Here is a 72,089-nt window from a genome sequence, read left to right on the forward strand (position 1 = left end):
TTCCCAATGCACCGTACATGCGCAGTTCCCAACTTGCCTCACATTGCGCAATTCCCAATGCACAGTACATGCGCAGTTCCCATCTTGCCTCACATTGCGCAGTTCCCAATGCTCCGTACATGCACAGTTCCCAATGCACCGTACATGCGCAGTTCCCAACTTGCCTCACATGAGCAGTTCCCAATGCACCGTACATGCGCAGTTCCCATCTTGCCTCACATTGCGCAGTTCCCAATGCTCCGTACATGCACAGTTCCCAATGCACCGTACATGTGCAGTTCCCATCTTGCCTCACATTGCGCAGTTCCCAATGCTCCGTACATGCGCAGTTCCCAACTTGCCTCACATGAGCAGTTCCCAATGCATCGTACATGCGCAGTTCCCATCGTGCCTCACATTGCGCAGTTCCCAATGCACCGTACATGTGCAGTTCCCAACTTGCCTCACATGAGCAGTTCCCAATACATCGTACATGCGCAGTTCCCATCTTGCCTCACATTGTGCAGTTCCCAATGCACCGTACATGTGCAGTTCCCAACTTACCTCACATGAGTAGTTCCCAATGCACCATACATGTGCATCTCCCAATACTCCCAATGCCTGCAGCACATGTGCAGTTCCCAAAGAGCCGCGGATGCAAATTGTAGTCCGAAATCGGAAAAAGTCCGAAATACAATACACACTTGGCCCCAAGCATTTCGGTTAAGGGATGCTCAACCTATATGACATTGGTGGGGAGCAAATAAAAGTGAATTATTTATCCTTCGGATGCAGTATTCTCCACACATACAAATACCCCACCATTTTGCAAAACTGCCTTTGCCTGTTGGGTGGGGAGATTTGGGAGTGTAGAATCTTTTCCTCACTAGCTTATTTACAACATACTATCTTAGAGTCTCGCAGCTTTGTGGCTGTCAGTCAGCATCCAAAATTGATCTGAGGCAAAAGTCCATGATTGCTCGGTTGGACCCCTCACCCTGGACCCCTGATTTGGTTTACAAGTTCATGTGACCCTATCAGCCGCTTGCCCCTGAAAGGGACCAGACATCACATCCTCCCCCTATAAGTCCTTCTATGCAATAACAGTTAAAATATACAGTCCCCAATACATTTAATATTTAACCCATTCAACCAGAAGGCCTCAAGTGGAAGATGTGAAACATATTGATCAACAGCATGAGAAGTCTCTCTCTCTGGCGCAGACGATTGTCCAGCAGGTGAACACGACAATCACAGTGATTGCACAAAGAAGTAGGGATTTGCTATTTTAAACAAAACTTTATTACTGACACAATATTAAAATCTTGAATATCACATCTGAAAGTAGTTTGCCATTACCCCTGAAACAACACTACTCAACACACTGAATACAATACCCTTACTCACTATCTTTATTCCCATGTAAGCAACAAGAAAATTGACCCTCACAGCTCTCAATCCACCCAAAATACAAATGGCAGAATAATACATGCTTTACAGAGTTGTTATTTGTGAAAGATATCTCTTGACACTGCTTTACAAAACAGATTTGACTCAGGTCCGAACCCCTGCAGAATTTCTGGTTTGTTTCAGCTTCCCCTTGTCCTCAGACAAGTCTGCACTGCTTTAAAGACAATGAAATTTCTTTAACTAATTTACAATGAGAACAAACTGCCTTACTTGGTCTCAGATTCAGCCAGAATCAGACCTGAAACTGAAAACTCAAACCAAGATTCTTTTAAGACATTACTTCAGCAGTAAAACACACTCTGACCCAGGCTTTTAACCTTACTTCACCAAATAATTATAATACAATATATCTGAAATTTCTATGTTTATCACAGGATTGCAAAGACATGTGAGGCAGCTTCAGATACTGTGCTTGCTGAGAGAGTAGAGCACCAAGTTTTTAACAACAGCAATAGAGAATTGTGAGCAAGGAGTTAGCACTGCAGCGCAATGTATTGATGCTGCAGCCAGGTAAAAGCAGAATGTTGATAGTTCCTGCCTGAAGGCATTGATGATTCTAAGCTGAAAGACAGGGGTGGGTTCCTGCATTGTGCTTGGAGCAGAAGTATGTGCAGTGGGGGAGGGAGGGATTTGAAGCACTGAGGCAAAAGTGTGCTATTGCAAGTCTTCATTCAGAGTGAAGGACAGATAAATAAATCTTTTCTCTCTTTGCTGCTCATGTAAGGTCATTGAATCTTTTGGGCACGGCAGTCAGAACCTTGGTATTATGCTGTCAGCATTCATATATCCGGTCAAGGTTTTCCACGCCTGTTTGTTGAGATAGAATCATAAAATCATAGAATTTACAGTGCCAAAAGAAGCCATTCGGCCCATCGTATCTGCATCAGCCCTTGGAAAGAGCACCCTACTTAAACCCACATCTCCTTAACCCCACCTAACCTAAGGGCAATTTAGCATGGCCAATCCACCTAACCTACACATCTTTGGACTGTGGGAGGAAACCGGAGCACCCGGAGGAAACCCACGCAGACACGAGGAGAACGTGCAGACTCCGCTCAGACAAGCCGTGAATCAAACCCAGGACCCTGGAGCTGTGAAGCAACGGTGCTACCCACTGTGCGACCATGCCACCCCTTTTAGGTAACTATCTAACATTCAAACCACAGACAATTTCCTTCCTGACCCTGACCTCCTCAATTTGCAACTCCATAGCAGAATCACAAAAATAGGATGCACTAGAATACATGAAAACTCTTGCCCCATACCCATGATTAATGAAATGGTATTATTGCTTTAGGAGATAGAAGCTCATTTTACATATGTGTTAGATATCCTGCACTTTCAAACTGTGAGTCCACCAGAACTGAAAATAGCTACTGCTCAACACATACCGTCCACGACCCAACACATATTGCCCTACACCCACTGTCAACTGTATACCCTGCACCGCCTCGCTCAACTGCCCATTCCACAATGTCCACCATTCACCACCCACTGCCCATCAGACATCACTCACTGTCCACTGCCCAGCACCACCACTCATTGCCCATCGCTCGCTCTCCACCATAAACATCATCTACTCCCCACCACTCAGTAACCAGTGCCCACCACCATCATTCACTGCCTACCACTCACTGTTTACCACTCACCAAATACTGCCCACAGTCATCACTCTCTGCACACTATCCACCACCCGCTACTCTCTACCCACCACTCACCAACTGCAGTCCACTTCGCAGCACTCATTACCCACCATTTACTGCCCTCCACTCTGCCCTCCACTCTGCCCTCCACTCTGCCCTCCACTCTGCCCACCACTCACTGCCCATCACTTACTGCTCTCCACTCACTGCCCTCCACTCTGCCCTCCACTCTGCCCTCCACTCTGCCCTCCACTCACTACCCACCACTCACTACCCACCACTCACTGCCCTCCACTTACTGCCCTCCACTCTGCCCACCACTCACTGCCCATCACTTACTGCTCTCCACTCACTGCCCTCCACTCTGCCCTCCACTCTGCCCACCACTCACTGCCCATCACTTACTGCTCTCCACTCACTGCCCACCACTCTGCCCACCACTCACTGCCCATCACTTACTGCCCACCACTTACTGCCCTCCACTCTGCCCACCACTCTGCCCACCACTCACTGCCCATCACTTACTGCTCTCCACTCACTGCCCTCCACTCTGCCCACCACTCTGCCCACCACTCACTACCCACCACTTACTGCCCACCACTTACTGCCCTCCACTCTGCCCACCACTCACTGCCCATCACTTACTGCTCTCCACTCACTGCCCTCCACTCTGCCCACCACTCTGCCCACCACTCACTGCCCATCACTTACTGCTCTCCACTCACTGCCCTCCACTCTGCCCTCCACTCTGCCCTCCCCTCTGCCCCCCACTCACTGCCCACCACTCACTGCCCATCACTCACTACCCACCACTCTGCCCTCCACTCTGCCCTCCACTCTGCCCACCACTCACTGCCCATCACTTACTGCTCTCCACTCACTGCCCTCCACTCTGCCCTCCACTCTGCCCACCACTCACTGCCCACCACTCACTACCCACCACTCACTGCCCTCCACTCACTGCCCTCCACTCACTGCCCACCACTTACTGCCCTCCACACACTACCCACCACTCACTGCCCTCCATTCACTACCCACCACTCACTGCCCACCACTTACTGCCCTCCACACACTACCCACCACTCACTGCCCTCCATTCACTGCCCACCACTTACTGTCCTCCACTCACTGCCCACCACTCTCTGCCCTCCACTCACTGCCCACCACTCACTGCCCACCACTCACTGCCCACCACTCACTGCCCACCACTCACTGCCCACCACTCACTGCCCACCACTCACTGCCCACCACTCACTGCCCACCACACACTGCCCACCACTTACTGCCCTCCACTCTCTGCCCTCCACTCACTGCCCACCACTCACTGCCCACCACTCACTGCCCACCACTTACTGCCCTCCACTCTCTGCCCTCCACTCACTGCCCACCACTCACTGCCCACCACTCACTGCCCACCACTTACTGCCCACCACTTACTGCCCTCCACTCTCTGCCCTCCACTCACTGCCCACCACTCACTGCCCACCACTCACTGCCCTCCACTCACTGCCCACCACTCACTGCCCACCACTCACTGCCCTCCACTCACTGCCCACCACTCACTGCCCACCACTTACTGCCCTCCACTCACTGCCCACCACTCTGCCCTCCACTCTCTGCCCTCCATTCACTACCCACCACTCACTGCCCACCACTCACTGCCCTCCATTCACTGCCCACCACTCACTGCCCACCACTCACTGCCCATCACTCACTGCCCACCACTCACTGCCCACCACTCACTGCCCACCACTCACTGCCCTCCACTCACTGCCCACCACTCACTGCCCATCACTCACTGCCCACCACTCACTGCCCACCACTCACTGCCTACCACACACTGCGCTAACTGCCCATCACCTACCACATATTATGAACAACTCATTGCCATCCCACGGCACCCATCAACCACCATCTGCTACACAATGGTCATTGCACAGTGAAAATGCACTGAAAGTCAATTTACTTTCTTGATTGTGTCTGTAAATCTTCAATACTGAACTACATTTTGTGCTAGTGTTTATGTTTGCACCTCTAATTGGAATTATCTATTTTACGGTTAGTTTATGTTCTATCATTCAAGTGTGAAACCACTCGAGAAGGTGACTTGCTGACAGCTTAACAAAAGACCCTCAAGGCACAGATTGCAGTGATCTTCGCCAGATTTGCTTCCATCTGACAGTGCAGAAACAGTCAGACAAATAAATGGGGTGTGAAATTCAGTTGCATAATGCCACTCTTGGTGGCACTGTGAAGATCTACCTTTTATGCATGCAATATGCTGCTGGCCACTTCCTACGTGGGATGTGGCATCTGTGAAGTTGGGTGGCATAAGCAGGTGCTTCTCTTCCACGTACCTGAAGACATTCCAAGTGCAATGACCCAAGTAGGTTGATGCAATGCTGTCAGACAAAGAACAAAGAAAAGTACAGTACAGGAACAGGCCCTTCAGCCCTCCAAGCCTGTGCTGACCATGCTGCCTGCCTGAACTAAAATCTTCTACACTTCCTGTATCCTTATCCCTCTATTCCCATCCTATTCATGTATTTGTCAAGATACCCCTTGAATGTCACTATCGTCCCTGCGTCCACCACCTCCTCCGGCAGCGAGTTCCAGGCACCCACTACCCTCTGTATAAAAAATTTGCCTTGTACATCTCCTCTAAATCTTGCCCCTCGCACCTTAAACCTATGCCCCCTAGTAATTGACCCCTCTACATTGGGAAAAAGCCTCTGACTATCCACTCTGTCTATGTCTCTCATAATTTTGTAGACCTCTATCAGGTCACCCCTCAACCTCTATCGTTCCAGTGAGAACAAACCGAGTTTATTCAACCGCTCCTCATAGCTAATGCCCTCCATACCAGGCAACATCCTGGTAAATCTCTTCTGCACCCTCTCTAAAGCTTCCACATCCTTCTGGTCGTGTGGCGACCAGAATTGAACGCTATACTCCAAGTGTTGCCTAACTAAGGTTCTATGCAGCTGCAACATGACTTGCCAATTCTTATACTCAATGCCCCGGCCAATGAAGGCAAGCATGACGTATGCCTTCTTGACTATCTTCTCCACCTGTGTTGCCTCTTTCAGTGAGCTGTGGACCTGTATATCTAGACCTCTCTGACTTTCAATACTCTTGAGAGTTCTACCATTCACTGTATATTCCCTACCTGCATTAGACCTTCCAAAATGCATTACCTCACATTTGTCCAGATTAAACTCCATCTGCCATCTCTCCGCCCAAGTCTACAAACGATCTAAATCCTACTGTATCCTCTGACAGTCCTCATCGCTATCCGCAATCCCACCAACCTTTGTGGCGTCTGCAAACTTACCAATCAGACCAGATACATTTTCCTCCAAATCATTTATATGTACTACGAACAGCAAAGGTCCCAGCACTGATCCCTGCGGAACACCACTAGTCACAGCCCTCCAATTAGAAAAGCACCCTTCCATTGCTACCCTCTGCATTCTATGGCCTAGCTAGTTCTGTATCCATCTTGCCAGCTCACCCCTGATCCCGTGTGACTTGAGGGACCTTGTCAAAGGCCTTACTGAAGGCCAAATAGACAACATCCACTGCCCTACCGGCATCAATCATCTTTGTGACCTCTTCGAAAAACTCTATCAAGCTAGTGAGACACAACCTCCCCTTCACAAAACCATGCTGCCTCTCGCTAATATGTACATTTGCTTCCAAATGGGAGTAGATCTTGTCTTGAAGAATTCTCTCCAGTAATTTCCCTACCACTGGCGTAAGGCTTACCGGCCTGTAGTTCCCTGGATTATCCTTGCTACCCTTCTTAAACAACGGATCAACAATGGCTATTCTCCAGTCCTCCGGGACATCGCTTGAAGACAGTGAGGATCCAAAGATTTCTGACAAGGCCTCAGCAATTTCCTCTCTAGCCGATACCATCAGGCCCAGGGGACTTATCTCGCTTAATATTTTTCAAGACGTCCAACACCTCGTCTTTTTGGATCGCAATGAGACCCAGGCTATCTACACACCCTTCTCCAGATTCAACATCCATCAATTCCTTTTCTTTGGTGAATACTGCTGCAAAGTATTAATTTAGTACCTCGCCCATTTCCTCTGGCTCCACACATAGATTCCCTTGCCTATCCTTTAGTGGGCCAGCCCTTTCCCTCGCGACCCTCTTGGCCAATGCATTTGCAGGCAGTGTCCTTATTACCAATCCTGAAACAACAAACATTATGAAACAAGATAGGCCCTATTCTGGAGTCATTTATTTTTAATTTGTTCAGGCAATGTGAGCATCACTGACAAAGTCCGCATATATTGCTGACTCCTGATTGCCCCTGAAGAGTGTAATGGTGAGCCACCTCCTTGAACCACTGTAGTCTTTATGGTGTAGGCACACTCACAGTGCTGCAAGGAAGGAAGTTACAGGATGTCGGCCCAGTGACAGTGAAGGAACAGCAATCTCGTTCCAAATCAGGATGCTGTTTGGGAGTGTTTAAACTAACTTGGCAGGGGCCTGGAACCCGGAGAGAAGATTAAGCAGGGATAGTTGCACAGGGAAAATTATAGGAGACATCAAGTGAGTCAGAAAGGCATAGTCAAGAGGGAGTTTGGCAAGATTGGATGTTATTTATTTTAATGTGAGAAATCTGACGAACAAGGCAGATGAATTGAGGGCACAAGTGAAAACATGGGAATATGATGTTATTGCTGTCACTGAGACATGGCTGAGAGAGGGGCAGGATTGGCAGCTCAATATTCCAGGTACCATAATCTTCAGGTAGGATAGGGAAGAAGATAAAAAAGGAAGGAGATTTGCAATTTTGATCAGAGAATCAATTACAACAGTCAGGAGGGATGACATCTTAGAAGGCTCTTCAACTGAGGCCATATGGGCAGAACTCGAAAACCAAAAATGAGCAATCACATTGGTGGGATTGTTCTATACTTTGAGAGAAATAAAGGAGCATATGTTTAGGCAAATTTCAGAGGAGTGTAAAAGTAACAGGGTAGTGATAGTGGGGGATTTCAACTTCCACAATATTTTTTTTAAATTTAGAGTACCCAATTCATTTTTTCTAATTAAGGGGCAATTTAACATGGCCAATCCACCTATCCTGCACATCTTTGAGTTGTGGGAGTGAAACCCACACAAACACGAGGAGAATGTGCAAGCTCCACACGGACAGTGACCCAGAGCCGGGATCGAACCTGGGATCTCAGCGCCGTGAGACAGCAGTGCTAACCACTGTGCCACTGTGCTGTTCAACTTCCCCAACATTAACTGTGGAAGCCAAGTATGAAAAGTTTAGAGGGAACAGGATTCATAAAATGCATCCAGGAGAACTTTTTCAGCCATTACGTAGAAGGACCTACAAGAGAGGGGCGGTCCTGGACTTACTTTTCGGTAACAAAGTGGGCAAGTGGTTGAATTATCAATGGGGAACATTCTGCAGACAGTGATCATAACTCCATTAGATTCAAGATTGTTATGGAAAAGGACAACGACGGGCATGAGATCAAAGTTCTAAATTGGGGAAAGGCTGATTTTAATAAGATCAGATATGATTTGGCCAGAGTGGCCTGGGAGCAGACACTTTTAGGAAAATCTGTGATAAAACAGTGGAATGCATTCAAGAAAGAAATAGGGAGAGTGCAGGTTCAACATGTTCCAATCAAGAAAAAGGGTGGGACCAACAAATCCAGTGAACCCCGGATATCAAGGGATATACAGCATTGGAGAAGGAGAAAAAGGGAGGCTTGTGGCAGATATTGAGGGCTCAAAATAGCAGACGCCCTAGAGGTGTATAGAATGTGCAAGACGGCACTTAAAAGGAAATTAGGAGAGAAAAAGGGGACATGAAAGGATAGTGGCAGATAAAATAAAGAAAAATCTTAAGTTGTTTCACTAGTACATTCAGGGTAAAAGGATAACGAGGGAAAGAGTAGGGCCCAATAAGGACCACAGTTGTAATTTGTGTGCGGAGCCGGAGGATGTAGGTCGGGTTCTGAATGAATACTTTGTGTCAGTGTTCACTCATGGGAGGGACAGCGTGGGTATAGAAATCAGCTAGAAGGACTGTAATAAAATTAAAGAGATGAACATAGAGAGAGAAGAGTTTCTGAGGGGTCTGGCAGGCTTAATGGTAGACAAATATCCAGGGCCGGGTGAAATGTATCCCAGGCTGCCGAGTGAGGCAAGGGAGGAAATAGCAGGGGCGCTGGCAATCATTTTCAATTCCTCTCTGGCCACAGGAGAGGTGCCGGAGGACTGGAGGATAGCCACGTGGTACTATTATTCAAGAAGGGAGGAAGGGATAAAACAGGAAACTACAGGCCAGTCAGCATAACCTCAGTGGTGGGGAAACTATTGGAAGCAATTCTGAGAGTCAGTATTAATCTGCATTTGGAGAGGTCGGGATTAATCAAGAACAGTCAGCATGGTATTGTTAAGGGGAGGTCATGTCTGACCAACTTGATCGAGTTTTTCGAAGAGGCGACCAGGTGTGTAGATGAGGGAAATGCATTTGACATAGGTTACTGGAACTTTAGCAAGGCTTTTGATAAGGCCCCACATGGGAGACTGATAGTGAAGATAAGAGCCCATGGGATCTAAGGAAAATTGGTAAATTGGATCCAGAATTGGCTGAGTGGCAGAAAGCAGAGGGTAATGCCGAGGGGTGTTTTTCTGACTGGAAGCTTGTGTCCAGTGGGGTTCCACAGGGATCAGTGTTGGGGCTCTTGCTGTTTGTGGTTTATATAAATAATTTAGATATGAATGTAAGAGAGTGATCAGTAAGTTTGCAGATGATACAAAAATTGGTGGGGTGGTAAATAGTGAGGAGGATCACGTTAGATTACAGGAGGATATAGATGGGCTGGTCAGATGGGCTAATCAGTGGTAAATGGAATTCAATCTGGATAAGTGTGAGGCGATGAAATTGGGCAGAACAAACAAAGAAGGGGAATACATGATAAATGGCAGGACCTGTGAAGCACCAAAATAAATATTTAGATATTTAGTTACGATCCCAGGGCACACAAGGCTATGGGTCAAGGGCTGGAAAATGGGATTAGAGTGATTAGCAGGTTGTTTTTGACCGGTGCAGACGCGATGGGCCGAGGGGTTCTTTCTGTGCTGTATGATTCTATGACTCTATGACTTTATATATAGCTTGAAGGGGAACTTGGATGTATTGGTACTCTGATGTGTCTGCTTCCCTTTTTCCTAGGTTTTAGGAGGAGGTGGTGGCTTAGTGGTAATGTCACTGGGCTAGGAATCAAGTTCAAGTCCAACCATGGAATCTAGTGCATTTTAAATTCAATTAATTTGTAAATCTGGAATTAAAAGCTTGTCTCAGTAATGGTGACTATGTAACACAATAATTTTCATATAATGACCTGGTGCGCTAACACCTTTAAAGGAAGGAAAGCTGCCATCCTTCCCAGACCAACAGCAATATGGTCAATTCTCAAATACCCCCTGAAATGGCCGAGAAAGTCACTTAATTGTACCAAAACTAATAATAATAATCTTTATTATTGCCACAAGTGTCATAATATACACCAGTATATCATGGTGCAGACACACACTGATGGACACACACAGGGACCAATCAACTTGTACAAACACCGCAGCCAATCACCAGTTAGAATACACACACTATAAAGGCAGAGGGCACCACGGTTCCCGCTCATTCTGGGTGCTGCCTCTGAGTGTAACAGGAACTTATTCAGCCCAGCACGGACTCACAACATGTGCTGAGAGAATCAACTGGTTCGGACAAGGCTTAGGTCTCTAATTTAAGTTAGCATCATTTAGACCCACAGTCATCGTGTGTTAGTTAGTTAGAAGTAGTTAATAAAATTGAGTTGAACCTTCATCAGTGTTGGAAGTGTCTGTTCATCTCTCAAGTCTACACTAGCCAACACTTCAACAAGTAGGCTTACAGTAACACTGCAATGAAGTTACAGTGACAAATCCCTTAGTTACCACATTCCGGCGCCTGTTCAGGTACACGGAGGGAGAATTCAGAATGTCCAAATTACCTAACAGCACGTCTTTCAGGGCTTGTGGGGGGAAACCGGAGGCACCCGGAGGAAACCCACGTAGACACGGGGAGAACGTGCAGAGTCTGCACAGACAGTGACCCAAGCAGGGAATCGAACCTGGGATCCTGGTGCTGTGAGGCTGTGAGGCAACAGTGCTAACCACCGTGCTATTAAAACAAGGTCAATACGCATTGAAAAGGGTCAGACCATTTGGCATTGGCCTCGACACCAGAGCGACAGCAGCACACCCAGCCCCTAAATCTGGGTCATCGTAAATGAAATGAAATGAAAATTGCTTATTGTCACGAGTAGGCTTCAAATGAAGTTACTGTGAAAAGCCCCTAGTCGCTACATTCCGGTGCCTGTTCGGGGAGGCTGGTACGGGAATCGAACCGTGCTGCTGGCTTGCCTTGGTCTGCTTTCAAAGCCAGCTATTTAGCCCAGTGTGCTGAATCAGCCCCTCAGGGTGTGTTTAACACAGGCCACTGGGAACAAAGCCTCCAGGAGCATTCAAATATGTATTAAATATATACAACTATGCACATGGATATATAAACATGGGGCTCCTTGCAGAACCATCTCTCTCTCAGCTCAGGTCACATGTGATTTGGCATTACCAATCTTGGCCATTTCAAGGGGTATTTGAGAATTGACCATATTGCTGTTGGTCTGAGAAGGATGGCAGCTTTCCTTCCCTAAAAGGTGTTAGCGAACCAGGTGGGTTTTTATGAAAATTATTGTGTTACATGGTCACCATTACTGAGACAAGCTTTCAATTCTAGACATAAATTAATTGAATTTAAAATCCACTAAATGCCATGGTAGGACTTGAACTTGATTCCTAGCCCAGTAACATTACTACTAAGCCACCACCTCCTCCTACTGCTGCTTCGTGCCTGTCAGTTCCCGGGAGGCAGAATATTCCCGTCTGTGAGAGCTAACATGCTGAATTTGGAACAATGTGGCACCAGATTGATGGGTCATGTCTCAGCTGTGGCTATGGTGGCTAGGTCTGGGTCAAAATGGGCCATTGTTTCCGAGGTCATGAGTATAACTTTGATTGTGTCAACCTCCTCATGTTGATGTTCATCCTAATACCAGACCTGGTCCTGCTTCAGGAGATGTTGTGGTGGTCCATTGATATATGCAAGATTGGGCAAGAACGTACGCAACTGATTGACAATGCCCATAAAACATTGAAGCTCTGCAATGTTAAGGGGCAGTGAGGAATCCTTGCTAGCTGCTTTTTTTTGGTGGCTCCACCTTGACACCATGTGTGAACAATGTGGCCTCAGAAGTTGACTGTGGGTTTAGAGAAACTCGCATTTATGATTGAGTGTCAGGGCTGTGGTCTGTATGCATTGTAACACTGTTCTTACCCTGGCATCATGCTCGGAAGTGGGGATCCATGAATGAGAATATCAACCGTGTGGCATATAACTCCCAGTTCTTCCAAAATGCCACTCGTGTTACGTTGAAAACTCTTGGGTACCGAGGTGGTTCTAAATCATAGGTTATTGATTTGTGATGAATGACGTTAGCAATTTTGATTCCTCATCTAAAGCTGTGAGAGGTCACTGTTTGCATCCAGTTTTGGGAAAACCGAGGTCTTTGTGAGTTTCACCAAGCTTTCATTGGCAGCTGCCTTGGGTGGTCCTATCTTTTAACTATTTCAGTCAACTGCATGAGGTCCACACAAATGTGTAGTGAGAGATTAGGCTTGGGTACAGACACCTTGCCTAAGCACCAACAAGTGGATAGTATTACTAGCGATATTACCACTGGGCATAGCATGAACCCAATATCTTGTCTCCCCTTTTCCAAGACCTCTCTTTGGTCAACAAACACAGTGGCTCAGCATTTGGCTTTAAGGTAATATGCTAAGTAATTTGCAACATCCCTACACCTGTGAGTAATTTGGGAAATTCCCTCTTGAATTTATCCGCGTTCTACTGATTGTTCAGTTACTCCACCTTGTAAATAAATTGTAATCCACAGAATCCATACAGTGCAGAAGGAGGCCATTCAGCCCATTGAGTCAGCCCCGATTCTCCAAAAGAGCACTCTACCTAGGTCCACTGCCCCGCCCTTTCCCTGTAATTCCTGACATTGACAATGGCCAAACATCTGACCTACACATCTTGCGGGCTGTGGGAGAAAACCGGAACACCTGGACGAAACCGACACAGGCACAATGAGAATGTGCAAATTCCAAAGTAACAGTCACCCAAGGACAGAACTGAACTCGGATCCTTGGCGTTGAGGCAGCAGTGCTAAACATGGTGCCACATGCCATAGTTAACTGCATAAATGTAATCTTGCGTGTTTCCATGGTGTGATGAAAAATATCATGGGCAGGATTTTCTGTTGGCTGATGCCGCAATTGGGAAAGACGATTGGGCGGAGAATTAGTCATTGAGAAAAAATTGTGGTTGGCGCCAGAATGCCACGCTCCGGTGCCTCGTCAGCGGCAGCAATGCGTTCTACTCTGCACGTACAATAAACGGCATTCGCATGGCAGTAGCTGGCCTGAGCCGGTATTCTCCGGGGCGTCCGCGATGCTCCGCCTCCGCCAAAGGTAATTACCAACAGCGAGTTTCACTTGTGATTTTCAAATTGGGAAACAGGCGCCGTGTTTGATGAGGGAGAGAGGGGAGATAGAACATGCAGAGGCACGACCTGGGCTGCCAGCCCTGCACTGTGGGGGTGGGGGAAAGTTGGAGAATGACTGCTAGGCCCGAGGGGCGGAGGGGACAGCGGGAGGTGAGCCGTGGGCTCAAGATGGTTCCCCCCTAAGTCACGACCGCCATTACCTTGGCCTGCAAGGCAGCCATCTTAATGTGCACCTCCCTGAATGCCAACAGTGTCCCCTGGTTGTGTAAAGTGACATCGGCTGTATGGGTGCCCCTTCCTTCAGCCCACCACAACTGCACTCTATCCCCCACCCTCCACCCCCATCACCCCAGACCCCAGCTTCCACCCCAGCACACCATTCCTCACCAACTCCCCCCCCCCTTCAATCGGCCACCACACACCTGCGGGGCAGCGCGTGGCCCATCCAAGGGCAGTGCCCCAGTCGCCCCGGCAGGATGGCACCAGAAGGGGTCTGTGGTGCTAGCGCCAGCCAATGGTATCCCTGGTAGCAGGACAGACACCAGGGCCTGAGGCCCCCGAAGTGCTGGGAACTGATGGGGCGAGGGGTGCCTAGGGCAGAGCGCCGGGGGGAATGGCCGGGGGGTGGGGGGGGGGGGGGTGGGTGTTTGGATGGAGGACAGGGATGGGGGCAGGGGGACATGTGGGGGCATGTCTGCCGTGGAGACCGGGGCCACCATGTAGCCCAGTGGACTTGGCCGGGCACAGGGGTATGTACCATGCTAACATGTCTGCCATTCACCCTGTGCAGACAATGGACTTCAGAATTCAACGAGGAATGGTGTCCTTTATCCTAGTTGCTGCAGTCCTGGGAGGTGCACTGAGGCTACTCAAGCTGGAGCTGCCCGAGAGGACACTGCAGCAGCGTTACCTGCCTCAGAAGAACAGCAGCCAGCCGGTGAAGATGGGGAGCCAGCTGTCCAACAGGCCAAGGAGAAGGAGGTGGGACAGAGGCACCGCATGAGGCCTCATGTGTATCAGCAGAGCCTGTCATTCGAGGACTTGCTCCCCAGGCATGCCATCGAAGACTCCGGCTGAGCAGGCTGAGAATGCGACATATCTGCCAGATCATGGTGGACCTGGCACCGCGGGGAATGGGGAGGACATCCGTTCCCGGAGGCCTTCAAGGTGACTGTTGCCCTGAACCTTAATGCCATGGGGTCGTTCCGGTGCCAAGTGGGTCCTGTCCGGAATCTCACAGATCTCTGTGCACAAGTCCATACACACCGTCACTGAGGTCCTCTGCCCAGTAGGCACAATACATCAAATTCAATAGGGACCAAGTCCACCGTTTCTGACTGTAAGGGGCTTACTTTAGTCTTTTTTTTTTTTTCCTTTACATACCGATAGAAACTTTTGCAGTCAGTTTTTATGTTCCTTGCTAGTTTACTTTCATATTATATTTTCCCCTTCTTAATCAATCCCTTGATCCGCTTTTGCTGAATGTTGTTTTTTTTTTATTTTGATTACCCAATTCTTTTTTCCAATTAAGGGGCAATTTAGCGTTGCCAATCCACCTACTCTATACATCTTTGGGTTGTGGGGGCGAAACCCACACAAACATGGGGAGAATGTGCAAACTCCACACGGACAGTGACCCAGAGCCGGGATCGAACCTGGGACCTCAGCGCTGTGAGGCAGCTGTGCTAATCACTAAGCCACCGTGCTGCCCCGCTTTTGCTGAATGTTAAACTGTTCCCAATCCTCAGGTCTACTGCTTTATCTTGCTCATCTTCTTTGAATCTAATACCAGCTCTAATTTCCCTTGTAAACCATGGCTTGGCCACAGTTACTTTTCGACTCTTGCGCCAAATAGAAATAAACAACTTTTGGAGTTCCTTGAATGCCTACCACTGTCTGTCCACTGTCCTTCCTTTCAGTAATGTTTCCCAGTCCATCATAGCCATCTCATGTCTCATAGCATCATTGTTTATTGAGGTTCAGGACCTTGGTCTCAGAATCAACTTCCCCACTCTCCACCTTGATAAAACATTCGAACATATTATGGTCACTCAACCCCAAAGGTTCTCTCAAAACTATATTGCCAACTAGGGGTTGGTTTAGCACAGTGGGATAAACAGTTGGCTTGTAATGTAGAACAAGGCCAGTAGCGCGGGTTCAATTCCCTTACCGGCGCCGGAATGTGGCGACTAGGTACTTTTCACAGTAACTTCATTGAAGCCTACTTGTGACAATAAGCAATTGTTATTATTATTATTAACTAATCCTTTCTCATTGTACAACACCCAGTCTAAGATGGCCTGTTCCCTTGTTGGTTTCTCAATATGTTAGTCCAGAAAACCAACCCGTATACACTCCAGAAATTTGTCCTCCAATGTACTGTGACTAATGTGACTCACCCAAGCTATATGCAGACTAAAGTCATCCATAATCTTGGATGATCCTTTATCACATGCCTTTTTTATTTCCTGTCTAATGCTATGCCCAACATTACCATCGTAGTTTGATGGTGTGTATATCACCCCTAGGAACGTATTTTGCCCCTTGGTGTTTCTTAACTCGACCAATACAGATTCCACATCATCAGTGCTAATATCTTACCTCAATATTGTATCAACATCTTCTTTAATCAACAATACAACTTGACCACCTTTTCCTTTTTGTCTGTACTTCCTAAAAACTGAATAGCCCTCAGTGTTTAGTTCCAATACTTGTTCACCTTGGAGCCATGTCTCCGTAATCCCAACTATATCAGACCCCTTTGCATCTATCTGTGCAACTAATTAATCCATTTTATTCTGAATGCCCAATCAAAAAGCCACAGATTCATCGCATTGCTGGGGGCTAGCAGACAGCTGTCATAGAACTCGTTGCTGTAGCTGCCGATAAGACCCCCAATACTTCAGACCTGGACTGGCAACATAGTGGCCCGCATTGGCCGCTCGCATGCCCCGCACCGCCCGCACGCATTGCCCCAGCCCCGAATGAAGCCCCCCCCCCCCCCCCCCCCCCCCCAGCCGCCACGCGAGGATCCCGGACGGTGGGACCATACGAACCACGCTGTCGGGAAATCAGCCGGTCGGGGACAGAGCATTATGCAATGGCCTTATGCAATGGCCTGAGGCAGTGGATACTCGGTGCGGCGTACTCCACGCGTATGCTGATTTTCATGAGGTGGAGAATTTGAAAACCGGCACCGCTTCTGATTTTGACACCAAAACAGATTCTCCGCTCCGTCGCTGAATTTTGGATTCGGGGAGCGGAGAATCTAGCCCCAGATTTTTCAAATGGGATATTTAAACTTAGCTTCCACTCTACTTTTAAAATTGAATCAAGTCCAGGATTTTACACCACCCCCATTTTAGGTTTCCTTTGTCTTAACTGCATTTACACAAACTCTGAGATCCGGCCATCTAATTCTACAGTTATTTCAACTCACATTCTGCAGGCTGCAGTGGAATATCCTAAACCTGAAAATCACTCAATTATCTTTTTGGCGTCTCAGCCTTCTTGTCAGCTTTATCTGTCCTTACAAAATAGTGCTCTGTCCTAGTACTGTAACCTCCAATGTTACTCCTCTTCATTCCTCTAATTTCCTTAAATAGCTGCTCTTCAGATCACTGCACTTGATTTAATCATTTTACCTTGGTATGGCTTTTCTTCTTGCAAAGTTGAGAGAGATGTTCACTTTCTCGCCTTCTAAATGAACTGCTTCTAGCAGAGCTATGAGAGCAGCCTTCTCTCTCACTACCTATCTTCAACTGCAATCAAAATAGCAAACTAAAACTTAAAAGCTTCTCTACCTGACTGTCGGGAAATAAAAAGCCAGGTACTTCGAGTTTCGCTAAAGGTCATTTATTTGGGACATGAATCGTGGAGAGGCTGAGATGATCAAAAGGCCATTCCATAAACCTCTGTATTATGGTATTAAGAGCACATATTTATACCATGAAGTAAACAACCTTAAAGACAAAAGCATGGCTTAGATAAGAGACAGAAAACAAGCTGCCGTGACCATGCCTTACCAAAACAGACCTTGGGATGTTCTCTGTCTCCTGTCTAAGCAGAATTAAAAACATACTGTCAGCAAAAAGCTGTGCAGCTGCACATTGTTTACATTATACAACCTTCCAAAAAGGTTACACAGAATTAAAGTAAAATATGGCTAAATATCCATCATGCTTTACCAAGTACCTATTCTTATAAAATATAGTCAAGCAGCTAGATAAAAATGAATACACTTAAGCGGGCAACTAATCCGTACACTAAATTCCCTTCTACACTGACAATTCCCAGTTGCTAAGCAACACTCGCATGCTTATGCATTTTATTTATTCTTCATGCCGTGGCTCTCTCTAAGCACAATAGAAACATAATTGAACTTAACCACCCCAACGCATATGAACTCCTTTATCTCAGATGAATTTAACTATAGGTTGCGCCCTTCCAGGCCCAGAAACATTAATGTAAACACATTTAAAACTAGACTTTTTTAGGGTGGCACGGTGGTGCAGTGGTTAGCACTGCTGCCTCACAGAGCTGAGGACCCAGGTTTGATCCCAGCCCCGGGTCACTGTCCATGTACAGTTTGCATGTTCTCCCTTTGTGGGTCTCACCCCCACAATCCAAAGATGTGCAGGGCAAATGAATTGGCCATGCTAAACTGCCCCTTATTGTAAAAAAATATAATTGGGTACTTTAAATTTTAAAAAAACGATACCTTATTTCTAATGTCTACCAATACAAATATAGAGGACATGGAAATTAGAATAGAATTAGAATTAGAACAGTACAGCACAGAACAGGCCCTTCGGCCCTCGATGTTGTGCCGAGCAATGATCACCCTGCTCAAGCCCACGTATCCACCCTATACCAGTAACCCAACAACCCCCATTAACCTTATTTTTTTGGACACTATGGGCAATTTTAGCCTGGCCAATCCACCTAACCCGCACATCTTTGGACTGTGGGAGGAAACCGGAGCACCCGGAGGAAACCCACGCACACACGGGGAGGACGTGCAGACTCCACACAGACAGTGACCAGTGACTCCACACAGACGGGAATCGAACCTGGGACTCTGGAGCTGTGAAGCATTGATGCTAACCACCATGCTACCGTGCTGCCCCAATAATTGGATAAACATTTCAAAGAGGCGGCACGACAAGATGGATCAAATGGTTACCTTCTGTGGTGTATCATGCTAGGATTTTGAACAAACAAAAAGTTGTATTATCCTTTAAAATATCAATGATTCTCCCAATTTCTACCAATGATTGAAATTTTCGCCAAATATCGCAGTGACTGTCAATTACCTTTAAATCTTACCCGAAGTTGTGGAACAAAAGAAATGTAATAGGAATGAATAATGTCAGTTTGATTTCCTGAAAATCTTTGCAGGTCATTAAACAAGCATTCTCAATTTTAGGTGTGAGCAATGAAAAGTAGTCATTGTTTGGGGTTCCAGTAAGAGCTTGTGTGATGGTACAAACCAAATAAAAAGTAGCTGAGGCAGAGTGAAATCAGATATTCAATGTGCATTCTGGCACCCAAAATGTATTGCTCCAGGTGTCACCTTTCTTTGCTACGTTTCATTTGTCCAAAACAGTTGAGGAGTCTCGGTTTAAATTCCTGTTTTATCTACTCACACTCAATTGAATGTGGATGTCTGTGGCCATTTATCGCAACTGACATTTTCATGGAAGAGATCCAACGTTCTTGTGCAAATTAATTTTATTCCTCCTGCTCGAGACTGGTTCAATGGAAAAGGGTGACCTTTCCCTCGTCTCTGAGAGGGTGATATTCATGCCCACAAATCAGCTCCAGAGCTATGTCTGGCTGACCAAGAGAATGTAATCAGTTGTGATGTTGGTGTCTGAATGAAGAAAAGATCATTTACAAGGATGAGCCAGCTTCTTGAAATAAAATCAGCATGAGCACACGATTAGGTAAGATGAAACTCATGAGAATTGCTTATACCTTGATTCCGGCTGACAGTTTATAATACCACTTTCAGAAAAAAAACATGAGATTTAGGTCCATATCTTCCCATTCCATTAAATTTAACAAAAAAAACTGAAGATACCCCCATTGCAAAGGTATGCTTCTGAAAATTAGATCAAGAGAAAAAACTTTTCTTGTTAAAACTGTTAAATCTTACATTAAAAAGATAACCAGGAAATATTAAACATCCAACTGTGGGTGGGAAGAGGAAATTTTTTTAAAAATATGTACAGTCAGACCAACCCAGTTAGTTGAATTTCAGCTTCAACTTGGCACTATTGGAACCAATGTGGATTGGTGTGGAAGTGGGGAGTGTGGGAAGGAATGAGGGAGGAAGGTAAATACGTTATACTTATTAATCCAACTCTCAATAGCAGACTCTTCCCGACCTGACCCGACTGCAACCGAATTCCACTGAATATAAAATGCATCAGGTATGTACTTACCTGGTCACTCCAAAAGCACAATTGGCACTTCACTGTTGTCATAATATACACCCAGGTATGATGGTGCACAGACAGGCAGTGATTGACACACAGGATGACAAGTGAACACACAGAACACAGCAGCCAATCACCAGACAGGACACGAACAGGACACAGAGCCAAATGCTCGTTCGGTCAAGCAGAAATCAAGTTCCTTGGTGACCACATTTCGCAGTTTGGTGTGCAGTCAGATGCAGACAAGGTGACAGCGCTCAACGCCATGAAGACCCCGGAGGACAAGAAGGCGGTCCTACGCTTCCTAGGGATGGTCAACTTCCTTGGGAAGTTTATCCCCAACTTTGCATCACACACCACAGCTCTCGGCAATCTTGTTAAAAAACTACGGACTTCCAGTGGCTACCCGCTCATGAGCAAGAGTGGCGTGGGCTCAGGGCGAAACTCACCAAGGCCCCGGTGCTGGTGTTTTTCGACCCCGCCAAGGAGACGAAGATATCCACTGACGCGAGCCAGGCTGGCACTGGGGCAGTTCTCCTCCAGCGGGACGACTCCTCCTCCTGGGCCCCAGTCGCAAATGCCTCTGGAGCCATGACACCCACTGAGCAACGATACACTCAGATTGAAAAAGAATGCCTGGGCCTTCTCACAGGGATTGACAAATTCCATGATTATGTGTATGGCCTCCCCAAATTCACGGTCGAGACGGACCACAGGCCATTGGTTCACATCATCCAAAAAGACCTCAATGACATGACGCCATGACTACAACGTATCCTCCTCAAACTCCGCCGCTACGATTTCGACCTGGTCTACACCCAAAGAGCTCATTGTTGCCGATGCACTCTCTAGAGCCATCACCACGCCATGTGAGCAGACTGACTTTGTCTGTCAAATAGACGCGCAGGTGAAATTTTGTGCCTCCAACTTTCCGGCCATTGATGAAAGTGTCGTGCAAATTCGTCAGGAGAAGGCTCGGGATCCTTTATTCCAGCGGGTCATGCGACATCTAACGGATGGTTGGCAAAAGGGGCAGTGCCCCCAGTTTTATAATCTAGTGGTAGTGGGCGGCATACTAATGAAGCTGGACAGAATTGTGATCCCACGGAGCATGCGAGAGCTGGTCCTCGGCCAAATCCACGAGGGTCACCTGGGGTCGAAAAATGTCGCCGTCGAGCCCGAGAGACAGTATATTGGCCAGGCATCAGCCAAGATATCGCCAACACGGTCCTCAATTGCCCAACGTGTCAAAGGTTCCAGCCGGTTCAGTCTAAAGAGACTCAACAGCCGCATGAAATGGTGACCTCCCCATGGTCCAAAGTTGATGTTGACCTCTTTCATGCCAAGGGCCGAGTCTATGTCCTCCTCGTGGACTACTTTTCCAACTACCCCGAGGTGGTCAAACTGACTGACCTCACCTCAGCAACAGTAATCAAGGCATGTAAGGAGACTTTTGCCCGGCATGGAATCCCACTCACAGTTATGAGTGACAACGGCCCCGGCTTCTTCAGCCAGGAGTGGACAGATTTTGCCCGGCTGTACAATTTTAGGCACGTCACATCAAGCCCCCACTACCCCCAGTCAAATGGGAAGGCTGAAAAAGGGGTCCACATCGTTAAAAGACTGTTGCGCAAAGCTCCTGACTCGGGTTCGGATTTCAAACTGCCGCTGTTAGCCTACAGGGCGACTCCTTTGTCCGCTGGCCTGTCCCCAGCGGAGCTCCTAATGAACCGCACACTACGAACGACGGTGCCGGCTATCCACATTCCGGACCTTGACAACTTCCCGGTCCTACAGAGGATGCAACAGTCTCGGGCCCAATGCAAGCTGGCGTACGACGCCCACGCCCCAGATCTCCCTGCTCTGGTCCCTGCTGACCGAGTTTGTGTTCAGCTACCTGACAGTGGCTGGTCCGCCACAGCTCTGGTGGGCAAGCAAGTGGCCCCGAGATCATTCCTCGTTCGCATGCATGATGGCTCCTTTCTTCGGCGTAATAGGCGGGCACTGCGGCAACTTCCACGACTGCCACCTAACCGTGATGTCCCGCCTCACACGCTGGTTCCTCAGGACACGCCCTTCCACGAGGCCACCGATCTGCCAGTTATTCTACCAACCTCTACATTGGAGGCAGTTTCGCCCATTCAAGTGCAGGCGGCCCCTGACCCACCCTTGAGACGGTCAACCAGAATTCGTCGCCGCCACAGAGACTGACACCTTCCCATGTAAATACGTTAGCATATTTTGTATATAGTCAGGCTCCTGTACACACACACTTACTATTTATTGAACTGAACACATTTTTTAAAAAAATAAAGGGGGGAGATGTAATAATATACATCCAGGTATATGATGGTGCATAGACGGGGCAGCACGGTAGCATAGTGGTTAGCACAATTGCTTCACAGCTCCAGAGTCCCAGGTTCGATTCCCGGCTTGGGTCACTGTCTGTGTGGAGTCTGCATGTTCTCCCTGTGTCTGCGTGGGTTTCCTGGGTGCTCCGGTTTCCTCCCACAGTCCAAAGATGTGCAGGTTAGGTGGATTGGCCAGGCTAAATTGCCCTTAGTGTCCAAAATTGCCCTTAGTGTTGGGTGGGGTTACTGGTTATGGGGATAGGGTGGAGGTGTGGCCTTGGATAGGGTCCTCTTTCCAAGAGCTGATGCAGACTCGATGGGCCGAATGGCCTCTTTCTGCGCTGTAAATTCTATGAAACAGACAGGCAGTGATTGACACACAAGATGACCAGTGAACACACAGAACACAGCAGCCAATCACCAGACAGGACACGACCACTATAAAGCCAGAGGGCACTAGTTTTCCCGCTCTCTGGGGATCCAGCCTCTGAGACAGTCAGAGCTCGTGAGCAGCAACTGGAACAAACACCATGAGGTAGTAAGATAGTCTGGTCAGGTTAGCCTCAGGCCTCCAGTCAAGTCAGCATAGTGTCAACCCACAGTTAAAGTATGTATGATAGTTAAGAGTTCAATAAAATAGAGTTGCATTTCTTCAAGTGTTGGAAGCCTGTCTCTCTGACCACTGCAGTAAACGCAGTCCTTGCAGACCCAGCTTACCCAACACATCAAATGTGTCTGCTGCAGTTGTGTAGATGAACAATTAAAAATAGTCTCATTAAATTTTGCAGGTTGCAACTTAAATATGTTTTTGAAAATAGGAGCTCCTGGAATACATACAAAACTGTTACATCCTTGAAATTGCTGAAAGGTTACACAGCATAGGAAGATTTTTAATTTGGACAATTACATTACATAAATCTGATTGACTTTTCACTGATGCTTTTCCGCATCATCTCAGAGCAGTACTATTCATTTAACATTGATTTAAACCATTAAAAAACAGGTAATCAGGTCTTTTATTTCATTTGCCGAGGGACCATGCTGTATTTTTCCTTTCACAGTAAAAGTGGTTGCATTTGAAAAGAGAATGGGGTAATAATGGACTTCCTGCTACTGGGAGGTAGATCAACAAAGATAGGCAACAACACCTCCTTCACGATCATCCTCAACATCGGTGCCCCACAAGGCTGTGTCCTCAGCCCCCTACTATACTCCTTATACACTTATGTCTGTGTGGCCAAATTCCCCTCCAACTCGATTTTCAAATTTGCTGATGACACCACCGTAGTGGGTCGGATTTCAAATAATGACGAGACAGAGTACAGGAATGAGATAGAGAATCTGGTGAACTGGTACGATGACAATAATCTCTCCCTCAATGTCAACAAAACAAAGGAGATTGTCCTTGACTTCAGGAAACGTAGTGGAGAACATGCCCCTGTCTACATCAATGGGAACGAAGTAGAAAGGGTTGAGAGCTTCAAGATTTTAGGTGTACAGTTCACAAACAGCCTGTCCTGGTCCCCCCATGCCGACACTATAGTTAAGAAAGCTCACCAACGACTCTACTTTCTCAGAAGACTAAGGAAATTTGGCATGTCAGCTACGGCCCTCACCAACTTCTACAGATGCACCATAGAAAACATTCTTTCTGGTTGTATCACATCTTGGTATGGAGCCTGCTCTGCCCAAGACCGCAGGAAACTACAAAAAGTTGTGAATGTAGCCCAGTCCATCTCGCAAACCAGCCTCCTATGCATTGACTCAATCTATAATTCCCGCTGCCTTGGAAAGGCAGCCAGCATAATTGCGAACCCCACGCACCCCAGACATACTCTCTTCCACCTTCTTCCATCAGGAAAAAGATACCAAAGTTTGAGGTCACGTACCAACTGACTCAAGAACAGCTTCTTCCCTACTGCCATCAGACATTTGAATGGACCTACCTCGTATTAAGTTGATCTTTTCTCTACACCTTGCTATAACTGTAACATTATATTCTGCAGTCTCTCCTTCCTTCCTTATGTACGGTATGCATTGTTTGCACAGCATGCAAGAAACAATACTTTTCACTGTATACTAATACATGTGACAATAATAAATCAAATCAAAAAGGTTTGCCAGACATGTTTGAGCAACATTTTCTCCTTGTTTAAAATGTTGACTGAAAAATTCTGCAAAATTCGTTGAACAATGGTCATAACTTATTGTGGGGAGCAATACACGGAAACTGGAAACTTTCTGCAAATAAAAGAATTAGAAACAATGGGATATATTTAAACTAACATAATATTATTTTGTGAAGAAGCCCATTTAGGGTGCAATTTTCCACTCCCGTTGGCAGCCAGAATTGGAGCTAACAGGGGCAGTAAGTTTGACCTGACAGGAAAAGCCATTTTTCCGCTGAATTATGTTCTCCCGACTTTGATGACAGGTTAAAGGTGGATCGAGTTTCCCACTGATCTATGCTGGGAACCTCATTTGCATTAATTTGCATATCATGAATTCTCATTAAATGGCCAACTTGCCAGGGCAGCACGGTAGCATTGTGGATAGCACAATTGCTTCACAGCTCCAGGGTCCCAGGTTCGATTCCGGCTTGGGTCACTGTCTGTGCGGAGTCTGCACATCCTCCCCGTGTGTGCGTGGGTTTCCTCCGGGTGCTCCGGTTTCCTCCCACAGTCCAAAGATGTGCAGGTTAAGTGGATTGGCCATGATAAATTGCCCTTAGTGTCCAAAGTTGCCCTTAGTGTTGGGTGGGGTTACTGGTTATGGGGATAGGGTGGAGGTGTTGACCTTGGGTAGGGTGCTCTTTCCAAGAGCTGGTGCAGGCTTGATGGGCCGAATGGCCTCCTTCTGCACAAAAAATTCTATGAAGAATGTTTTCCTTCCAAATTAAATGCCCTGTCAGCGGATTATTAGAAGGCCAGGTTCCTCATGGTGCATAAGTGGTGTGTACCCATGGTTTTGAGATATGTAGACTTTTACCAACTTTGAAGACCTTCGCTACTAGATTTTGGATGCCTATATCACAATCTGCACCAGGATGGACAGGGGAGGTAGATTTACAGGAGAAGTGTGAGGTGAGTATCTGAGGAAGGGTGGAGTGTCAAAGGAAAGTGGTGGTGGGGTATTTCCAGGGAAGGTGGGTGAAGTGTCTGGGGAAGGGCAGGATTGTCTTAGAGGCTGGGTCAGTGGTGTCAACAATGGGATCCTGGTGGAGAGCTCAGGGTATTTGTGGTAGGAGGGAACAGTGATAGTCAGAAATGGAAGGGTGGCAGATTAAGGCGGAGAATCTGGTAGATGAAGGTCTCCTCGGATGTCATGGCGGCTCGGATAACGGAAGGAGACAAGGTCAGGGTGGGCATGGGTACGGTAAGGAGTGTTGGCTCTGAGGGGAGGAAAGACATGTGGAAGTGGATTGTCATAGGGTCCAAGGTAACAGGGGATCTTGATGGGTGACAGAAGGGAGAGGAATGGTGATATTGGGTGGGTTTATGGTGATGAGTGAGAGTTCATAGTTTAGAAGGGGAGTGTAGAAGTTGTTGGAGCCTGTTTGATAATTAATGCGAACCATTATCTCAAGGCTGTTCTTGACAACATAGTTGTTGTGGATTTGTGAATCCTTGAAGTGGGAGCACGGTCATTTTGGGTAGGCGGTGTTCAATGTCAGCATAAGGGGCCAACTAAAGGAACACACGAATAATTTTGAGGCAACTGGATGTCAAAGCTGCACAGTTGTGTTCTCTCCCTACAGTGAAGGCTGCATTGCAGCAGGTTTGTTTCTGAGTCATCTGTCTCGTAACACTGAGATCCCAGCAAGGGTTGGAGATGCTGTCCATCTTGTCATTCTGTGCTATTTGCCATCGGATGTATTAAGAGGCAGAGATGGAGGGAGGGAGGGAGGGAGGGAGGTAGGTCGATGTCTCTCTGGGCCATTGCTGTTGGCGACAGCGAACTTGCAAATCTGAACCTCCATCCTCCTGGTAAACGGTCATGGCTGAAAAGGGATCATGCAGTTTGTCTTTCTATGCTAGCAAGGCAATGGTCTCTCTGTACAAATTTGAGCGTAGTGGAGACAAGCAGAAAAGTGACCATGTGAAGATTCCTGCACATGACTCTCATCACCCTGGTCAAAGAGCCATGTCTCCACATGCATTCATGTATGAACAGGAGGAACATCCATCTCTGATCCTTCAGGATGTCATTTATCTGGGTCGGGTGTGGTGGGAATGCCACATCTAGACAATGTTTCTAATTACTATTCCATAGGGAATCCTCTTACTAAAATTAAAAATCCATTAGCCCAAACTTTAATGATGGTTCAATTGCAACTTTTCTCCAAAGCGCCTAGCTGTCTTGCAAACCAGGATTTTTAAAAACACGACTGCAGCAGTCATACACACACTAACCCAGGGTTTTAACCCTTACTGCACCAAATACATATAATACAATATATCTGGGTGTTAAATGTGCTGGTTTGATTACCGTTTGTGGTTTTCCTATTACCTGACATGGGTGACATTTACAGCAAAATTCAACTGAAACCTTATGCAATCGTGGCCAATAAAAATGCCTTTCTATTTTTGCTTGCATTTTCCTTACTCCTAAATGACCCCCGACTGGAGCCTCATGCCCCATTCGCAGAACCTCCTTTCTATTATCACTTTATGGACTTCTGCCCATTTCTCATCGACCTGAATATGTAATGGTCTCCACTTTCTCATTAATACATTATTTCTAATGTAATAAGATTCTGGTATGCACTCAGATTATAATTCTGTATATGCTTTCTGATACAACTGCTTTATCTCAGAATCGTTCTGCTGTAATTCTAGCAACTTTCTTGAATCAAAGATATCCGCTTCATTCACCACCTGTTCTTATTCTTTATCAAACATCTGGTTAAAGATTGTTTCTAACGACTGAACCTCAGCCTCCCTATCTGTACTCCTCGAGTTTTCCTCCTCCTGTCACAACCTGTGGCTTTCTGATCTTGTCACCCACCTCACAATCAGGAAACAAACCAGGATATGCTTCTTGCAACACCTCAGTTGTTTGACTTTTCACTGATGTTTCAACCACAGTAGGCATCACTCTCCACTATGATCCAGCTATACCATTCCCCAGGATAAATTGGACTTCTGAGACAGGTAACTTCTCTATTACTCCTACCACCACTTCACCACTTTTAACCAAACTCTCTAACTTTACCTTGCATACTGATACACTACTCCTTTTACCACTAATTTCACATATTATCACTTTTTCTGAAAACATGTCTTTTGAATTACATATCTCCTTATCTCTCACCATTAAAGATTAACTTGGTCTTGTATCCCTTAAGATCTTAATTCCCTTGTCTACTCCACCTTATACACACAAGTTAAACCTTACTCTTCACAAATAAAATATTAAAAAGATCCAGCACCTTCTTAACCACCAATCCCTGAACAGGCTGTACGTGCTTCTTCTGTACAGAACCATTGTTCCTTTTCCACTTAAACAAACCCCACTGGCTTATTTTGTTTTAATGAGTCTGTCTTCCCAATATTTTTCTCAAGCCACCAACACTGCATCTTCATGTGTCCAATTTATTACAATGAAAACAAGTTTGCTTCTTTACTTATCTCTCTTCCATTGTCATAGGTTTCCTTTTTAACCTAAGTAAAACTCTCCTTTAAATCTCCAACTAGACCTCATTTGCCTTGACTACCGATGGATTTCTGATCTCCCTAGTTTCTATCCTTCACAGACTGAAATTGATGTCAAAAACCATGATCTTATTTTATGAACTAATTCAAAATTGTCTACCATTTCTCCAGCCACTCTAGCAGTTTTAATGCTTTGCTCTTCCACGTTAGTTCTCATTACTGCGGGAAGTGAATCTTTCATTTCCTCCAAAATATTTGTTTCCCTAACAGTGCCATACGTTTGGTCTATTTTTAATGCTCTTATCCACCTATCAAAATTATTTTGTTTAATTCTTTCAAATTCTATAAATGTCTGACCTGGTTCTTTCCTCAGATTTTTAAACTTCTGTCTGTAGGCTTCTGGCAGGAATTCATTTAGGAGGATAGAAACATATAATTCCTACATTAGGTTGTCCATTTTGGAAGGACAAATATGAATGCGGAATACAGGGTTAACGGTAGGGTTCTTGGCAATGTGGAGGAGCAAAGAGATCTTGGGGTCTATGTTCATAGATCTTTGAAAGTTGCCACTCAAGTGGATAGAGCTGTGAAGAAGGCCTATGGTGTGCTAGCATTCATTAGCAGAGGGATTGAATTTAAGAGCCGTGAGGTGATGATGCAGCTGTACAAAACCTTGGTCAGGCCACATTTGGAGTACTGTGTGCAGTTCTGGTCACCTCATTTTAGGAAGGATGTGGAAGCTTTGGAAAAGGTGCAAAGGAGATTTACCAGGATGTTGCCTGGAATGGAGAGTAGGTCATACAAGGAAAGGTTGAGGGTGCTAGGCCTTTTCTCATTAGAACGGAGAAGGATGAGGGGCGACTTGATAGAGGTTTATAAGATGATTAGGGGAATAGATAGAGTAGACAGTCAGAGACTTTTTCCCCGGGTGGAACACACCATTACAAGAGGACATAAATTTAAGATAAATGGTGGAAGATATAGAGGGGATGTCAGAGGTAGGTTCTTTACCCTGAGAGTAGTGGGGGCATGGAATGCACTGCCTGTGGAAGTAGTTGAGTCGGAAACGTTAGGGACCTTCAAGCGGCTATTGGATAGGTACATGGATTAGGGTAGAATAATGGAGTGTAGGTTAACTTCTTAAGGGCAGCACGGTAGCATTGTGGATAGCACAATTGCTTCACAGCTCCAGGGTCCCAAGTTCGATTTCGACTTGGGTCACTGTCTGTGTGGAGTCTGAACATCCTCCCCGTGACTGCGTGGGTTTCCTCCGGGTACTCCGGTTTCCTCCCACAGTCCAAAGATGTGCAGGTTGGGTGGATTGGCCATGTAAAATTGTCCAAAATTCTTTGATTAACCTAGGACAAACGTTCAGCGCAACATCGTGGGCCGAAGGGCCTGTTCTGTGCTGTATTTCTCTATCTCTATCATTTGGCCCATTGAGTCACACCGACCCCCTGAAAGAGTACCCTACCTCGACCCACTTCCCCCGCCTCATCTTCATAACTCCACCCAACCTGCAGATCTTTGGACTGTGGGAGGAAACCAGAGCACCCGAAAGAAACCCACGCAGAGACAGGGAAAAAGTGAAAACTACACACACAGTGACTCAAGGCGGGAATTGAACCTGGGTCCCTGGCACTATGAGGCAGCAGTGCTAACCTCTGTGCTACTGTGCCGCCCACTTAATATGGCTTTTGTCACCTCACATAATCCCTAGTTACCTCCTCTGATAGTGATAAAAACACTTCACTAACTCTACCTCCTAACTTCGTTTGAACCAACAATATCCACATGGGCTGGGGTTCTCCTTTCCGTGGACTAAGTCCCCTTGGCAGCGGGAAAACCGACACCAGCGACTCCGGCATCAACGGGCCCCCAAGGTGAGGAATTCTCACCTGTCTCGGGGGCTAGGTAGACGCCGGAGGGGGTGGCGCCGTTCCAGCCGGCGCCAAAGGGACAGCGCGAGTTCATGCATGCGGCAAATGGCCGCCGTGATCTCGCACGTGCGCGGAACTGCCGTCGTAGTTCCGCGCATGCGCAGACTGGCCGGCATATTTTGCCGCATACGCGAGGGGGGTCCTCTTCTCCGCGCCGGACATGACAGAGCCCTACAGGGGGCTGGCACGGAAGGAAGACGTGTCCCTATGGAACAGGCCCGTCCGCAGATCGGTGGGCCCCGATCATGGGCCAGGCCACTGTGGAGCTCCCCCCCTGGAATCGGATCTCCTTGCGCCCCCTGAGGACCGCCCCTGCCGACTTACCTGCCAGGTCCCACCGTGTGGGACCATACGTAACCCATGCCGACGGGACTTCCCAAAAATGGATGGCTGCTCGGCCCATCGGGGCCCGGAGAATTGCCAGAGGGGCCGCTGCCAATGGCCCCGGACCGGCGTGGCATGAATCCCGCTCCCGCCTGAAAAATGGCAGCAGAGAATACGGCAGGCGGCGTCGGGGTGGGATTCACGCTGCCCCCTGGGGATTCTCCGATCCAGCAGGGTAGTGGGGGGGGGGGGGCTCGGAGAAACCCGCCCATGGTCTTTGGCCACTTTAATTGTTTAGCCACTTTCTCAAAAGAAATGAAAAAGGCTGCCACATCTTTCTCATAAAACCTTGACAGTGGTTGAATGCATTGAAGCATATCGTGACCAGGAAATGTTAATCCTTCCTCTAGACCAGTGTTTTTCAAACTTTTTTTCCTGGGACTCACTTTTACCAACCGGGGGAACTTTGGGACCCAAGCTGGTCGGTGATTCCGACCCACGCCAACTTTCGAACACATCATTATTGCTTATCTTTAATGCGGCAGATTAGCCTGCTGGATCCTCACAATCTCATTTGCTTAGTCATTCAATGTTACATTTCCGCGAAGGACTTCAGCTGACGATTTAAATTCTTGCTGCATCCTTTGAAAAAAAATCAGAAGTTTTGTCCTCAAACTTGCCATGCGTAGTCTTCAAATGCCTTTGAAGATTTGAGGGTTTTAAACTTTCATTTGCCAGTACTTCCTTGCATATAACACACACCGGTCGGGGGGGCGTTTCCATCCTGATTTGCATTGGCACAATTAAAGCCATAACTCAAGAAATCATTTTTATATTGCTTTGTTCCCGATTTCAGTTTCTTCTTAATTGTTTATTTACTAGAGGTCCGCGAGCTCTATACACAGCTCACACCAGCACTGCTTTGTCTTGCCGTGGACTCTTCTGTAAATCTCTCTCCAGCTGATTCAATTGTGAGATCCTTGTCTATTTGTGTCCCTGGTCTCCTCTTTATTGTTACGAAATAGTCCATCTTCAGTTCTTCACAGTCCTGTTGCTTGCTTGCTGGCAGCTACAAAATGGAGGAATGTCCCATGGATGTACAGGGCACATGGTGTCAGTAACCTTCTCTCTGCTGCTGCCTCTGGCAGAAAGACTTGATTCTTCATATTTTAAAGGCCAGTCGCTGACGTCATTTTTTTTAACTTTGAAACTTTATTTCCAATACCTGATTTTTCCAAGTTCATGCCTCTTTATCACTGAAAATTAAAAGAATTTCAGTTGAACATGCACATCCTTACATTTACACACAAACTTTGTTTTAAATATATTCCCATTTCTTTAGAAAGTATAGAAAACAAGTACAATCTTGTTTTTACTTCACCATCTATGACTTTAGATAAGATGAAGTAACTTGTGAAACACATACAATGTCACAATGAGAAACCTTGCCTGGCTTCCCTCTCACAGTCCTGTAGCTGCATCCACCCCAGTCACAGACTGCTGACCACTTCTTAACCAGTACTTCACATCGTGGGAGTGCAAGCGGACATTGTACCGGCTGTTGAATAGCTTCAACACGGAGCCGTAGGTCACATACTGCCGATTGGTGATGGGGGAACAAGCAGAGTAGTGTGCAGGGGACAAGCACCAGAGAGGAGCTCCAAGCTTGGACCACCACTGTTAGAATCGCGCATCCACATGGAAGCCTGACAGCCCCTGACCCCGTCCCCCCATGCGCATGCGGTGACCAGCACACAGCCCAGCCTCATGCCGCAACCATTGGGGACTGCCGATGCCTGGCATTCTTAAAAGCCGGTCATGGGCGTTGGGGTCCTCTTCCCGCGATCGGGAACGCCACAACCGATCGTTCCACAACCCTCCCTGTCATAATATATACACCAGTATATCATGGTGCAGACAGTCACTGATTGACACACAGCAAGACCAATCGACACACACAACACCGCAGCCAATCACAAGTTTGAGCACACTCACTACAAAGACAGAGGGCACCAGTTTTCCTGCTCATTCGGGATGCAGCCTCTAAGAAGGACAGAGCTCACAGCTTGCAGCACAGATCTTTACCATGTGCTGAGAGCATAGACTGGTTAGGATAGGCATAGGTCTTTAGTTTAATCTAACATAGTGTCGACCCACAGTGAAAGTATGTTCAACAGTTTCTAGTTTAATAAAATAGTGTTGTACTGTTTCAAGTGTTGGTAGCCTGTATGTGTTACTGCTGAGGTAAACGCAGTCTCCACGGATCCAGAGTACCCAACACATCACTCCCAACATCTGCCCGCAGGTCGTGACCCTGAGTTTGAAGAAACCCTGCTCTAGACTTACCTACGCTTCAGAATTTAACTCGCCATTTTAAGTTTTCCTTTCCAACTTCCTTTTTTCTTTGCCAATCTTTCCATTTCCACCTCAAGTTTCCTCATTTCCATTTCCTTTTGAAAAGCCCTCTGTTTCCGTTTTTGCCCTTTCCTTTCCTTTTCTGCTATTTCTCTTTCCTCTTCCTCTACCATACCCACTTGTTCCTTTTATTGGATTTCCAATTGTTTCAGTAATGTTTCTTTCTGTTTATCTTTTTCCTGCACTTTGAATTGTTTCAATTGTAATTGAATTCTAGCTAATTCTACTGATTCAGCTGGTGTTTTCAGCAAGTTTAAATGCTGAACTGTTGCTTGTATTATCTCTAACTTCCTCACTCCTTCAGGTAACGTCAACGGCAGCTTGCCCACCAAACCCAAACGTTTTGTTTTAGCCACCCTTTGTAAACCAGTCCAAGTGACCTCTTCTATGCCCAGGAAATTCTTTGCAACTGAAAGAGCCATTGTACAAAGCCACTCCTATTTAAAATTCAACACCCGAAAGAACTCACCAGTTTCACGCACACTCGCTGTCTTTAAATTCAATAATCCCACGCCAAACAAGGGAATATACTTTTAAATCCCGGTAAAGAGTTTCCAATTACATTATGATCCCTGACCAGATCCCAACCTGTGCTAGACAGAAACACCAGTATTTTATTTAATTTGTAAGACTGTAAGGAAAAGATACTTTGCTCCAGAAATGATTTTATGCACAAATAGGGATATGGTATATCAAAACATTCTTTATTACTGACAGAGCATTACTGACTTTAACATCATAAAGAAACTAGCTTACCATTATCAGTTTAAGAATGCTTAACAATTTAATGAAACACAAACTCCTAACTTTTATCTCGACTCAAGAAAAAACCCATCTCAGGTCAAAATCCACTTTTAAATACAGTTAGCCAACACAGGAATACTTAATATAAAGGGATGTCTTGGATAAACTGCTTTGAGTGAGAGATCATTCAGGAACCAGTTTACAGATTCTTGTCTGTGTGGGACCTTTTCAGAAACTACTGTTCTGCTCCCAGGCAAAATCTGAAGTCGTTTGAGAGTAGCTGTTCATCTGTTTGCACCCCAATCAAACTGAACTCAAACGCTGAAACTCAACACCTGACTGCATCAGCCCCTGGCTCCTCCCATTAACTACATCATCTGACTAAAGCTGAGTACAATGTCTCTAATTATCTACTCCCCAGGGTACCTTCTTTATATAGACAAAGTTCCATTAGCCCAACTTTAGGTAAACAATATACATGTTTGAAATGAATGATTATTTCATTTTCTACAATGCTTTAATTGCACCTCTGTAGCCAAAGTGTCTGATTGTCTTGTGAATCAGGATTTTTAAAACAATTACTGCAGCAGTTATGCATTAACTCAGGCTTTTAACCCTAACTGTACCAAATATGTATAATACAATATATCAGAAATTCCTACATTCATCACACCGACACTTTCGATCTCATTAGGTGAAGCAGAGTGGGTGATTTCCTGCCTGTCCCGGCATGAAATTTGCTATGTTCCTTGCTGTTGTATGACTAATAAGCCAAAAAGAGTAAGATCGCACATATTCACCCGGCCTAAAATCTAGTGGGAATCATGCTGACTTTCCTGCTTGCCACCCCCTCAGTCTCCAGAATTCTGCCCTTAGTGCTTCTTACACGAAAAGCAATCTGTTTTTCTAAAGTATTTAAAATAATCCCTTGTGATCAATTCACTGCTATATATTACTTGTGGATGTGTCTTACTCTTAATTGTTCTCTTAGCTGAAGTAATAGCGGTAGGCATCAACTGATTAACTATCTGGCAAGTTGCATGTTATACAAAAGACCTCCAGCCGACACCTGTGATCCTGATGTGCACTGTCAGGAATTCCCTGTGCTTTACACATTGGGGGCTCAATGATTTTGGAGGCAGTGTCCATGGTTGGTGTAAAGATAGGTAGTACTAGCGACATAGAATTGCGACTGGCATTTCTGTACACAAACTACTGAATTCGATACCCAACATCGAGGAGGAGGAGCTGCATGAGTGACTTGTGAGAAAGTGAGCTTAAACGTGCAAAAACAAACATCAGGACTTCTTCCTGATTTCGCTCCTGGATGGCCAAGTTCCAAGTTTAAGACTGTGATTCCCTGCCAGAGGTTTCTCTTTATCAACCCCTATCGAGTCACTTAATCATTTTAACTACTTCAATTAGCTTCCCTTTCAGCCTTTTAAGCTCAAGGAAATACAACTGGGTTACGCAACCTGCCTTCATAATTTATCCCATTGTATTCAGTTATTGATCCAGTGAATCCGTGGTTCAATGTCCAATACTGAACAAAGTACTTCAGATAAGATCTGACTGAGGCTCGGTACAAATGTCTACTTTCTCAATTGTGAATTCCAACTCTATTGAAAAAAAGGACAACACTCCAGAAGTCATTTTGTATCTGTGCATTTGTTTTAGTGACTTGTGTGCACAGATTTTTAAATCCCTCTGCTCTTTGGCAGCTCCTGGTCTCTTATTATGTAAGCAGCATTTCGCATAACCATTTGAGGAAATATCATTTGCATTATTTTAGCTTTTTTTTTCGTATTCCCTATTTTGTATCTATCTTTTGGGGTATGTTCTTGAAAAAAAAATTATACTGGGTTATTATAACCAGTTTATTCTGCTTTTGATCTGCCCTGTGATTTTGTTTCAACACCTGCACAGTGACTGAGCCAGAGGTTTTGATGTAAATTAAATGAAAACAGCCTTTGATGCCATCAACAGTACCTGTTTCTAGTATTCCTCTACTTCCCAAGTGTTTTTCGGGTGCAGATTGATTTTATAACAGATAGGGGCAAAAACAAGTTCCTGAGGTTGTATTTTCAGTTTATTTTGACTGCGGTGTTACTGAGTTCAAATGTTGCATTAATGAATTTGGGTGTTTATAAACCTTTTATTTTGTTTCCGAGGAGTGTTGATGCGCTCAGGCCATAGGACCACAATGGTATCCATTATATTTGTTCTGTGAGAGGAAACTGATGGAGGCAAATGGGGATGGTTTAGCACAGTGGGCTAAACAGCTGACTTGTAATGCAGAACAAGGCCAGCAGCACGGGTTCAATTCCCGTACCGGCCTCCCCGAACAGGCGCTGGAATGTGGCGACTAGCGGCTTTTCACAGTAAATTAATTGAAGCCTACTTGTGACAATAAATGATTATTCATTATTCATTCATGTGGGAAGCTTGTCTTGAGAACAGGACATGTAATACAACAGGCAGAGAAGTGCACGTTCTTGTCCCTATTTTGGCTGCATTTCCCATTTGTGTGGGAATTTTGTTGGATCACGATCAGGAGCAATGCGGCTAGATTTCACTACAGAGTTTGCAGTAGGAACGATGTACCATTCTACACGCTGATTTGGGGATGTATTACAGGACTGGTCTAGCATTGTTGGGAAGGTGAGCTCTGATTTGAATTACTTTGTCTCAGAAATTGGGAGCTGGGAATGGAATTCCAGCAAGTGAGTTGCTTCCCCATTGTACGTCTGGCCCCCTGCGTTTCCTTGCATGGGGCAAGGACAATTACAGTGCTTATGTCCCCCATGTATGAATATCCATTGCACGGGGTTTTTCAGTGAAACAAGATGCAGGCAGAGATCAGCAAAGACGTTTTGTGAGGGCTAGAATGGAAGTGACAAGTCTCATGGGGCAGCTCATGGATAGGTGAAGGGAAGGGAAAGGAAGATTAAGAGGACTGAAATAAGTTCAGAAGCAATTGGTGCACAGTGGGAAGAAGAAATGATTATGTCTTGCCCACCTAATTGCACCTGTTGGAGAAGCAGAATTTCTTCCAGTGCCGACTCCAGGGCCTTGGAATTATGCTCGAGGTGTTTGTGCCCTCTGGTCATGCGTCTTTTTGTGTCTGATACCAAGCTGAGAGGAAAGCCTCCTTCCAACTCCTGACAGCAGACAGGATCATCTCCACTACTTTCCCCATCAAATTAGAGTGAATTTCTCCTTCCAGCAATGCTTCCAAACAATAACGGTCAACTTTCCTTTGATTTGCCACAAAGCCTAGAGTAGGTTTAAGGAAAGATGTTGCCGCTTAGAAAGGATGGTGCAATCCATGTGATCGCCAGAAGGTTTTTTTTTAAATCCCCCCCCCCCCCCCCCTCCTCAGTTTTTTTTGATCTCCAGCATTCCTTTTTTGAGGTTTCAGGGTGGCACTCTGCCTTCCAGCTCCTAAACAGGGCTGGTACCCTTGAACCAAATATTCCCAGACACTTGAGACAGGATCAAGAGCCAGAAATGGGAGTGGGTGGAAGTCTTGCACCATTGCACTTGTGATTCCTCAGAAATGTTTGTGGTATTTACTGCCTCAAGGCATATCAGCTGCACAAGTTTTCTGATGCAACTCTGATGCGAGGAAAAGGAAATTGACAGGTGACAGATCCCCTTCCATGCGTTCGGTGCCTTTTCTGCTGGACGCCAAAAATACCGTCGGCCTCAGAGGCCGTTCCTCGTCCCCTATTCTCCCTTCCCGACGGGGCTAGGAGCGGCGCTCCGTAACTCTCGGCCGCGGGGGAGTCACGCCAAGAATGACGCGGCCGGCACGCCTAATGACGTCAGCCGTGCATGCGCAGGTTGGCCGGCTCCAACCCGCGCATGCGCAGCTGACGTCATGCCGCTGACGGCACAAACCCGCGCATGCGCGGTGGCCGTCAGCGTCATGCGGGGCGGTGGAGGGGAAATAGTGCGTCCGATTTGGACGCCGGCCCGAAGATCGGTGGGCACCAATCGTGGCCTGTCCCCTCCTGAGCACAGTCGTGGTGCTCTTGCCCCAAATGGCCCCCTAGAATCCCCAAATGGGCATCTGGCACCCGTTTCACGACGGCAGCGACCAGGTATGTTTGCCGCCATCGTGAAACGGTCGTGAACGGCCGGCCGCTCGGCCCATCGGGGTCGGAGAATTGCCGTTCTCCGTGAAAAACGGCGAGCGGCAATTCTTCCGAGCGGGTGGGGGGGAGGGGAGAATCGGGGGGGGGCACCAGGGGGGCATAAAAAATGTCAGGGGGCCCTCCCACGATTCTCCCACGCCGCGTGGGGAGCGGAGAATTCCGCCCTCTGTCCTTTCAGCATCGGCCACGTCTTGTAGGTCGGCTGCTACCAGAAAGATCTCAAACGCCAGTTTTCGTGGAGATTTCCATGGCACTTGAGCAGCTGTGGAACCGGAATTTCGATCATCTCGCCTGGGTGTTGTTGCTGGTTGTCACTGTTTGCTGTGTTGTAACTGTATGGATTTAAACAGTCATTCTCTGGTACCATGTCTTGTTATGCTCTTGGAGTAGCATAAGCTGCTTCCTTGATGTGCACTCTGACAAAGGAAGGTTCAGACGTGGAGATAACTTCAACACGTTTATTAAACTATTAACAATTCTCCTACTAGGATTCGCCTCTACTGTAATCCTTCTATAGCTACTCAGACTGACGAACCAGTCTGCTACAATCCACGTGGTGGGTGTGATGTTCAATCAACCCTGTGTCTGTACTCAATGAGTATCTCCACTGGAAAGAGGAAGATCATGTGTGCTGTGTCTTTTATATATGGGTTGGTGTAATGCCCCCCTGTGGTAGTGTCACCTCTGTGTGTATCGTGAATGCCCATTGGTCGTGTCCAACGTACTGACCTATTAGTTGAGTGTCTCTGTGTCATGTCTCTGGTGCTCCCTCTAGTGTCTAGCTAGTGTACATGTACTTACATTAACCCCTTGTGTAGCTACAGTGATGCATATCACCACAGACTTAATGGGCCGAATGGCCTCTTTCTACATTGTAAATTCAATGAAATTCTATAATTTCCCCTTAATTGGAAAAAAAGAATTGGGCACTCAAAATTTATTAAAAAAAGAAATGTTGCATATGAGGAATATACGTATACAACTGAGATTGTAAATGCAGATATTTTTAAAACGCTATGTCCCACTGTGTACAGTGTAGTCCGTCCCACAGGATCTGTCAGAGACAAAACATGTTTCCTGACCAAGAAAAGACGGGATCCATTAAATTGCCGCAGACAGGAGAGTTTTGCCGCAATAGGGATTGTTTCATATTTCTGCCTGCTTCCAGTCCACATGGAAACTCAGTTCCAAAAATATTCTTAAACTGATTATTAAATTAAACATTTAATTGTATTGTTAAATCTGTCCCTGAACATTCATCAGGGTCACTGGAACATCTGTTGGATAGACACAAGACTAATTCTATCAGACATATAGGAGCAGAGCTGTCACAGAGAAAAGTCTAAACTGTAATAGCACAAGTTAATTGCTCAGAATGAAATAGTTTTATATGTTCTTGTTTTAGTGTCTAAAACCTATGTGTTACAGTTGGAGGCAGTCATGTCAGAATTGTATTTATCGATGCCCTCCAACTTTGGACTATCGTCAGTATTTTTTGTCAACGGGGAGATTACTCGTTGATGGGGTGGGTGCATTGATCTGCCCCATGCTGGCAGAAACTCTGGCATCTATCAAACCATCTGAAAAGGGGGGCATCTCCAGAAGGCTTCATCCCTTCCCCACCCAATAAATTTTTCACTCTATCCAGAATCCACTGTAAGGTGCCCAAAGGCTTCTCTGTCTGGACTGCTTCCACTGCAGCCCACTTGTACTCTTACAGAGGTTAATATGCTTTATCTCACTTAATGTATTAACTTCCTGTCTTATTCTGAGTCATTTATGACTCAGGATTGTGGAAACACCTACCTCCTTCTTTGATAGATGGCCATGTAAAAAGTTGGTGAAGACTTGGCCCTGAACAAGCATGAGTGAGATTTCCTTGTTGAGGAACACAGGCACCTTGGTAGTGCCCACCTGGCATCTTGGCACTGTCACCCTGCCACTGCCAAGATGCCTGGATGGCATTGCCATGCCACCAGAAGCACTGGCAGTGCAAAGGTGCCAAGAAGCCAGGGTGGCCCTACCAAGGGTCAGGGCCCTTGGGTGGCCATGCCCATGAAAGCAGGGTGGAGGGGTTTTGAAGAGTGCAGATGCAGGACAGTCAGGTAGGGGCCTCTGGGAGGTTGGGGAGGGTGGTGATGGGTGGGGGTCCTGGAGGGGGGGGGCCTGTAAGGAGTGTGGGGGGCTTGAAGATGGGGGCCCCCAGGGACCCCATGGTGGGGTGTTTTCATTTGGACCACATATGTGTGTGGGGGGTGTCATTGCCCATGGATGGGGGGTGTGGGGGACCCATAATCTAGCTGACTTAGAGATTGGGGCACCCTTTCAAAATGGCGGTTCTGAGTTCAGCTCCCCAGTGCTGAAAAAAATTCTAAGGGCGGGATTTAATTGAATGAGAACAAAGTCCCACAGCGAGCGTGTTTAGCCACGTGTTTCCCAGTGCTCGCAGCGCCGAGAAACACAATGCTATAAAACGGCACTTGTGTTAGATAGCGGGTAAACTGCACTTTGTGCCCTGAGTTGCTTCACTCCTCAGTGTAGTGAAAGATCAGGACACCATTTTTTAAAGATGTTCCGATCTCTGGAGTGCCTGGAGTGACACCCCCCACAGCCCTAACGCACTATGGTAGGGAGGGAGAGAGGGTTCCGGGTCCCGGGTCTGACCCCCCCCCCCCCTCCCCCCAGAGTTGACGGGAAACTCCCTGAAAAACCCGCCACAAATGAACTTAATGTTTCCGTTAAATTCTGCGCCTAACGTCTGCCTCACTGAACACAGTTATTTCATGCTCATTTATGTTGTATTCATGGTATTTGGGTCATTCAGATAAGGGGACTCAGAAATGCTGCTGTAATTTCATTTGCACTGTAGAAATTCTAAATCATCTGTTATCTAGTACCGTCTGAGTGACTTTGACAGAAGTCAGATGCAGGTCACCTGCCTGTTCCATTGGTTGAGACATAACATGTAGCACATTGTCAGCTATTCCGTAGTAAGCTGAATTATCTTTCAGCTCTCTTGGGCAAAGTCACAGATTTCCCAAATGAAGTTTGTCAGTGGATGGTATAAAATTATAACAGAAAATACTGGAAATATTCAGCAGACCAGGCAACATGAAAGAAGCGAGTAACCAAGGATAGAATTTTCCCTATATGTGGCAATGTCCGACGTTGGGGGGGGGGGGGGGGGGAAGCAGGGGTTATCTGTCGGCAATCTTGGCGGGTTTTCGCATCACATTGCTCAGCACTTTGAACAAAAAATGTCAGACCACGGGATTCACACCGGCTCCGAGGAAGGCAACCTCTGATTCACCTGCCTCGTTATCACCTGCGTGCTTATCAGGGGGTGGTCCATTTAAAGGTTGCCCCAGTGCTCACCAGCCACGTCTGGTCCACACTACTTATGGCTGCAAGGAAGTCTGCCCCCCAGATTCATCCACATGTGCCCTGCCCAAGGATGGGGAGGCTAGTCGAGCTTACTCTAGCTGCTCCTCTATTCCGCAGAGGAATTCAGAGCCCTCGGGCATCGATAGAGAGGAGGATCCCCTGGTGCACAGCCCGGAGTCATTTCCCCAGGTGAGTCCAGAAGTGTTCAACCCATCCAAATCCCCTCCTCCTGCAACTGTTTCAGACCCAGTTCCACAGGCCAAGGAGGGTGGCCTCACAGCAGTTCCCCGAAAGCAGGCTGGGGCCCTCCAGGTCTCGTCCCTCAGAGGACATAGCCAAGGTCATCACCGACAACAGGGCGTGGCAGGCAGCAGGCTGTCTCCACCTCTGCGGTGGATTCTGGGAATACGCCAAGATGTAGCCATAGGGTTAGAAAAGTTAAGAACATAGAGGGGCATAGCTTGGGCACAGGTATTAGGCACTTGTAGATAGCAACCATCCCTGTAAATATACCTTCTTTATGCCTCCTTGACCCGATGAGATGTCTTCCTGTTGTGCTGGCCTGAAAACTTGTTTCCTGTGCCAGAGAAACCCTGGGTGCTCAGCCCAGAGCTTCCTTCATGTCCTTTCTACAAGGTAGCCAGCACATTGTTGGCATCCCCTCACAGTTACTAGACTAAAGCCTGTTTCTTGAAGGGAATGATGACGCGTTCTACCATGCTCAGGGCTAACGACATTCATCCCAGTCATTGTTAATGTGAGCTCTCTGCACATGTTGCCCTGCTGCTTGCCCCATAAAACTTTAGCCTCAGTCTCTGGTGACACTAAATCTCAAGGACACAGATCACTAAAGAGACTCTTCGATCAGGAGAGGTGAAACTCGCTACGCCACATCACCATGATATGACCTTAGTCATTGAGAGCAAGCGAACTGCCATCTGCCAGACAGAAGTTAGACATTCACAAAAACTCTTTGAGGATCATCGTACTACACCCAATGCAAGTCTTCAACATCCTTCTTCAATGTAGTGACGAAGAGCAACCATTCCTCCCCATGTCACGAGGCATATCAGTGAGCATCTGCACTACCAGCAGTCAACAATGCTCATAGAAGGAATGTTAGGATGATGGGATGTGCTCGCCGTTTTGCCTCACCATGACACATGAATCGGACAGCTATAAGGGCATTCCAAGCTCGTCTGCCCCCATCCAAACATCTCCACTGCCTCACGGCTGACCTCCTTGTCCCCCAGGACCTCCTCTTCGTCATTCACCGTGACATCATCCTCATCTGAGGAAAAGAGCCGCTCTCCAGCTCCTCCTCAGACAGTTCACCCCCCCACCACCATTGTTACATCTTTACATTTCAATGGCACGCAGACATGCGGGCACAAACAATATAATTCAACAGGGACTAGCAACAGCAGCAGCATTATCAATATCTATAGCCCCAAAAAACAAGAGTAGTGGTTAGGATCTGAAATTGTTGAATTTAATGTTCAGACTGGAAGGCTAGAAATTGCCACATTGAAAATGAGGTATTGTGCCTCAAGCTTTTGTTGAACTTTACTGGAACAGTATAGATGCCCACAACTTGCATTTACATGGGATGTTTCATGGTCCCAGGACATCCCAAAGTACTTTACAGATAATTAAAGTACTTTGAAGTATTGGACGGGATTCTCCGGTCCCGGTGAAGTGAATGGGAGATTTGTCTTAGCGCCAAAATCTCCATCCTCACGGGCAGCAGGAGCGGGGCAGTCTCGCAACTGAGAATCCTGGCCATTTTCACTCTTATAAATTTGAATACAGTAGTTAATTCATGTGCAGCAAGACTCCATTAACATCAATGTGTTAATGAGCAGACAATTTTTTTTTGTGATGCTGATTGAGGATAAATATTGGTCAGGTTTATCAGGCATAACTCCCCTGCTCTTCTTCAACATCCTGCCATGGGATTTTTTGTATTTCCTTGAAAGAACAGATTTATACAATGAAGGTGGATTGATTGCACTGCATTAGCGCTGCATCAAGAAGTTGTCAAGTTGGGGCGCCCAAGTGCAAAACTATTCGGGCTGGTGCTGGTGGGGGATGGATATCCTTGGTGAAAAGTAGATGGTAAGGACCAGGAAGATGCTGAAATAGTGGAGCGTGCATGAGTCCTGAATGTAGGTTGGAGGATATTGGACCTGAGGTTAAAAAAATATGTTTGAGAGAGGAAGGAATCAGTTCCGTGGGGCAAAAGCAGGGCGAAACCAAGGGACTACAGGAGCAGTCCTGTTTGTGGATCATGGGAATGATGTTGAAGCAAGCTGTGCTGTACTGCAGGGCGAAGAGATTGGAGACTGTAGAAGGAAGATCTTCAGAGGAGATAAGGTCAGCGGGAGGCTTGAAAATAATGGTCTTGTGTTTAATGAGAGGGTCCTGGCCAAAGGGAGGTAGGAGGAGATGTCAGAGAGATGGTATTCAGTCCATGGAGGTCTTGTCACTGTTGAATAACAATGTTATGTTTGGACTTGCTGGAATTGAGTGCTGAAAATTACAGAGGAGATAGGTTGGTGCTAGTGAGGGGAGCAGAGAAATTGTAACAGCTGATGAATACTGGAGCTGCACCTTCATCTTTCAGTTTGGCACTTTACAACCTTCAGGCCTCAAACACAATTTTAGATCATAAACACTTTGGTTTTTCAGAAAGGGGAATGATTCTGCTATTGTTATTTACACCTTTACTCGACCAATCTTTTGTTTCTTTATCCCATTACCATCCCTTTTTGTCTTGCACCATCATCCCTTTTGTCATTTAACCTCTCCTGGCCTTCCAGCCTATCACAGAACTTCCCTTTCTCTTCTTTCCCCTTTTTGCCTGCCTCTGGACTTGCTTAAACGTATTTTACGTTTTCCATTTCTGGCTCAAAATGTTAGCTCGGTTTCTCTCAGCACGGATGTTACATAGTCAGCTGAAAATTTCCATCATGTTTTCTGCTCTTATTTTCGCTTCCCAGCATTTTGCCGATGTCATTATGTATTTATGCCTCCTCGCATTTTTTCTTTTCCTGTTCTTTTTGGCGATAATAAACCTATTCAAGGTAGCTTGTGAAATCAACATGAAAAATGTTTTACTTTATGTAGGTTTTCATAGACAGAAACAGACCCTTCAGCCCAACCAGTTCACAGCAGTGTTTACACTCCACTCAAACCCCCTCTTATTTTTTCTCACCCAAATCTACCATTATAAATACTGTAATATCCCACATTGGATCTACCTGGGTGGGAATGCTTGTCTTCCCTGTGCTCCTGGCGGAGTATGAGCTCCCCCGCTAGGGATGGGGTATGTCAATTAACCCATACATAGAAGGTCAGCCAGTAAAGCACCGACTGGAGAGAAGAGGAACCCAATAGTGATAAAACCGGTAGTGTGCATATCGTTAGTGTAAATAAAATTTATTTCTTATTTTAGTCAGTGTGGACTCCCCGTGTCTTTATTAAAAATACTTATTCCCTTCATCCTCATGTGCTTGTCTAGTTACTCCTCAAATGCACCTCTGCTGTTCAATCGCTACTCTCTGTGATAGTAATTTTCACATTCTTACCGTTCTTTGGGTGAAACCATTTCTTCTGAATTCCCTATTGGATTTCTTGGTGACTATCTTATATTGAATGGTCTCCAGTTATGACTTGCCCACAAGAGGAAACATTGTGCGAGAGCCTAAGTGGAGAATTGGGATTGGTCCCTCTGGTGCTAAGAGCATCACCCAGATGCTATTCACGCCTTTTCCATGAAAATTTATCCATGATGGCATCGCCGCCAGTTTCCCTTCCCTTCCCGGTCTTGACCCACCGTTTTGAACGGTCACCCCGATCCCGGCGTCCAGCGGCAGGCCTTCCCCCCACAACACAAATGTTGAGCCCCCTGCTGACTAGGGAAGCACCCCTCAAACCCTCAGCAAGGAGAGATCCCTGTCCTCACCCTCACCACGGGAATGATGAGTCACCCCCTCACTCCGCAATGCATTAAGCGTTACCCAACCCCTAGCCAACCCCCTCAGTCCCCTTCCTCTCATCCCACCTCCCCCTTCAGCAACACCCCGGTCTTCCCCTTCAAGCATACTCCTTCTGGCCCTGCTCCCTGGCATTGTCAACAGAGCACTGCACCCCAACACCATGGCACTGACAACCTGGCAGTGACACCATAGTCCAGAATTGTATACAGCACTCAAAATGTGGTCCAACCAAGGTTTGATACAAGTGTAGCATAATTTCCCTACTTTTAATTCTATCTGTCACGAAAAAGAGCCAAGGGCTTGGTTTTTTTTTCATCGTCTTTGTAACCTGAGATACAACCTTTCATAATTGATGTATTTGTACACTGAGATCCCTTTCTTCCTTTACCCCAGCAAACAAAATGTATCACCTACATTTATCTGTTTTTAATTTCATTTCCCAATTATTTTCTCATCCTGTGAGTTTATTAATGTCCCCCTGTAACTTCTTGCAGTTCTACTCCTCAGTATTAACTATTCTCCCCGATACGCGCACTACACAATTTGTTGGCACATGCAAATTTAGAAATTGTGTTTTTGAATCCCAAGTCCAAATTGTTGTTGCAAATTGTGAACAGCAGTGGTCCCTACACTGATTCTTGTGGAACACTACCTCCCACTTTCTGCCACTCGAAATAACTAACTTTTTACTCCCACTCTGATTTTTTTTCTTGTAGACAGCTAACAATCTATTCGACCACTTGTTCCTTCACTACATATTTTCTGACCTTATTCATTAGTCTATTATGGGAAAATCCATATAAATTACAACGGCATTATCATTGTCTCTTCGTTCTGTTATCGTCTCTAACAATTCTGTAAGATTGATCAAGTAAGATTTTTCCTTTTGAAATCCATGCTGACTATTCATTATTATGGGCAGCATGGTAGCACAGTGATTAGCACTGTTGCTTTGCAGTGCCAGGGACCCGAGTCCGATTCCTGGCTTGGGTCACTGTCTGTGCGGAGTCTGCATGTTCTCCCTGTGTCTGCGTGGGTTTCCTCCGGGTGCTCCGGTTTCCTCCCACAAGTCCTGAAAGACGTGCTTGGTACGTGATTTGGACAGTCTGAATTCTCCCTCAGTGACTAGGGGGTTTTCACAGTAACTTCATTGCAGTGTTAGTGTAAGCCTACTTGTCACAATAAAGATCATTATTATTATGGACACAATTCAGTAGACCAAAGGTAAAGTTCAGTTTTGGGTGCATTTGGCGGAGTGTTTCGTGACAGCCGCTTTGATGAGATTACTGCCCCTATTCAACGGCACTTAGTGTCAAAAATGAGGCTCCACGAGATTCTTGGCATTACTGGCTACCTTGCCATCTGATTTGCCAGACTGGCACCTCAGGTGCTCGCCGCTAACAAGGGGGAGCTGCTTTTAAATGCTCCCTCAACACTTACCCCCAGCCAACACATAAGTATGGCAGGATGCAAACCTGCTCCTAGCTGTGGGGATGCCGATCTCACATGGCTTCTCAATGCTGTGGTTGAGTGGCGGAATACCCTGTTCCCCCGAAGGGGTCAGAGAACCACCAGAAGGTGAGAAATGCAGCCTGGGAGGCAGTGGCAGCGGCTGTCGGTGCGGGCAGCAATGCAAGGAGGACCACGGTCCAATGTCGGAAGAAGATCAACAACCTCCAAAGGACGGCAAAGATAAGTTACCACCTCTTGCCTGGCATCCGTTCCACCTGCCACCCCTCAAATTCCCAAACCTCCCCACTCAAGCCGCCCAAAACGCTGGCTGACACCTCGCACCCTCCCCATATCCGATCTTCAAGCTTGTTCCTCAGAACCACTTCGTGCTTGCTCTTTAGTACCCCCTGGCACCTATCAGCACAACCCTTTCCTGCCCAGGTGTGGTGCCCACACATACCACCTGCTTTAGACCCCCCTGACCGATCAAGCTTGTGGCTCACATTTCCTCTCTTTGTCCCCGCAGGAGAAGATAGCCCATAATAAATGGGAATGGGCTAACACGGGGTGAGGAATCCCAGAGATTTAAGTCCTCAGCCCTATGAGGACTAAGCCCTGGAAATGGCAGGGTTGTCCAAGGAGAGAGCAGTAACCAACAGCAAGGTTGCCCTGTGGCAGAGAGGTGAGGATCCACTACCCTTTATTTCGATGACCTGTCTCAAGTGAGTTGTTCAAGTCAGGCCAAATGACCACATGTCCATTTTCTTGCAGGATAAACAATGGATGAGGCTGGGCCATGCAGAGTCATACCCACCTGCCATCCAAGTGAGCACCTCAGAGGAGAGCTCCGGGGAGACCATAAGTAAGGCTATCATCCAACCTTCCACCAGCGCAGAGACGTACACCTTGGTGGCCGACATTTGTGGATAACCTTCTGGGACACAATCTGGTGAACACCACACAGTTGCTGAAGCATTTTAGATGGAGGCAGGGACATCCAAGTGAGATATCAGTTGGAGGTCTGCTGGATCCCAGGACACAGCTGGGTCCCAGCCAAATGCCGAGCCTTTGGACAAGGTTCTCCCAGAGCTGATGCAGATGCCAGGACACGACCGTGAGATTCAGGAGGGAACGTTAGCGACATTCCAGCTAGTGCACAGCCAATTCGAGGAATCCCAAAGGCTACGGGCGAAGGATATGATGCTGACAACACATGGCACCGAGGCCAACACTGCTAGGGTGGTGACCGTATTGGATCAGGAAGAGTGAGGAGCACTGAATGGGCACTGGTGGGATCACTATCTCTAGCTATGATTGGAAATTTGTCACAGTAAAATGTTCACTATTAAAACCTGTCACTTATATGTGAAGTCTCTGTCACATTAATCTTCACAGCAAGCCTACCCACACCCTGTTGCCCTCTGGTCTTCCCAGGCACAGTCATCCAATATCAAAAGCCACCAATGCAGACTCTGTACACATGGGTGTGAGCGTGCTTTCAGCAGAAAGATAGAAGTTAGACTTTAGTAGAAACTGAGGAGTAGCAGAGATTTTCTCACAGCGAGTGATCATCACTCTCCCGCCTTGTATAGTGACTCGCTGACAGTGCCAACACAGGCCCATCACCCTGGAGTGATATTACACAGACCTTTGGATGGGGTAACAGGGTGGCCCGGGAAGGGGCAGTGTTAAGGAGGGTTGGGAGGGAGGAGGGAAAAAGGGGGATGACAGCGAGATTGGGCCGGGGGTGAAGGGAGGGAGGGAGATTGGTGGGGAGGGGGGGAAGGAAATTAAGGATGGAGAGATGGGGGACACAGCGTCGATCTCGGAGAATTTGGATACAATGAGGCCTCCCTGGTCCTCCTCGCATGTCGGACAATAGGGATTCTATCCCGGGACACCCAAGTCCCCTAAGGCACCCCCACCCTTACCATGACAACACAGAAGCATCATCGTTCCATATTGGTACCAATACAAAGCTATATCAGCTTATTTTCACAATAAAACCCAACACACTGTATCGCTCCTTGCAGGTTCCTCACAGAAATGGAGGTGAAGAATGTGTTATGAACCACGTATTGCTACTATATATATATTTACCGTTTTTCGTTATTCGTCCTACTGTTATCCATCACTGTATACACGTTCACTGTTGTTCTTATTCACTGTTACTTACTGTTGTTGTGTTGATGCTTCTGTTGGCTCCGCCTGTGGCTCCGCCCCTCGGGGGAGGTATATAATTGGCAGACCCGTGGCCAGCTCTCAGTGCGGGAGCAGCAGCAGGCTGGCATACTTCTTAGCTTATTAAAACCACTGTTTTCTTCTACAACATGACTCGTATGAATTGATGGTCCATCAATTTAATAAGCTAAGATATCACAATAGACGCCACTCTTAAGCCTGACCGACTTGAACCCGACCCGCAGGCAGCTGAAGCCATTGCAATCTTTGAGCATTGGCTAAGTTGTTTCGAGGCCTTCCTCGACTCCTCGACCGACGGCGTCTCCGGGGCGCACAAGCTGTGTCTCCTCAACGCTCGGGTGAGCCACAAAATGTTCCCATTAATCAGAGACGCGGCCTCGTACGAAGAGGCAGTTGCACTGGTGAAAGGACAGTTCATGAGGCCGGTGAATGAGGTGTTCGCTCGACGTCTTCTTACCACGCGGCGTCAGCGCCCTGGTGAATCGCTGGCAGAATTCCATTCCTGCGTGGCCTGAGGGTACTCGCCAGGAATTGTAACTGCCAGGCAGTTACGGCAGTGCAACACACGGAACATATGATCCAGGACACCTATGTGGCCGGAGTCCGGTCCAGTTATATCCGGCAACGACTGCTCAAAAGGGGTGCCCTCGACCTCAAGGACACGGTACAGCTATCTACCTTGTTAGAGGTAGCATTCCAGAGTTTGGATGCCTTCACGCCTGACCACGCGGCATCCTCGTGGATGTCGGAGGCGCGGCCATCACCCGACCCGGGTGTGTCCCATGCCTGTGTCGCGCGGCTGCCCGCCAACTCCGGGGGAGGGGCATTCTGCTACTTCTGTTGCCAGGGCCAGCACCCCAGGCAGCATTGTCCAGCTCGGAACGTGACCTGCAACGAGTGCGGTAAGAAGGGGCATTTTGCCAAAGTCTGCCTGGCCCGACCTAAAGTTCCCAAATCGAAAGCCTACCAGGCCCGACCTGAAGCTCACAGATCCCGTAGTGTGGCATCGTGACTGCCGGTACCGCCCCTTCTAATGCATCACCTACCTCGTGCAGTCCGCGGGGGCCGCCATTTTGTCCGCCATCTTTAACGCCGCCCACCATGTGCGACCCGTGGGGGCCGCCATCTTAGCTGCCATCTTCGATGCTGCCTGTCACGTGTGACTCATGGAGTCCGCCATTTTGGGACCACCCCGCTACCGCCGACCGGACCAGTCATCCGCAGCTCGGCTCTGTTACACTCGACCAGTCCTGGCCCCATCACCTCAAGAACTCTATGATGGCCGTCCGCGTCAATGGGCATGAGACGTCCTGCCTCTTTGACTCCGGGAGCACGGATAGCTTCGTCCATCCGGATACGGTAAGGAGCTGCTCTCTCCAGATCACATTCTGTGCAGATCCGGGGGTACTGTCTCGCAAACCTTGTGATACAGGGCTTCGAGTACGCCAACTTTAAACTTTACGTCCTCCCCCATCTCTGCGCTCCCCTCTTATGAGGACTGGATTTCCAGTGTTACCTCCGAATCCTGACCCTGAAGTTCGGTGGACCATTGCTCCCTCTCACCGTCTGTAGCCTCGCGACCCTTAAGGTCGCCCCTCCCTCGCTCTGCGAACCTCACTTCCGACTGTTAGCCCATCGCCACCAGGAGCAGACGATACAGTGCTTAGGACAAGGCCTTTATCAGGTCGGAGGTCCAGCGACTCTTGGGGGAGGGGATCATTGAAGCCAGTAACAGCCCCTGGAGAGCCCAAGTGGTGGTCTTCAGGACTAGGGAGAAGAACCGGATAGTCGTCGACTACAGTCAGACGATCAACCGGTACACGCAACTCGATGCGTACCCTCTTCCCCTCATATCTGACACGGTCAACCAGATTGCGCACTACCGAGTCTTCTCCACGTAGACTTGAAGTCTGCATACCACCAGCTCCCTAACCATCCGGAGGACCGCCACTACACTGCCTTCGAGGCAGACGGCCGCATCTACCACTTCCTCAGGGTCCCCTTCGGCGTCACCAATGGGGTCTCGGTCTTCCAACGAACGATGGACCGAATGGTTGACCAGTACGGGCTGCGGGCCACGTTCTCGTATTTGGATAATGTCACCATCTGCGGCTATGATTAGCAGGACCACGACGTTAACCTTAAGAAATTCCTCCAAACCGCCCAACTCCTTAATTTGACCTATAACAAGGAGAAATGCGTTTTCCGCACAACCCGACTAGCTATCCTTGGCTATGTGTTGGAAAATGGAGTCTTAGGGCCCGACCCCGATCACATGCGCCCCCTCCTGCAACTTCCCCTCCCCACTGCCCCAAGGCCCTGAAGAGATGCCTAGGGTTCTTTTCCTACTATGCCCAGTGGGTCTCCAATTATGCGGACAAGGCCTGCCCACTTATCAAATCCACCATTTTTCCCCTGATGGCTGAGGCCCGACTGGCCTTCGACCGCATCAAGACAGACATTGCCAAGACCACAATGCACGCTGTGGGCAAGTCCATTCCATTACAGGTGGAGAGCGACGCATCGGACTTTGCCCTGGCCACTACCATCAACCAGGCAGGAAGGGCCGTGGCTTTCTTTTCCCGTACCCTCCAAGCTTCCGAGATTCAACACACCTCTGTTGAGAAGGAAGCTCAAGCCATTGTGGAAGCTGTGCGATATTGGAGGCATTACCTGGCCGGCAGGAGATTCACTCTCCTCACTGACCAACGGTCGGTTTCCTTCATGTTCAATAACACACAACGCGGGAAGATCAAGAACGACAAGATCTTGAGGTGGAGGATCGAACTCTCCACCTATAACTACGATATCTTGTATCGTCCTGGGAAGATCAATGAGCCCCCAGATGCCTTGTCCCGCGGTACATGCGCCAGTGTGCAAGAAGACCGACTTCGGGCCATCCACAATGACCTCTGTCATCTGGGGGTCATCTGGCTTTTCCATTTCATCAAGGCCCGCAACCTGCCCTACTCCACCAAGGAGGTAAGGACCATGACCAGGGACTGCCAAGTCTGGGCGGAGTGCAAGGCACACTTCTTTTTTTTAAAAATAATTTTTATTGAGATTTTCACAAAATATCAAAACAAAAAAACAGTATTAACAACAAAAAAAAGAGAAACACAATAGCCCCCAAAATCAACCCCTCCCCCCCATAACTACAAAAAGAAGAAATAGATAAGCACCCGGCATATTCAATAAACACATATACACATTTCTCCCCTCCTCCTCCCCCTCCCCCCCCCCCCCCCCCCCCCCGGGTTGCTGCTGCTGCCAGCCTGTTTTCCTACCGTTCTGCCAGGAAGTCCAGGAAAGGCTGCCACCGCCTAAAGAACCCTTGTACTGATCCCCTCAGGGCAAATTTCACCCTCTCCAATTTAATGAATCCCGCCATATCATTGACCCAGGCCTCCACGCTTGGGGGCCTCGCAACCTTCCATTGAAGCAAAATCCTCCGCCGGGCTACTAGGGACGCAAAAGCCAGAACACCGGCCTCTTTCGCCTCCTGCACTCCCGGCTCCACTGCAACCCCAAAAATTGCGAGTACCCAGCCTGCCTTGACCCTGGATCCTACCACCGTCGACACCGTCCTAGCTACCCCCTTCCAAAATCCCTCCAGCACTGGGCATGCCCAGAAAATATGGGCATGGTTCGCTGGGCTCCCCGAGCACCTAGCACACCAGTCTTCGACCCCAAAAACTTACTCATCCTCCTCCCGGTCATGTGAGCCCTATATAGCACCTTGAACTGTATGAGGCTAAGCCTCGCACAGGAAGAGGAGGAATTCACTCTTTCCAGGGCATCCGCCCACGTCCCCACCTCAATCTTCTCACCCAGTTCCTCTTCCCATTTACCCTTCAGCTCCTCCACCGAGGCCTCATCTACCTCCTGCATTACGTGGTACATGTCCAAAATCCTCCACCCTCCAACACACTCCCCCGAGAGCACCCTTTCCCGTACCCCACGTGGGGGCAGCAGAGGAAACCCCTCCACCTGCCGCCTGGCAAATGCCCTAACCTGCATGTACCTAAACATGTTCCCCGGGGGGAGCCCAAACTTCCCCTCTAACTCACCCAGGCTCGCAAACCTCCCATCCTACCCTGTGCCAGCCAAGAAACCTGCCATCGATGCTCCCTGGAACAAACCGGTGGTTCCCCCGTATCGGGGACTCCATCATTGGAGTGAGCGGCAATGGCGCCGTTACCAGCGCCTCCAGGCTCGTGTCCACACAGGATGCCATCTCCATCCTCTTCCATGCTGCCCCTTCCCCGTCCATTACCCACTTACGCACCATCACTGCGTTGGCAGCCCAATAGTACCCACAGAGGTTGGGCAGCGCCAGCCCCCCCTATCCCTGCTATGCTCCAAAAACACCCTTCCCACCCTCGGAGTCCCATGCGCCCATACAAATCCTGTAATACTCCTGTTGACCCTCCTAAAAAAGGCCTTCGGGATAAGGATGGGGAGGCACTGGAACAGGAACAAAAACCTCGGGAGCACCGTCATCTAGACTAACTGCAGCCTGCCCGCCAACGACAGCGGCAACATGTCCCATCTTTTAAACTCCTCCTCCATTTGCTCCACCAGCCTAGTGAGGTTAAGTTTGTGTAGGGCCCCCCAGCTCCCAGCCACCTGGACTCCCAGGTACCTAAAGCTTCGCCCTGCCCTTTTCAGTGGGAGCCTACCAATCCCCTCCTCCTGATCCCCCGGGTGCATGACGAACAACTCACTCTTACCCAGATTGAGTTTGTACCCTGAAAAGCCCCCAAATTCCCTAAGAATCTTCATCACCTCCGGCATTCCCCCCACTGGGTCCGCCACATATAGCAACAAGTCAGCTGTGTAAAGTGACACTCGGTGCTCCTCCCCATCCCGCACCAGACCCCTCCACTTCCTCGACTCCCTCAATGCCATGGCCAGGGGCTCAATTGCCAATGCAAAGAGCAAGGGGGACAGGGGACACCCCTGTCTCGTCCCCCGGTACAACCAAAAGTACTCTGATCTCCTCCTATTCATGGCTACGCTCGCCATCGGGGCCTCATATAACAGCCTCACCCAACTGACAAACCCCTCCCTGAACCCAAACCTTTCCAGCACCTCCCACAGGTACCCCCACTGAACCCTATCAAAGGCCTTCTCCACGTCTAATGCTACCACTATCTCCGCCTCCCCTTCTACCGCCGGCATCATTATAACATTCAGAAGCCTATGTATATTGGTGTTCAGCTGCCTCCCCTTCACTAACCCCGTCTGGTCCTCATGAATGACCCCTGGCGCACAGTCCTCTATCCTTGTGGCCAAGATCTACGCCAACAGCTTGGCATCCACATTTAGCAGCGAGATCGGCCGATATGATCCACACTGCAGGGGGTCCTTGTCCCATTTAAGGATCAAGGAAATCAGCGCCCGTGACATAGTTGGGGGCAAAGCCCCCCCCCCCCCTCCCTTGCCTCGTTAAAGGTCCTAACCAACAGGGGGCCCAGCAGGTCTGCATACATTTTATAAAATTCGACCGGGAACCCATCCGGCTCCGGCGCCTTCCCCGACTGCATGCTGCCTATCCCAGTAACCAGCTCCTCCAGCTCAATCGGCGCCCCCAGTCCCTCCACCTGCCCCTCCTCCACCTTCGGAAAGCTCAGCTTGTCCAAAAAGCACCCCATTCCCCCCCCTCCACCGGGGGTTCGGACCGGTACAATTCCTCATAAAAGTCCCTGAAGACCCCATTAATGTCCACACCCCATCGCACCACATTTCCTCCCCTATCCTTCATTCCACCAATCTCCCTGGCCGCACCCCGCTTACGGAGCTGATGCGCCAACATCCTACTCACTTTCTCCCCATATTCGTACACCGCTCCCTGTGCCTTCCTCCACTGAGCTTCCGCTTTTCCGGTGGTCAGTAAGTCGAACTTGGCCTGAAGATTACACAGCTCCCTCAGCAATCCCTCCTCCGGAGCCTCCGCGTATCTCCTGTTCACCCTCACCACCTCCCCCACCAACCTCTCCCTCTCTCTTTGCTCTCCCCTCTCCCTATGGGCTTGGATGGAAATCAACTCCCCTCTAATCACCGCCTTCAATGCCTCCCAAACCGTCCCCACTCGGACCTCCCCATGATCATTGGCCTCTAAGTACCTCTTGATACACCCCCGAACCCACTCGCCCACCTCCTCATCCGCCAGCAGCCCTACCTCCAGGCGCCAGAGCGGGCGCTGGTCCCTCTCCTCCCCCATCTCAATGTCCACCCAGCGCGGGGCATGATCCGAAATTACTATGGCCGAATACTCGGCATCCTCCACCCTCGGAATCAGCCCCCTGCTCAGAACAAAACAATCGATCCGGGAATAGGCTTTATGCACATGGGAGAAAAATGAATACACCCTGGCCCTCGGCCTCGCGAACCTCCAAGGATCCACCCCTCCCACCTGGTCCATAAACCCCCTCAACACCTTAGCTGCCGCGGGCCTCCTGCCCGTCCTGGACATGGATCGATCCAATGGGGGATCCAGCACTGTATTAGAGTCCCCCCCCCAATATCAGGCCCCCCGTCTCCAGATGTGGAATGCGGCCCAACATGCGCCGCATAAAACCTGCATCATCCCAGTTTGGGGCATAGACATTCACCAGCACCACCCGCTCCCCTTGCAACTTGCCGCTCACCATCACATACTTCCCGCCACTGTCAGCCACCACCTTCGACGCCTCAAACGACACCCTTTTTCCCACCAGGATCGGCACCCCCCGATTTTTTGCATCCAGTCCCGAATGAAACACTTGGCCTACCCATCCCTTCCTCAGCCTAACCTGGTCCGCCACCTTCAGGTGCGTCTCCTGGAGCATAGCCACGTCCGCTTTCAGCCCCTTCAGGTGGTAAACACCCGGGCCCGTTTGACCGGTCCATTCAGCCCCCTCATATTCCAAGTTATCAGCCGGATCAGAGGGGGTCAGCCGGATCAGAGGGCTCCCTGTCCCCCTCCCCTGCCGACTAGCCATGACCCATCCCCTGCCCGCCCCAGGCCCGCGCCCCCCACTCGGCCCGTTCCCCATGGCGGAAAACCCCCACCCCGGCCCCCCCTGCATACTCCAGCGCCTTCCTGGCCATTTCAGCAGCAACCCGGTTACCCCCCCCCCCCCCCCCCCCCCCCCCCCCCCCCCCACCCCCAAGGCTAGGACCCCTCCCAGCCGCGTTACTCCCTCCATAGCACTCCCGTGAGCCAGCTAACTTCTGCTGACCCCAGCGTCTCCTGCCACACCTCCGACCCCTCCCAACGTGGGGCTACTCCTCCTCCCCCAGGCCCATCAGCAGACCCTCCTCTTCTCCCTCCCGATCTCGCGCGGGAAAAAAGCCCGTGCTTCTCAGCTCCGACCCCGCCCCCATCCACACTCAGCGCGGGAAACAAAAGAAAAGCCCGCGCTTTCCCCCTGCCCGACCCCATCTCCTCCAGGGTAGCTCCCCTTGTCGGCCCCCACCACCAACTCCCCACACTCCAAGTCTACCCCCCAACTCGAGCCCATCCACCGAACCCACACAAAAAGACAGCGCCCCACCCGCCCTAGAAACAATACACAACCAGCATGAAACAGCATAAAACAGCATGAAACAGAGAACCCCCCCCCCACCAAAAGTTAACACAGTTATTTACAAACACCCGACCCTCAGTTAGAGTCCAACTTCTCGGCCTGCACAAAGGCCCACGTCTCCTCCGGGGACTCAAAATAAAAGTGGGGGTCCTTATAGGTGACCCACAGACGCGCCGGCTGTAACATGCCAAACTTCACACTCTTTCTGTGGAGCACTGCCTTCGTCTGGTTGTACCCGACCCTCCGCTTAGCCACCTCCGCACTCCAGTCCTGGTAGATCCGCACCTCCGTGTTCTCCCACTTGCTGCTCCGCTCCTTCTTGGCCCACCTAAGCACGCACTCTCGGTCAACGAACCGGTGGAACCGCACCTGCACCGCCCATGGCGGCTCATTCGGCTTGGGCCTCCTGGCCAGTATTCTGTGGGCCCCCTCTAGCTCCAGGGGCCCCTGGAAGGACCCAGCTCCCATCAGCGAGTTCAGCAAGACGACCACATAGGCCCCCAGGTCTGACCCCTTTAGCCCCTCCGTGAGGCCCAGGATCCGCAAATTTTTCCTCCTCGACCGGTTCTCCATCTCCTCGAACCGCTCCTGCCATTTCTTATGGAGCGCCTCATGCATCTCCACCTTCACCGCGAGGGCTGCGGCCCCATCCTCTCTTTCGGAGGCTTGTTGTCGGAGCTCCCGGATCTCCACTCCCTGGGCTGTCTGCGTCGCCAGCAGGTTGTCCGTAGTAGCCTTCAGCGAGTCTAGCAGCTCCACTTTTAGCTCCCGAAAACAGCGCTGGAGAGTCTCCTGCTGCTCCCGTGCCCACTGCCTCTATTCCTCAAGGCCTCCGCCGGCCGCCATCTTGTTTTTCTTCCCCCGCTTTTTTCTAGGTGCTGCCACTGCTATTTTGCTGGCCCCACTCCTGGTCCAGACACTGGGGATCTGCTGCTGACACCTTCCCACATCGGGAATTGTTGATCAAGTACCGCTGGGGGCTCTTAAAAGAGCCCAAAAGTCCATTCCTGGCGGGAGCTGCCGAATGTGCGGCTTAGCTCCACATAGCCGCAATTGGAAGTGCAAGCCACACTTCTATCGGCCTGACAGGGCTCACCTGGTGAAGGTCTCCCGCCCCTTTGAACGCCTCAGCGTCGATTTCAAAGGGCCCTCCCCACCACTGACTGTAACATGTACTTCCTCAATATCGTTGACGAGTACTCCCATTTTCCCTTTGCCATCCCAGGCCCCGACATGACTTCGGCCACTGTCATCAAAGCCCTACACAGCATCTTCACCTTGTTCAGTTTCCCCATCCACAGCGATCGGGGATCCTCTTTTATGAGCGATGAGCTGCGTCAGTTCCTGCTTAGTAAGGGCATCGCCTCAAGCAGAACTACCAGCTATAACGCCCGGGGAAACGGGCAGGTGGAGAAGGAGAATGCGCCGGTCAAGAAGGTCTTCCTTCTTGCCCTACGGTCTAGAAGTCTCCCAGTCTCCTGCTGGCATGAGGTCCTTCCCAATGCGCTCCACTCTATCTGGTCGCTCCTCTGCACCGCTACTAACAAGACCCCTCACGAAGGTTTGTTTGTCTTCCCCAGGAGGTCCATCTCCGGGGTCTCGCTTATGTCCTGGCTGACAACACCAGGGCCTGTCCTCCTCAGGAAGCATGTGAGGAGCCATAAGTCTGACCCCCTGGTCGAGAGGGTTCAGCTCCTCCATGCAAACCCTCAGTATGCATACGTGGCACACCACGACGGACGGCAGGACACAGTCTCGCTCCGGGATTTGGCACCCACAGGTTCGCCAGCAACCGTCACCAACGCACCCACCCCTATACCGCCTAACACCATCACTCGAATGTGGCGGGACTTGGCATTGGCAGCCCTCCCTGGGGCGGTTACCACCGCTTCCGCCCCTACACCGTCTCCCTCTCCGTCAACACATCGCGATGAAGCTGCAGGCGACACGCTCCCGGAGTCGAAGGTCCCAACACCCGTGCCCACACTGCAGCCTGGGCTGAGGCGATCACGGCGGAAGATCAAGGCTCCCGTCAGACTAAACCTGTGAGTCCACTTCACCCCCGCTGGACTTTTTTTTAACTGGGGGTGAATTTGATGAACCACGTATTGCTACTACTGTATATATATATTTACCGTTATTCATTATTCGTCCTACTGTTATCCACCACTGTATACACGTTCACTGTTGTTCTTATTCACTGTTACTTACTGTTGTTGTGTTGATGCTTCTGTTGGCTCCGCCTGTGGCTCCGCCCCTCGGGGAAGGTATATAATTGGCAGACCTGTGGCCAGCTCTCAGTGTGGGAGCAGCAGCAGGCTGGCATACCTCTTAGCTTATTAAAACCACTGTTCTCTTCTACAACACGACTTGTATGAATTGATGGTCCATCAATCATATCCGGAGCTTTATCATAAAAATGGTTTGTCCATCAATATGTGACTTGTTCCACCTATCAGTTCCATTCTCTGTCCAGACGCCGCAGCAATGCAGGCTCTCCCACTCGTCCCAATCTCACCGGTACCAAATCCTGGCATTCACATATTCCACTGGCGCTCAAGGTGCAGTTGAACATCCTTGACTTCCAGCGTGTTTAACCTGTGGTGATGTGACAGTTACATGCAGCACTCACCACACCAGCAACAAAACGATCAACAATCTGCAAAAGCATCTCTTCAATAGCGTCATCAGATGGCCCATTTGGATCAATGTCCCGCACCAGGTCCCACAGTGCCTACTTGCTTCAAACTGGATTGCATTCCGGACTCATACACTCCCCTGAGCTCAATGTTCTAAGTCCCAGGTATCTTAGAACAAAATTGTCCTTCTTTCCGGCTACAGTAAAGGAAGGAACAACAACAGCAGCCTCCAGGCATCTGCAGCCACCAGCAGGAGCAAGCAGCAAACACAGCCTACAGCTGTGAAATATTCTGACAACTAACATGGCTAATTCCTCTTTTGAAATAGACTTCAGCTGTGAAGCTGAAGGCTGCTCAGAATTAAAGCGGGTGAAATTGACTTTAAGGAGAGAAGCTTCAGCCTGGCTCTGTCCTGAAAGAGTTTGGTAGGACAGACAGGCTGCAGCTGTGGATATAAGCCTCTCACCTCCCCAGCCCAGATGTGACCCCCCGACCTGGAATGCTCCAGCTCCCCAACAAAGCCCAACCCCCCCTGAGGGTCCACATCCCCCCCATCCCTCCCGAGAGCATTGGGGCAGAAGCTCCCGCACCCTTGAGCTGCACACTGGAAAATGGAAATGGCTAATCATCTCCTCATTTCCCCTCAGCAGCCATCACGCCAGCTTCACGTTTTTGAAAAGGAGTACTAAACAACACCCGCGTGACTTCCCGCTGAGGAGTGTGGTTATTCTCTGAAGGCTGCTGCATTCAACATCAGTCTGGTTAATGTGATTGAAATACATCCAATTTGGGTTAATGATATGCTCACCATTTTTGGGGCGAGCTCCGGAACTCGCCATTGAGAGCGGGCCGATTGAATCGCAAAATGGTTTGCGCCCGGCACAAATGTCCATTTTGGCCTTTCCTGCTCGTCACCCGGTGTGCCCTGGTCAGCGGCGGACACAAGACAGTCGCTAAATTGTGACCTATATTTCTCACTTCTAGATGTTCTTCTATTTTCTTCCTCAGTAAGGATCCATTACTTTTCCTAACACTGACGTTGAGCTCACTGACCTATAATTCCCTCTAAATGTTCAGATTCCTTCTTAAATATAGGAGTTACATGAGCTACGTGCCAGTCCTCTGGCAATGATAATTTGACTTCTTAGCTCCCCTTTGCCTTCCTAATTGCTTTTTTTATTTCTCTTCTATTTTCTTTGCAATCTCTCTTGCCCTAAACTCCCCTGCTGTCAGTGTCTTAATGTGTACCTCTTTCTTAATCCTCAATTCTTACACCCCGATTCTTCATTCGTCCACAGAGTTCCAGTATCGTAACCTTTGATTTTTCCTGTTCAGCTTTCATTTTATGGTACAGTTGACCTTTGATCTCAGAGGCAAACACAACTTTGATACTCGTTCATCACATTTCGGCATGTTATCTGGACCAACTTTAAGTGAGTGTAAATAGTAATCAAACACACTGCTTGTGAGTGGCTGGCCTGTCCAACCCTGCAGTACAGTAAAGAAGGAATATTATCAAATCTTTGCTTTGACAAAGAGTGTTCCAGGCTTGAAACCTTAGCTCCGTTCGCTCTCCACAGATCTTATCTGCCCTGCTGAGATTGTCCAGCATTGATGGTTCTTGTTTCAGATTCCAGCATCCATTGTAATTTGATTTTATTTTATTACAGAGTCTGTCTCCCAATTATTATGGTAGTTGGATTTTGGTTGTTAAATTATCCCCTTCAGACCTCAGTGGCACTTGCTGCTACCTCTGCAGCCTCTCCACGTAGGAATGTTTAACTGCTGGAGTCAAGAATATTAAAGAAAGAGCAGCAGGCAGAAATAATGAAAACAGATTAAAAAGTAGGATACAAAATTACGTCAGAAATTCTTTGGAAGGAGTAAAAGGGGAGGTAACATTACACACTTTAGGCACACAGTGAAATCAGCATTCAATATTGAACCTTGACAACAGTTGAATGCATTGACAGTCCAACACTGCAACACAACCCCGGAGGTGGACTTCCTGGGGAAGGCAAGGAGACGTTCATGGGGGGTTGAATTAGTCGAGTGCAAAGTAGCGATCGGATGGAGTGAAGGGCGTCGGGGAGGACCTCCTGCCAGCGGGAGACCGGGAGATTTTTGGACCATAGGGCCAGTCCCATTCTCCCACTCCACCTGCCCGTTTCCCCGGTAGTCGTCCTGCTCGAGGCGATGCCCTTGCTGAGCAGGTACTGACGCAGCTCATTGCTCATAAATGAGGATCCCCGGTCGCTGTGGATGTAGGCAGGGAAAAGGAACAGGGCGAAGATGCTGTTGAGTGCTTTGATGACAGTGGCAGACGTCATATCGGGGCTTGGGACAGCGAAGTCTCGAGTTACTCGTTGACCACGTTAAGGAAGTACGTGTTTCGGTTGGTGGAGGGGAGGGGCCCTTTGAAATCCACGCTGAGGCGTTCAAAGGGGCGGGAGGCCCTCACTAGAAGCGCGCGGTCTGGCCGGTAGAAGTGCGGTTTGCACTCCGCACCGACCTGGCAGTCTCTGGTGATGGCCCTGACCTCCTCAATGGAGTAGGGTAGATTGCGGGCCTTTATGAAGTGAAAGAACCGGGTGACCCCTGGGTGACAGAGAGCGTCATGTAGTGTCCGGAGTCGGTCCAGTTGTGTGCTGGCACATGTACCTCGGAATAGTGCATCTGGGGGCATGTCGAGCTTACCAGGGCGATACAAACTCTCGTAATTATAGGTGGAGAGCTCGATCCTCCACCTCAAGATTTTATAATTTTTCATCTTGCCCTGCTGTGTGTTATTGAACATGAAGGCAACCGACCGTTGGTCAGTGAGGAGAGTGAATCTCCTGCCGGTCAGGTAATGCCTCCAATGCCGCACAGCTTCTACAATGGCTTGGGCCTCCTTCTCGACGGATGAGTGCCAAATTTCGGAGCCGTGGAGGGTGCGTGAGAAGAATGCCACGGGCCTGCCTGCCTGGTTGAGGGTGGCGGCCAAAGCGACGTCTGATGCATCGCTCTCGACTTGGAAGGGGAGCGTCTCGTCGACCGCGTGCATTGCGGCCTTGGCGATGTTGGCCTTGATACGGTTGAAGGCCTGGTGAGCCTCGGCCATCAGGTGGAAAACATTGGAGTGAATGAGTCCACATAGTTAGGGACCCCTGGGCGTAGTATGAGAAGAACCCCAGGCATCATTTCAGAGCCTTGGGACAGTAGGGGTGGGGGAGTTCCATGAGGGGGCGCATGCGATCGGGGTTGGGCCCGAGAACTCCATTTTGCACCACATAGCCGAGGATGGCTAAGCGGTTGGTGCTGAACACACACTTCTCCTTGTTGTACGTAAGGTTGAGGAGTTTGGCGGTGAGGAGGAATTTGGAAAGGTTGGCGTCGTGGTCCTGCTGGTCGTCGCCGCAGATGGTGACGTTATCCAGGTATGGGAAGGTGGCCCGCAGTCCGTACCAGTCAACCATTCGGTCCATCTCCCGTTGGAAGACGGAGACCCCATTACTGACGCCGAAGGGAACCCTAAGGAAGAGACAAAGGCGGCCGCCCTCTTCAAACGCAGTGTATGGGTGGTCTGCCTTGCGAATGGGGAGCTGGTGGTCGGCAGATTTCAGGTCCACTGTCGAGAAGACCCGGTACTGTGCAATCTGATTGACCATATCAGATATGAATGGGAGGGGGTACGCGTCGAGCTGCGTGTACCGATTGATAGTCTGACTGTAGTCAACGACCATCCTGTTTTTCTCCCCAGTTTTCACAACTACCACTTGGACTCTCCAGGGGCTGTTGCTGGCCTCGATGATCCTCGTGATGGAGGCGAGCTGTAGCTGGTGTTGGAAGGCCCCTGGCTGGTCGGCGGCGGTTGCAGGTGATGAGCGGCCTGATGAGTTCCCGACGAGCAGGGATCCTGAGGTGGGAAGATGGCGGCGCCCATGGGACACACGTGGTGGGTGGCGTTAATATGGCGGCACCCACAGGCTGCACGAGGCCTGATGGGGGAAGATCGGCGGCACCCACGGGCCGCAAGTGTCCTGAGGCAAGCAAGATGGCGGTACCCACGGGCCGCATGTTTGCGGAGGCGAGGAAGATGGCGGCGCTCATGGGTCGCACGTGGGTTGTGGGGGTGAAAATGGCGGCGCCCACGGGTCGCACGTGGGGGGTGCTGGTTACAGCGGCAATCGAGCGGGCCTGGCACACAGCAGCGAAATGTCCTTTCTTCCCGCAGGCCTTGCAGAGTGCGCTCCGCGCCGGGCAGCGCTGCCGGGGGTGCTTTGTCAGTCCACAGAAGTCGCACTTGGGTCCCCCGGGGTTGGCTGGCTGCCGCGTGGCGCAGGCTTGGGGCTGACTGGGGGCAGTCTCTGGTGGGGTCCACAATGGGGTGTTCGTTGGGGGTCCACGATGTCCGGGGGGGGTGCCGTGCGGTCGGGGGCGTACGCTTGTACATTACGGGAGGCGACCGTTAGTAATATCGCGAGTTTCTTGGTCGCCGCGAGGTCGAGGGTAGCCCCTTCTTAGAGGCGCTGGCGGATGTACGCCGACCCTATGCCCGTAACGAAAGCATCCCTGAATAGGAGTTCGGAATGTTCAACGGCCGAAACGGCCTGGCAATCGCAATCCCTCGCCAGCGCGTGCAGGGCACGCCAAAAATCTTCCACAGACTCACCGGGGAGTTGATGCCGCGTGGACAGGAGGTGCCTGGCGTAGAGCTTGTTGGTCTGCTGGGTGTAGTTCTCTTTCAGCAGCGCCATGGCCTCAGCGTAGGTAGGTGCTTCCCGGATGAGGGGAAAGATATCGGAGCTCAGCCGTGTATACAGAATCCAGAGTTTCTGTGCCTCTGTGGGTGGTTCTGTCGCAGATCCGATGTTGGCTTCAAAGCAAGCTAGCCAGTGGGTGAAGGTCGACTTGGCGTTGTCTGCTTGAGGGTGCAGCTGCAGGTGATCAGGCTTGATGCGGAAGACCATCGTTTTAAAATCTCTGCTTTATAAATTGATGCACTATCAATTACGACAAGACGAGAGTAGAGAGTAATGGAGGCTTTATTAAGCTGAGATGTGTGGCCTCCTACAGCTGCTGCCGAAATGGCCGCATCTCGGTGAGCACACACATTTATGCTCCGCCTACTGGGCGGAGCCAGCAGGCAGGGATCTACCCCCATACCTGTAGTACAGGGGCCTTACCGTATTACATCTCATATGTGATATGTACAACAGTGGTGACTACCACACAGTACAACACTGCAACACAACGGTTTAAACAGACATCCAAATCACTGTGGAATAAGGAACTTAGTCCGGCAGTAGGTGTTCAAGAATTTCAGTGATTCATAGAATCCCGACAGTGCAGAAGGTGGTCTTTTGGCCCATCGAGTCTGCACTGACACTTTGAAAGAGCACACACACCAGGCCCAAACCCCCGTCCTATTCTTGCAACCCCACCCTGAGGGCATTTTATCGTGAACAGTCCACCTACCTGCACATCTTTGAACTGTGGGAGGAAAGCGGAGCACCCGGAGGAAACCCATGCAGACACGGGGAGAAAGTGCAAACTCCACACAGTGGTTTCCCAAGGTCGGAATTGAACCGGGCTCCCTGGCGCTGTGAGGAAGCAGTGCTAACCACTGTGCCACCACACTGCCCGTGTCTCTCCCCTCAGCCCTTGCTTCAAATATGCACCATATCCTGATGTCATCAAAGGCATGAAATAAATGTAAATCGTTCTTTTGTTCTGTTGTGCTCTTTTGTCCACTGTTCCACTGGAACTAACTGGACTAGTTCCCCTTCCCATGCTACCTTCTTTCCTGCTTCAGCAAAATCTCCTGAAATCCCGTTTTCTCAAAATCCCTTTCCTTTCTAATGTTTTTCTTCATTCCTGCTGAGATACCCGTTTGTGTTTTCCATTTTCCTTTCTGTTCAGCATCCACTGCACTTGCTTCCTTAATGTTGAGTGTTTTGAGATATGTTCCTTCATATTCCTCAGTTCCTTAGGGGCTGGTTTAGCACAGTGGGCTAAATAGCTGGCTTGTAATGCAGGACAAGGCAGCAGCCCGGGTTTAATTCCTGTACCGGCCTCCCCGAACAGGCGCCAGAATGTGGCGACTCGGGGCTTTTCACATTAACTTCGTCAAAGCTTACTTATGACAATAAGTTAGTATTATTTTGAGGAGCGCGAAGAAAATGTTGTAAAATATTTAACTTGTCAGGATATGGGGTCTCTCCCAGTAGTGGGAAACTGGCAGGGAACCCCCATCATTTCCATAGGGGAAGCAATTTCAGACCATGAACTCTGACCTCCATTTTTAATTTTTTTGCTATTAATACCTACCTGGACTAATGTTCACGGGATACAAAGCAATTTGATAAGGTGGATTCAAAATTGGTTTACTTGTAGGAGACAGTGGGTGATCGCAGAAGGCTACTTTAGTGACTGGAAGCCAGTGTCCACAGGGATCTGTGATGGGTCCCTATTATTCGTCATTTATATGAACAACATAGACAACTATGTGGTGGTGGAGGGGGGGGCGGGGTGGTGCGTGGATAGGGGGGCTAGGATCAGCAAGTTGGTGATTAACAGTGAAGAGCAGTGTCATGGGTTGCAGGGAGATTTATTTGCCCCTCTTTTTTGAATTTTCCAATTAAGGGGCAATTTAGGGTGGCCAATCCATCTAACCTACACATCTTTTGGGTTGTGGGTGTAAGACTCACGCAGACAAGGGGAGAATGTGCAAACTCCGCACCGACAGTAACCCAGGGCCGGGTCCTCGACACCGGGAGGCAGCAGTGCTAACCATTGTGCCACTATGCCACCAGGATTCCAGGAAGCTATAGACAGGATGGTCAAATGAGCAGATAAGTGACAGATGGGATTTAACCCTGACACTGGTGAGGTGATACACTTTGGAAGGAGTTATTTGACAAGGAAGTATTCAATGAATTACATGACATAAGGTGGTTCTGAGGAACAAAGGGACCTTGGTGTATTTGTCCATAGATCTTTGAAGGTGGAAGGCAGATTAATAGGGTGGTGAAAAAGGCATATGGGACATTTGCCTTTATCAATCAAGGCATAGATTACAAAAGCGGGGAGGCCATGTTGACGTTGTATAGAACTTTGGTGAGGCCACAGTAGACTACTGTATGTCGTTCTGGTCGCCACATTATAGGAAGGATCTGATTGCACTGGAGGGGTTGCAGAGATAATTCACCAGGCTGTTGCCAGGGATGGAACATTTTAGTTATGGAGAGAAGTTGGATAGGCTTGGGTTGCTTTTGTTGAAGCAGAGAAGACTGAGGGGCAACCTGATTGAGGTGTACAAGATTATGAGGGACATGGACAGGGTGGATAGGGAGCAGCTGCTCCCCTTAGTTGAAGGATCAATCAAGAGGGGACACAAATTCAAGGTGAAGGGCAGGAAGTTTAATAGAGAGTTGCAAAATAACAAGTTTACCCAGAGGATGGTGATGGTCTGGAATGCACTGCCTGGGAGGGTAGTGGAGGCGGGTTGCCTCACATCCTTTAAAACATACCTGGATGAGCACCTGGCATGTTTTAACATTCAAGGCTATGTGCCTGATGCTGGTAAATGGGATTAGATGGGTAGGTCAGGTGGTTTTCATGTGTAGGTGTAGACTTGATGGGCCAAAGGGCCTCTTTGCAGTATGTGATTCTGTGAATTGATGAACATGTGGTACATTGAGAAGCATGAGAGGCTGGTGAAGCGGAAGGTGGGAGATGTCATTTGTACAAGAATTTACTGAACATGACTACCCGTTTGATTTCTTGTGGCACTACTGCTAGGTCCTCGGATCCAGACTTTGGGAGTTGACCTCTCTGTCTAGCTGCGCTTCCTCTATTCTGAGGGTGGTCCTTGTGGGCTTCCTCCATGCCCACCTCTTGTACTAACACCTCCAGCATTACATCCATTAATCTAGAAACCTCTCCTTCCCTTGCTGTTCTATTTTTTAATGTTTTAAATTGCAGCCATTTATTCAGAACAACTTGCCTTTAAGAGCAACAGCTGGCCTTAAGAAGAGAAGATAGGCTGGCCCACATCGTTACCAAACTACCTAGTCTGCTCTTCCCCGACATTGTTGATGGCAGCGAGTGTGGGAGGTATTTAGGAGAGGGGATTTAAGAGTCCCACTTAACCCAAAACTCAGAGAATTCAGATGAGGTTCGACTGACACAGGCAGGGCATGACATTCAGATATTCACACGTGTCCAAGAATGGCCTCTCAGGGGAAAGCAGCAACAGCCAAATTCATTGTCCAATGGTTGTCTCTGCTACATAGGTAGGGAATAAAAAGTGTGGGAATGCAATAGCTACAGGGGATTCAAGTTTAAGGGGAATAGGTAGGCGTTTCTGTTGCTAAAACCGAGATTGACTCCAGGATGGTGTGTTGCCTCCCTGGTACTAGGGTCCAAGATGTTTCAGAGTGCCTACAGGGCATTCTGAAGGGGGACCGTGAACAGCCAGTGGTTGTGGTACACATCGGTACAAACTGCATATGTCAAAAAAAGGGATGAAGTCCTAAAAGCAGAATATAGGGTGGCAGGAAGTCAGTTGAAAAATAGGATTTCAAAGGTAGCGATCTCAGGATTACTATCAGTGCCACGTGCTAGTCAGAGCAGAAATAGCAGGATATAACAGTTGAATACGTGGTTAAAGAGATGGTGTGAGGGGGGCAGTTTCAGATTCCTGGGACCAGCTCTGGGGGAGATGGGACCAGTATAAACTAGGTGAGTTACACCTGGGCAGGACTGGGACTGATGTCCTAGGGGGAGTATTTACTAGAGTGGTTGGGGAAGGTTAAAACTAAAATTGCAGGGGGATGGTAACATATGAAATGATTCAGAGGAGAGGAAAACATGGACAAGAAAAAATGACAGAAAGGGGAGTAAGAAAAGTGATAGGCAGAGAAATAAAAGGCCAGAATCAAAAGGGCCACAGTGAAAAATAATGGGGTTGGGACAAGTAATGTTAAAAAGACAAGCTTTGTGCCTTAATGCGCAGAATGTTCATAATAAAATGAATTAATTAATCACGCAAATAGATGCCAATGGGTATGACATAGTTGGAGTTTAGGAGACATGGCTGCAGGGTGACCCGGGATGGGAAGGTGCAGGAGTATTCAGCATTTAGGAAGGACAAACAAAAAGGAAAAGGTGGTGGAATGGCATTTCTGGTTAAAAAGGAAATTAATGCAATAATAATAATAATCTTTATTATCACAAATAGGCTTACATTAAACTGCAATGAAGTTATTGTGGAAAGCCCCTAGTCACACATTCCGGCGCCTGTTCGGGTACAAGGAGGGAGAATTCAGAATGTCAGGATTACCTAACAGCACATCTTTCGGGACTTGTGGTAGGGAACCGGAGCACCTGGAGGAAACCCACGCAGACACGGGGAGAACGTGCAGACTGTGCAGAAAAAATGACCCAAGCCGGGAATCGAACCTGGATCCCTGGCACTGTGAAGTAACAGTGCTAACCACTCTGCTACCATGCCACCCAAAGTGAGGAAGGATATTTGGAAGGTTTCTCCAACCCCTCGCCATGTCGGAAAATCACCGGGGGGCGGTGTGAATCCCGCCGTACCGCTCCGACGCCGGCTGCCGAATTCTTCAGCGCTGGTTTCGGGCAGGGCGGGGATCACGCTGCACCGGTCGAGAGCCGTTGACAGTCCCCCCCCCCCCCCCCCCCCCCCGGCACTTCTCCTGGCTACGATGGGCGAGCTGCCGCCGTTTTTGGCCAGTCCCGTCGGTGTGAAATGGACATGGTCCATCCCGGCGGGACTTGGCTTGTCGGCTGTCTGGCGCGGTCCTCGGGGTGGCGCGGGGGGATCGGGACCCGGGGGGCGCCCTCCACGGTGGCCTGGGCCGCGTTCGGGACCCACCGATCTGTGGGCAGGCCTGTGCCGTGGGGACACTCTTTCCCTCTCCGCCGGCTCCTGTAAGGCTCCGCCATGGCCGGTGCGGAGAAGAAACCCCCTGTGCATGCGCAGGAAACATGTGCCAGAACACGCCGGCAGTCCTGCGCATGCCCCAACTTGCGCCGGCTGGCGGCGGCCCTTCGCCGCCGGTTGGCGCGGCGCCAACCCCTCCAGCACAGGCCTAGCCTCCGAAAGCGCGGAAGATTCTGCAACTTCCGGGCGGCCCGACGCCAGAGTGGTTCGCGCTGCTCTTTGCGCCAGTACGGGCCGCCCTGCCAATTGCGGGAGAATCCCGCCCGTTACCTCTGACAACATGAAATCGAATGCCGAGAGCTGAGAAACACCATGGGGCAAAATACATTAGTGGGGGATGTATATAGACTCCCAAACTGTAATGGTGATGTTGGGATGGCACTAAACAGGAAATTAGAAACTCATGTGATCAGTAGGGTGGCATGGTGGCACAGTGGTTAGCACTGTGTTCTCACAGCGCCAGGGACTCTGGTTCAATTCTGGCCTTGGGTGACTGTGTGGAGTTTGCATTATCCCTCCATGTCTGCGTGGGTTTCCTCTGGGTGTACAGGTTAAGTTACGAGGATATGACGGGGTCAGTGGGGTGGGAGAGACACCTGGGTAGGGTGTTCTTTCGGAGGGAGACCTAGATCCAGGCCTGGGCTGCTGCAGGAATTGCACTTCCCTGTAGGCATTGGTGGCATCCACCACCGAGATATCACTTCAGGTGCACTTATCCTCGAGGAGTCAGCCAGGGGCATCGAGTATCCTTAGGAACGAGGCCAGTTGCTGAAGGCCCCATAGCCATCCACATAGGTGACTATGGGAGTGTCCAGCCAATCACATTCCCCTCTACCTGTGACCTCCATAACTTCCAACTCCACAGTCCTCTTCAATTATCTCTCCAGCATCCCAGCCACTCAGGCAGTGATCCATCTCCAGAAACAGCAAAACATACCATGTGTCATTTTTACAGTGATTCTGCTAGGTTGGACATGGCCCAAGGCAGGTGAGGATGTTGAACGGGTGTTAATGCTTGTTCAAAGCACTCAGTCCTCAGCATTACGGTTAACTCAGCTTCTGAGTTTGGTTTTCCAAGAAGCCTCTCCTGTTCGTCCAGGTGCACACTTGTTTTTGGAGTCACTATCACACTGTGAAATCACCACAATTGGTAAAATGGGTTATTGCAGGGAGGTCAACGATTGCAATGTATTGGAATTGACCTCACATGAATGCACTATTACATTAGAAGCTAAAAATACCTCTTTAGTTATTGAGATTCTCCTGACATGGGGTAATCATGGGGTAATACAGATTCCAGATGGAAGCACCTTTAATCACAGCCCACCCAACTGCCCTCAGTGCTGTAATCCATTCCTCCCAAAAGCCAAAATGGTTCTCCCAGCAGCATATGTTCTTAGTTCCACTTTCTGCTGTGCTATTGCTTGAGGGTCCAAGATAGTGACCAGCTTCAATACTTCCTGTGTGACCATGTAAAACCCTTTCATCATCCTGGAGGAGCAGAATGTTCAGATTTCCCTCCATCCTGTTGCTCTCTGCACTCATCCCTGTATTCCTTCATCCCATTGTAATTGTGGTTGACATCCCTGTGTTACCCCTGGGTCATGTGAGGTGGACCGGTCTTTTCCCCATGTAGACCATACCCCCTTCCCATCTTGAGGCCTACAGTACCATCACATATGTGGACCCCCCACTAGAGAATATCGAGTGCTCCCCCTTGGATAGTCTGTTATCGATCTACAGGCTGCAGATGCCTCATCTGATTGGGTTTGTACCAACTGTGGCCAGAAGGTCTCTGGACCGTACTGTGTGAAGTGATGACCACGCCCTCTGCACACTATGCTGGACATGACTTTCAGTGGGCTGACTCGCCTTCCCCCCCTGGTCTGGGACAATGACTGCCTGATTGTCTTTGGAAGCTCAGTAATGTGAGCTGAAGCGCTTCTTCACTTTGTAGTCCTCCCACTCTGGCCCCGACTTACTTACGCTCTTCTGTAAGAAACCCTTTCCCAATCTGGCCCAGAGGACTCTCCCACCATCACACCAGCCCCCCCCCCCCCCCCCCCCCAGCCCCCCGCAAACCACCTTTGCTTAGTCACGTGTCTGAGTATAATCTTCCCGTCTTCCCCCAGTCAAACCTTTCCCATTCCTCTGTCTTGTCTGCCCGCTCCCCCAGACGAACCGTTGCCCTTCAGCCCCTTCCCATGGCTCCATTTTGTCACTCCCCACCCCTCCCTACCCCCAACGTAGTCGAGACCTTGTCCTGTGGCACATTACAACCTACAGCCTTACTGCTGGTCTAGTATGTAGAGCCTTGGCTCTGTAATCCCGCTTGAAAGCGAAGTATTACTGCTTATGAAGCCGGCATGGAGTCCAAGGTACTATGTGCACTGCGTGATGCAAGATAAGCAAAGAGACCTTGAAGCCACAGTGAAGTCCAGGTTGCCAGGTACACGTCACTTTTATGTGGTTGTGAATCACGTTGGTCTAATTAGACGTTGGTGTGGCCTTGTGATCCATCGTGGGGACATAATTCCGGCAAACTGCCTTGACAATAAGCATTTATGATACTCTAATGTATTCAAATGGAATTCCCAGCATGGCATGGAAGGAAAAGCATGCCACCGTGAGGCAGGAAGCGGAGATCGTAGGGGAAACTAGCTTCTTTGCTCCCACTATACTTTCTCCCTCCCACCAATCATTACCCTCGCCAAGGATGGGACCAGAAAATCCCTGTCTTTATTTCAGTTCTTCAGCATTTGAAGAATTTTACCTTTATACACAGAGACCAGCAGGAACTAGATCCTGCCTGAAGTCATTTTAAATGAAATTCTTTCACATATCAGCATGAATTGAACTTGAAATCAAATTTCAATCGTGAAACACAAGTGTCTTAACACCTCGTTTGTATTGGCCATCCATTTCTGGCTCATGCAGCTTTCCGCTATCTCCAAGATAGGTGGACAGGAAGAGCTATCTTTTGTTGAATCTTCCTAATTGCCACTTGTCTTTCGAGCACCAGACCTTGTGCTGCTCCAACAGCAACAGTGTGCTTTGTTGTTTAAAATGTAAACCTGTGTCATGACTTTAATCACATATGCTACCT

The sequence above is a fragment of the Scyliorhinus canicula genome, chromosome 3, assembly GCF_902713615.1.
Source record: "Scyliorhinus canicula chromosome 3, sScyCan1.1, whole genome shotgun sequence".
Taxonomy (NCBI): Eukaryota; Metazoa; Chordata; class Chondrichthyes; order Carcharhiniformes; family Scyliorhinidae; genus Scyliorhinus; species Scyliorhinus canicula.